At 37.3% G+C, this 72,089-nt stretch overlaps 1 protein-coding gene and 1 non-coding gene across 2 annotated transcripts; one reads left to right on the top strand and one right to left on the bottom strand.

Moving 5' to 3' along the window:
• Positions 1-17,347: 17,347 nt before the first annotated feature.
• On the bottom strand, positions 17,348-17,451 carry LOC124517665 (U6 spliceosomal RNA). The gene has a single exon (XR_006963528.1). It is a non-coding gene; the product is annotated as a U6 spliceosomal RNA (small nuclear RNA).
• Positions 17,452-52,444: 34,993 nt separating this feature from the next.
• On the top strand, positions 52,445-71,887 carry YES1 (YES proto-oncogene 1, Src family tyrosine kinase). Its single transcript, XM_047087036.1, has 11 exons — positions 52,445-52,709; positions 55,206-55,305; positions 58,552-58,650; positions 59,914-60,017; positions 60,104-60,253; positions 61,580-61,735; positions 61,913-62,092; positions 67,166-67,242; positions 68,525-68,678; positions 70,448-70,579; positions 71,653-71,887. The coding sequence occupies exons 1-11, from the start codon at positions 52,445-52,447 to the stop codon at positions 71,859-71,861; spliced, it is 1,626 nt and encodes a 541-aa protein (XP_046942992.1). The 3' UTR covers positions 71,862-71,887.
• Positions 71,888-72,089: the final 202 nt, after the last annotated feature.

Below are 72,089 nucleotides of genomic sequence, written 5' to 3'. Positions count from 1 at the left end.
GCCACTGGAGTCTCAGCACCACAGCCACCATGAATAATTGCTGAGTCACCTTTGTGTCACTCAAAATTTCAAATTAGAAGCTGAAGCCTGTGAATAGTAGTACTTGGATCACAGGGCTACACTCCAGCTATTGGTAGAGGATTGGTTCTCAGAGAAAAAGAACTTGAGTTAAACAATAACATCAAGAGGTGCCTGGATGGCTCAGTCAGTTAAGCATCCTCCTCTTTTTTTTTTTTTTTCAACGTTTATTTATTTTTGGGACAGAGAGAGACAGAGCATGAACGGGCAAGGGGCAGAGAGAGAGGGAGACACAGAATCAGAAACAGGCTCCAGGCTCTGAGCCATCAGCCCAGAGCCTGACGCGGGGCTCGAACTCACGGACCGCGAGATCGTGACCTGGCTGAAGTCGGACGCTTAACCGACTGCGCCACCCAGGCGCCCCTCCTCTTTTTTTTTTTAATGTTTATTCATTTTTGAGAGACAGAAAGAGACACAGTGTGAGTGGGGGAGGGGCAGAGAGAGAGACATACAGAATCCAAACCGGCTCCAGGCTCTGAGCCGTCAGCACAGAGTCCAACGCAGGGCTCTAACCCACAAACCGAGAGATCATGACCTGAGCCAAAGTTGGACACAACTGACGGAGCCACCCAAACGCCCCTAAGCATCCTACTCTTGATTTCAGCTCAGGTCATGATCTCATGGTTCCTGGGTTTGAGTCCCATTTAGGGCTCTGTGCTGACAGTGCAGAGCCTGCCTGGGATTCTCTCACTCCCTCTCTCTCTGCTCTTCAAAATAAGTAAACTTAAAAAAACAAAATACCCTTAAAAGGTTTCCACCTCATGCTACATTCTGCTAGGCAGAGGGCATGTGAGAAGATGTCATGCACCATCCAATTTAGAAAGTGTTGTCACAGAACCAAGTTGAGAGTGTGAAAGTTTAAAGTATAGGTAAAGGTACCCAGGAGTAGGTAGAGTGGGTACCAGGAGGAGCCAGAGCAGAAATTAGGGTTTTTTTTTTTTTTTGCTAGATGCAACAGGTCTGGGACCAACCTGCAGGAGCACTAGAAAGAATGTAAATTTGAGAAACAAACCCCAAAGTAGATTCCAATCCAAAGACTAAACTTCCAAAAAATAGTCCTGGAGCTGGGGAGGCACACCAGGCACAGGGTGTAATTCTAATATTTTAGACCAGGTAGCCAAGAAGTTTAGAAGCTGGAAAGAACAAAACAGAGCAACAAGATGAGCTAGATTTGCTGAAGCTTATAGAAGATTGGCATTTGTTACATCTATTCATTGTAGGATGTATCTGTACACATCCAATGAATTAGTTCTCTTAGACCTTGCCCAATTAAGGGGAAGTAAAAAGTATAATACACAAACACCAGTCCTTGACGCAATGAAGGCATCAGGAGAAATTGATGGGTTACTGCACTTCTCCCTAAGCTTGGCACAATGAACCTAGCATTCAATGATGAATACTTTCCATCTGCCTGATTTTCCAGATCTTTGTTTAGAGGGATCCTCATATTCTTCCTTATTGGGCTTAGCGCCAGTTTTTGCCAGGCTAAACTGGTGTAGATAACTTCAGACATTGAGTGGACATGAGGAGATCCAGGCTTTGAGTGGTTAGCACAAGTCTAGTAGAAGGCATTTTGAGGGGGCATTGTAGTGGGACGGTTAATTAGAGAACACAGAGGAGTGCATATACCCTGTGTAGGACTGCAGGCTTTCTAGTTATCAGGAAAAGAAAATCGTCACAGCCTGTGACGGAAGCAGCAGCAGGTAGATTTATCCTAAACACAAACATTTTCTGGCAAAATCACATGTCCCAGGGTGAGATCAAATGTGCCCCAGCTAAACCTTGAATCTTTTAAACTTTCAGAACATTCAGTAAGCATTAACTTGAATAAATGATACATTTCACTTCTGTAGGGACTCAACATATGTCATTTCTTTTGTTTCAAGCATTCCCCTAACCTCCTCAACCAGCAGACTCTCCCAGGGATTCCAAGACCCTTATCACTCCTTAACACATACATACCAGACCTCTGTGCTGTGTGGGAGCGACAAAGGGTGCATGTCATTTGTGTGTATCTTGAATGAACAGATTTGCACTTAAAAGCAATTTCTATTGTACCAAACTCATCAAGACTTTAGAGATTCTCTTTCTTACTTCTGTTGGTGGTAGTTGTGGTGGTTTTTGGTTGGTATTTTGTTGTTGGTTTTGGTTTGTTGTTTTTTTTTAAATATTCTTGGAAATAAGTGAGTCATTGAGTCTAAGTAAGATTGAAGTCTCCAGGTTATTTACAGACTAAAACTTGATAATGTAGATTAACATTCCAAAAGAGAAAAGAGGGAATGAGGTAACAAAAAGAATCAAAATGAGGGTGAATAGAAGGAGACTCATTGATAAGTTAATATAACACCTAGGGGATTTTGACATCCTTTCCCACCTTTAAAACTCCTTACAGAGCATCTTCAAAGCCACCTCATCCCTTATACTGGGGAAAACTAGGATTTCAGAGTTCAGTTTTTGAGGCTGAACGTTTAGGACAACAAAAATATTATCTGTATTTAATCTAGAAGTTTAGAAAAGTAACAGCTCAAAAATTTATTTTCTAGTTAAAAAAAAACTGAATATAAATCTACATGAAAACGTTTAACCTCAAATACAGTGAAGAACAAATGAAGTGTTAGTAGCTAAATCAAATAAAGTACCATCCCATATTATGTATACCTTTTTGTTAATGTGAATGCCTATCCCTACCTTTGGCTCACTTAGTAAGCTGAAGAAAAAAGATTTTCAAACCTTTATATGCATTTCCTACGTTACTAGAATACCAGAATACTGACACATATGATTGTACCATTTCGCATTTGTCAAAGATGATTCTGAATTTTGCTGAAAACCACAAAGGAAACCAACAGACCCACATTACTGTTCTGATATCCCCACCAAAGAGGAAACACAGAGAGGAAGTTAATCTACAAGTCTGATAGGGCATATGTGATTTTAGCAGAAGAGCCTCAAGATTCAGCCTATTCCAACACTAACTCTTATCTTTATTCCCAACTCCTTCTGGATCCTTTCCCTTCTTCAGCGACTGGCTACAAGGCATACAAGAAAGGTGCTTGTATTTGAAGAATTCTAGTTCCACTATGCTCCACTTTCGGGGTTGCAGCCTCAGTTTCCACAGTTGTCAAACAGGATTCTAATACCTATACCTCACTGGGAAGTTGCCGGGATCATATAAAAATACGTTGTCCCTAGATAAGCCAAGGTCACCATTCCTGGGAGAATCGCCAAAAGAACTCGGCTTCGGTTCCCCCTCCCGGCAAGGCTGGTTCGACCAACAGTCAACAGGAAGCTCCAGGGGTTGGGACAGGATCCCTGGCTCGGAAGGAGGCCAGACGCGAGCGTTTTTGGACGGCGATCAAGAGGAGGGTGATGAGAGCGTTAGAAACGCCCCCCCCCCACCTCCGGCTCACGCGGATGGGCTGAGATTTTACTATCAGTGACAAAAGAGTGCGGAAGCACAGTACTAAAAAGCAAACAGTCAACCACAATAATTCAACCCTGCCCTCCCCACAAAAACAAACAAAGCCCCAAAGCCCTCGGCAGGACTAGAACGGGGCGAAGGGAACCGAGAAGGGCTGAGGAGGCGGAAGCTGTGCCCCTCACTCCAGCTCCCGGGGCAGGGGAGTGCGCGGCCGAAGGGTCCGCGGAAGGGGAGGGGGCGCTGTGGGTCCGCTCTTCGCGTGCAAGAAGCGCCTCCTCCTCACGCCCCCTCAGCCTGTGCCTCCTCGGGAATCCGCCCCGGACCCCGCCGCCATGTTGGGTCCGGAGGAGTGACTTGGACTAGCAGCCGACGGGGACTGCGGAGGGACGGCCCCGCATCCCGCGGAGCGCGCCGCGGCGCCGGAAGGCGGGGGGGCGCTCCAACTCGGGCGGGCGCGGCGCGAGATCCGGTGAGCAGGACGGCCGCGCGCGCAGGTAGCCGCAGCCCCCCGCCCTCGCCCCCGGCTCCGCCCCCGCCGAGGAGGGGCGGAGCCGGGAGCGAGGGCGGGCGCCGAGCTGAGTGGAGGTGGAGAGTGAGGCCGAGGGGTGGGGGAGCCCGGGAATTCCCTCCTCCTGAAGTAACGAGTGCGGGGCGGCTGTGCCGTCGTCGCTGCAGCGGGGCTCCCGGGACGCGGAGGTGGAGGAGGGAGAGGGCCCCGCGGGCCTCGCCTCCGCCCGCCGCCTCCTCCCCGCCACCCCGAGCTGCGGCAGCAGCGACTCATGCGAGCGCGGCTGGACGGCAGGTAAGGACCCGGCGGGGCCCCGCGGGCGGAGGCGGCCGACCCCGGCCCGGGCAGCGCTAGGCCCCGGCGCCCGCCAGCGCCCGAAGGCGCCCGCGCTCCCCGCCCCCGCAGGCTCCGAGTTGGGAAGTTGAGGAGAAACTTCTCCCCTCCCCCGGCTCACCCGGCGGGCGTGTCTCCTTCCCGGCGCTACCTGCCTGCCCCCTGACTCGGTCTCCGCCCCGTCCAGTCCTTCCCGGTCCCGCCCAAGTCCGACTTAAGGTCCTTGGGGCAGTAGGGAACCTCCCACTCCTGCCTGGGGGCTAGGTTAATTTTGGCTCTCCCTGCCGGAGTGAGGGAAGAGGAGGGCAGCGGCCCCTTTCGGTCCCAGAGCTTGAGGGTCCACATGTGGCTGACGCCGGGTGGCAACTGTGCTGGGAGAGCGGACGTGGGGGGTGGGGGGGGGGGGCGAGTGGGTGAGCCTCTCGCTTTACTTGGTTTGATTGAAAACCGCAACATGTTAAAGTTTTCCTTTGTTTTGGGTTGGGGGTTGGGAAGTATGCCATTCAGCATCCACTTTTACAGTATTGTGGCCCTCCGTCTCCCTTTTGGTTCGGTTCTCTGTCCACATGCTACAGAAAATTTTGTTTTAAAGTGTGTTTTTCTTGGTAATTGCTTCCAGCTTTTGCTTCATTGGGCATGGGGCAGCGTTGTTTTAAGAAGCTCTTCGAAAACCAACTCCGATGTAGGGACTTCTTTAATTTTTGTTTTGCAGTGAGTGGAAAATCAAGTCCGATGTAGGGATTGCTTTAATTTGTGTTTTGTGGGGAGTAGAAAATCGAGTCCTGTGGAGGGACTGCTTTGATTTTTGTGTTGTAGTGAGTGGGACACAACGTAGTTCCGATTTGGTTCATTTATTTTCTGCGTAATTAATAGGCATGGCATAACATACGGTCTAACAATTTGTAAATTATTAAAATAAAGATGAGAAGTCTAATGCAATCACAACTTTATGTTCATGCATTGGTGTGTTTCATGGTGTGCTTTCACATACATGGCTTCACATGTACATGCATATGATTGTAGTATATGTGTGTCCTTGTAACTGTAGGAGTACAGTGCTAAAAATATCTCGATAATTCTGTATATATCTAAACCATCCTGTAAAAATTCTAAAGTTAAATTACACGTAAGGAAAATATTACTAAATGTGTACATGTGACTGTAGGCACTTACTGGCATAGCACCTGGTAAATCTATCTTAACTAGGGCAGTGGCACACAGTGGACAAAAAACATTTTGAATGGGCAGTTAAGGAAGGAGCATCTTGTAATAGAATGAGGACCTTTTGTGTATCCATATAGGATTTTCATATATTCTGTAAGAAAGTCGTATTTCACTAAGCCATCATATGTTTTGTTTTACTAATAATGTGAGACCCCTGTGGTAGTTGACTTAAGGAAGTTTAGTTATTTAAAATTTTGGACATTACCTAAACATCTGTGGAGATTTTGAATGCTGGTTGACAATTCATAGGGTCCTGAATTTGAAAAACAAAACAATTACCTTTGATCTGGATCTGAATAGAAGACAGTTCAGATCCATGTTTTCAGAATAAAAGATAAAAGGACTCTTAAAATGTGTACTCTGCTGTAACTACCATCATGTTAAGCTACTATAATAGCTTTAATTTTGCAGTATGTTTTTGCTGACTTCATAAACCACAAAACTGACTCCTTTCTATTCAACCGAAAGTGAAATTACGGCTTTGACCTGTCTTCCTGGGATAGGTGGAATTTGTCTTACAGCTGAAGTATAATATTAATACATGGCTTCAGGTTTTTTTTTTTTTTTTTTAATTCAGGAAATTCTCAAGCTGAAAATCAACATCCACGCAAATAAATCTCCTTCATGATATGTAATGCTAAAAGAACAAATATTCTAAAAGGATAGCAGTGGTCCAGTATAACTGAAATATTACCGACCCATGGTGTACGATTTGTTTATACAAAGTCCACATTTGCATCCTTTTAGGCAGTAAATAATTTGTTAATGTGAGTAATTTTACTCTATAAACATATTTAACTCTCAATTTAATGTTCACTGTAGGCATCATTTATTAGTTCCTATTAGCATTATATTAAAAAGAGATACAAACTTCCAGTTACAAAATAAGTCATGGGAATGTAAGGTGCAGCATAGAGAATATCGTCAGTAATATTGTAATAATTTTGTGTGATGACAAATGGTAACAACTTATGGAGGGGGGATTGTTTCATAATGTATAAAAATATCAAATCACTATTATGTACAATTGAAACTAGTAAGGATACTATATATCAGTTATACTTCAATTTAAAAAAAGCCTACTACCAAAAAATTTGAAAGCAGTTATACTAAGCTTTGCTGTCTGGGAATGCAAACTTGGGAAATAAAACTATATTTAAAAAAAAAAACAAAACCCTGCAAGGAAATGATTTCTATAAACATAAAGAGAGGAGGGAGAATGTTGTGATTGGGACCCAGCTTCTGAAGTGGTGACAAAGTTTTAACCTTGTGGTGTTTGCAAGGGTGTTGGCCTTAGTCATTCACTTAGTTATTCACTAAGCCATACATTTCTTCTGTGCTTTTCTGTATCTGTTTTAGTTTACATAATTTTTTTTTTTTTTTTTTTTTTAAGAAGCCTGTGTGTTATGTACTATACAAGGTGCTTGGGTAAAGAACATTTAGTGGCTGACTTTAGAACATCTCCTGGGCTGCCCTTTGCAAACAAGATTAGCTTATTAAATCATAATTGTCATATTCCACCTAGTGTATGTAACTACTTGACATAAATAACTGTTAGTTATGTTAATATTTTGAGGGAAGAAACCAGATTTTACTAATTTTAAATCCTCTTTAGCTTATATACGTGGTAAACAGTAGGTACTCAAATGTTTATTAAACTAATGGATACTATTGTTATCAAATATATAATGTAACTTATTTGTCGTAAAGTTTTGTAAATGACAAAACTGTCACATCAAAGTAATGTCTTGACTTTTAATCATTTTCTGTTTTCTGTAATAGTAATTCCTTAGATCAGCAATTTATCCCTTAGTTTTGATATTCTTAAGGATGTCATGAAATTCTCAGCATAAACTAAGTTTTCGTTTACTTAAGCTTTATGAAGATGTGCCATATGGCACCTAACAGAAGAGTATGGTTTTTTTTCCTTTTTTTTTCAGAAGAGTATGTTTTGCAAGAAAGCAAGTGACAGTATGGTGTTGGAGTTTCAGAAATGCTCAGAATGATTATATTATGCTACTTGCTTTATGTAATGGCTTGCTGTTTTAGTTTTGATTTTGTTGCTTTGTGGTTTGCATTGTTATAATGTAGAATTAAAGAAGAGATCACATCTGCATCAGTTTCATATATCACAGGAACTTTCAGTCATGCTGTAAAGGTGATGTTTGTGGCACTGGCTTTGTTATATGAATATTTACAGGAAGTTTTAGTTAAGATCTTCCATTGTTCAGAGCTCTACATGGCTTAGGTCACCTTCAGTTCACACACATTTAAACAGATCTCTAATACAAATCCAGAGTTCTTCAGGGAAGTACAACAGCTTTTCTTTAAAGGAAATAACCTGCTCCTTTTAAAGTATCTTGGTAGCTTATTGGTTGTGTGTACAGCAGTTCGTGTGTGGCTATGGTAGGGTATGTATTACCGCTTTTCTTCCTCTCAGCTGCTCCAGCGCCACAATTAGGCTGAGTATTGCTCAGCTGCAGCTGCTGGGTGATTATGAACCATCCAGCTCCTGTCTAAACTCAGAGGCAGATTTAGCAAAAGGAGCTATAGTAACAGCAGAGGGTGAAAAAGAAGAGCCGGTGCTGCTGCCAGTATCATTTTAACATGTCTCTTTGCCAAGGAATCGTTGGCTGCAGCAGCACTACTGTTGTCTTGGAACTAGCAGACTTGATGGCAACATATCCTGGTCTGGATTGAGTTCACCTGATGTTACTCTTTAAAATCTTGAAGCTCGTTCCAGGAAAGAGAGAATCCTGTAATTTCAAAGTACAGAATAGTACTGATGGACTGAATTACAAGCCTTAGTGCCCAGGATAGCAGTGCTCCTCAGTTTCCCTTGTTTGAGTGTGTATCTGTGACTGCAGGTTCCCTGGAGTTTGTAACATATACTCCATGCTACTTTAAACCGTGTCAGTTAGAAGTGCTGCTGCTATTACTGTTTGGGTGTTGGCAGGAGAGTTTCTATGCACGTCTTTGGACATCCTGCTTTCTCCCAGGAAGTGGAAGACCTTCAAGAAGGATTATTTCTACAACTAGTTGCACATGGTATATCCCCTGTGTCCGGCTGAATTTTGCAAGACCCTAGCTTCTTTATTCTGTTGTTCTTTCCTTATTCCTGGGGTATAAAAAGATGGACATCAACAAACGCAGATATGTTATCAGCTATATATGGCAAGCCCCAGACTGGAAGATGCTATAGGCAAATTTTGCTGCTTCTGAAATGTTGCTCATTTTATAAACATGCTAAGCAGAGAGCAGCAGCATCTTGTCCTCTCTTTTACCATGACTGTCAGAAAAATTACAGAGACAATTTCTTTTGCTAATTCTAATTCTGGCTTTGGAACTTGGTGGTTGGGGGTTAGTTAATTTGGGGTGGGTAATAGGGAGCATTGGGAGAATCAGCACTCAAAATTGTATCACCAGAAGGAAGGAAGAGTTAACCGAAGACTGTACTCTTGAAAGTGAACAAGTACACATTGTCGTTGTGGCATGTACTTAGCAAAACACTAGTGTATTGGCTCCTGTCTTTGTGTTCCCACAAAACTCCAATATGAAAGCACATTCTCCTTACGTTATAATTACTTCTTTCCATGACTATGATATATTTGACCTCATGTTCACAATGGCAAGGAACTGGTTTATATGAATCTTTGAGAACAGTTTCTAGTAGGATAAATGCTTAATATGTTTTGAATTGTATGCAGAAATGTGGTTCTGTGTATATTTATGACTTTACACACATTTTTAAGATCTACCTCTACTAAAATTTTATAAAACTTAGTGTTTTTTCATATGCTAATATTAAAACAAATGCTTTACATTTTTTCACTCAAAGTTTTGTTTTAGAAAATGATTTTATAACACAGTTTATAAATACTTTGAAAGGTGAATTTAAAGGTCAATTTGATATTTCTGATAAACTGGAGACTCTCTGTAGTTGAAGTTAAGCAAGTCTTTAATATGGTTTATTTTAAAGAAATGTTTTTTTACTGTATTAATGAGTATAGAAAGCCCAAGCTATCCACCAAAAAGAAAAGAAAAACCTAGATTTTTCTAAAATGCATTTGACGTCGTATCATGTTACTAGAGACAATATTATAATCATTTACGTACATATCTTCCAAGGACAAAAAGAAAAAATCTCCTGATTTTCTTGATGTAATGCATGTGAAAGAATGCAGTTTATAGGATTTGTCTGCTGCTATGGGGGTGTGGGTGAAGACAGGAAGTACTGAGAGGAAAGGACTGACCACTAACACTTAAAGATTGTTGTGGTTTCAGTCTATGTTCCTACCAGTATTAAACTCTAGATTTTCTTTAATTATAGAGGCTAGTCACTTCTCTGATTTTTTAATATAGTTTACAGTTTCTTAGCATTAAGTAGAAATGGGAGTGGAGAAAGTTGGTGTCTTTTGCTACATAATTTAATACTTACAGTTGTCCTGTGCCAAGTTTATTTATTTCTTACATTTGTTCTCAGGCAATTAGTATTTTACAGATAAGGGCATTTTAAAAATAAAAACTGTCACGGGGCTCCTGTGTGGTTCAGTTGGATAAGTGTCCAACTCTTGATTTCGGCTCAGGCCATGATCTCACAGTTCGTGAGCTTGAGCCCCACATCAGGCTCTGTGCTGAGCACGTATAGCCTGCTTGAGATTCTCTCTCCTTCTCTGCTTCTCCCCTGCTTGCGCATGCATATTCTCTGTTTCTCTCAATAAATAAATAAACATGAAAATAAATAATAACTGTCAGGTATATGAAAAGGAGCAAAGAAGGCAACATGGTGTAGTAAGGAAAGGACTAAAAGGTAGAAGGCCATTTGGATTTTAATGCCACTTTTGATAATAAAGAGCTATTTGACCTTGGTCAGTTCAGTAAATTCCTTGCACCTCAGTTTCACCATCTGAAAAATAAGAGACAGTGGCCAGATGGTTTCTAATATTCTTTCAGCCTTATATAAATGTGTGGCTCTGTTACAGTTGAAGTTTTCCTATTGATAACATTTTAAGGAAATGTTTCAGAATCTAGAATTTGAAATAAAATTAGATAGCAGGTAAATAAAGGTTATAGTAAAAAACTGACCCATAGACTTGGCACTGGACTTTTCTCTAGGAAATGTAGTATTGTCTCATTAAGTGGCCATTTATTAAACCTGTGGTATAACAAATACTGTGTGCTGGTTTTGGTGGTATAGAAATGATTGCGGTGTGACTACTGCCTTTTAGGAATTCACAGTTGGATGGGACTGGCTATGATTATGAGACTGTTGTAAATTTTGTAGATTGGTGGTTCTTTTTAATGTGATAATCCAGTTTAACACTTCTCTGGTTTTTGATAATATTAGTGTGTGATACATCTGAAACTTTAATGGATCCATATGCAATGGATACTTTTAGCTTCAAGTAAACGGATTTAATTCTCTAGGCCAGAAGACTTGATTTGATTTTGTAGACAGTTTATTACAGATATGTGTGACAGATGCAGGTTCCACAACATTTATATAGAAGTTTTACTGTAAGAAGTCAGGTTTGAAAGTAAGTCCTTTAAGCAACACTTCCGACTTATTTTGCAGTAAAATTAGAAAGATAAGAACTTTTATTCATTGAAGCACATAGATGTGATGTCAGTTAACAGATAATCATGACTATGATCACTATGATCATGACCACTAACATTAAAACATTTATTTCTTTTTTTAATTGACAAAAACATAGAGTAATTGTTCTGGATGTTTTCCTTTAACACGTTTAGTTACTAGTTAGAATAAAATAAGCATGGGTGTTAGGAAATGGTTAGCTTTTTAAGGTTTGCAACAAAGATCTTATAAAAAGGGGGAGGGAAGCCACCAAAATTATAAGTAGATTGTTCCCAAAGTTTGTCAGTTAGGTCTTTGAAAATCAAAATCTTTTCTCAGGAAACATTCTTTCTTGGAAGGTTAGCCTTTTTGGTTAGATTTCTAGGCAGACCATTAAGAGTGTATAAACATTTAACAGATAGAATAGTGTTTCATTGGTAAATGTATTCTGATTGATTTTCAGGTTTTGTTTGTTTTCTTAAATCTGAGCTCTTTGAACATATGAAATACTTGGCTTACTGAATGTTCTGATTATACAGGGAATGAACTCATTGTCTTGTGAGTTACCCTCCCTCCACACCTTCCCAGCCCTTCACCATTTAAAAATCACTGTTACGAGTTTCGAATTGGGATGCCAAGACCCTTCCAGTGAAGCCTTGCTCTTAAGCTGAATTTGAGTACAGGAATGTCCGTACTTTCTCCCACCTGCTTGCTCTAGGCACTCTAAGCCTGCCTAGTCTGTCCCTATAGGACAGTGTGAAGAATGGGAAGGTTTCAAAAGATTGGAAATGAGAAACAAAAATGTGGAAACTAGAAAAGGGCTTGGGAAAACGAGGAGTGGATGTAATGTGGAAGTTTATAATTTCCTCTTTTTTGCCCTTTTTTCTGTTTCCCGCCCATTTACTCCTCATAGGCAATGTGTAAGGAAGGAAGAAAGCCTGTATTATGGCAGATGCTATTCTACATATGTAGTTCATATGCATTGTCACAGTTAAATATTTGAAATGCCTTTTCAAAATACACAAACATTGTGGATTAGATGGGTATTTATTACATGTGAAGAAACTGAGGATCAGAAACTATATGTGATTGGCTGAGGTCACAGGACTAGTGGTGACTAGAACTGAATTTATCTGACAATAAGCCTGTTTCCTATAAGACAGCTTCCTTAGGTATAAAGAGCAATTATGGAAGAAAGGGGAATTTATCTTTTTCCTTCTCCCTTAAACTGTACATTTGTATCGGGACTGAGAATTTTCAATCATGTATACTTTTCAATTGAAGTAGCTTTGTGGTACATATTTCATAATAGGAATCAAGGTCAGATATTATATGAGCTGGAAAAAAAGGGCTAATACACTAAACTATAGCAAGTGCTTTCCTTTTGTAGGTTTGGCTTTGTAATGGAAAACTGATACACTAATCCCAAAGCATTCTTTATCTTTTTATAACAAGATATTCAACCCAGATTAACAAAGAGACAGTGTTTGGATGTTTTTCCCGTGAAGCTTCTTTTTTTTTTTTAAATCTAAATTTAATTCATCAAAAGAACAATGCCAGCAAAAGATGGGTATTACACTAAAGTGTAGCAAACGCTTTCCTTTTGTAAGTTTGGGTTTATAAGGGGTATATGGAGTATATGTGTATATAGTCAGTTTCTCTTTCCTTGTCTCTCCTCCTCCCCTAAGTTTATGCTCAAATACGAGTTCTGACTCAAAACTGGCTCAAACTTCTATTGTGCGACATTGCTTTTATTTCTACTAATTAAATCATTTATTCTTAGATGAGTTGGTAGAAATAGATGGAAGGTCTGCATTGTCTGAATGGTTCTCCATCACATTTCAGATATTCTGCAGAAAGAGAGTACACTTTCTAATTTTCCGTGTCAATAAGATGGCAGTTTTCTACACCTTGGTACAGACTCAACAACCATTCAGAGCTTCACTTCCTTCTGAAGGAAACAGTGGGATTCTTCCATGCTGGCTTGTTCCTAGAAATGTTGTTATATGAATTCTTTACCTCTGGATCAAAAGTCTCATCTAACACTCCAAATGGAAATTCTGTTTGCTACTCATTTACCACAGTGTCAGATTCTATTGACAGATTTCTTTAACCACCTTAGAAGCCTTTTTTCTCTGGCTTCCTTTTATTTCTTCAGTTGTATGTAAGAATGTACCCTTTGTCCTCTTTAATAAGCTGGAGCATTGTTTTCTAATAGGAATGCTGGCTTGATTTTGTAGCATTATTATCCCACATAGAATATCTACAGTACAACTCCTTCACACATCACTTCAACAGTTCTATCATTGCCCGTGTTTATTAAGTCTACATAAGTGTGTTGGCAGATAGGCTTTAAACTGTAGTGCCAAGACTAAGTGATGGGAGTGAGTGGCTGCCACTAGAATATAAGCTCCATGGAGGTAGGGAGGAATCTTTGTTTTGGTACAGAGGTTATCCCAAGCATCTGGAACCTTAGTAGGCACTTATTAAATGTTTTAAAATGTATGACAGTGTAACAGTCTGCCAACAATGTTTGTTTACCATGGGCATGGGAAAAAGAAATGTCAACAAATAGCTTCTCACTGGAAACTCATACAGTAACCGCAGATGCTTCTTACTCCGGACTCCTTGGAGTGGTAGGCCTAAAGCTAGACTAGTGGCATCAGTGCTCTGGATGAATTCACATAAACATTGTACTGGAGTCCGATGGAGAAGCAAGTATGATTTGGCAGTGAGTGGTAAATGTTAAAGACCAGTAAGAAAAATACATACAATAAAGGGATTCCTTTTTTTAATATCTTATATCTCTAACAACCATTCTTCTTAAAAACTCTGCCACACGTCAGTTCCTCCTACATTATGTTGATGTAAATGAGTCATATGCATGTATCTGGTTGTAAGTAGAGCTAAGAAAAATAGTCCTTGGCAGGGCTACCTTCTATTGACAACCTTAGAAGGGGAAAAGGAATTTTTGGTGGAAGGTAGTTGTCTCTGCCACAGCAGGGGAGAGAAAGTAACCTATTAGTTAAAAAGATTACATATCTGTATGGAAATACACTATTTGGTTATAGAAACATGGTTAGAATATTTGAAAGGTGTGGACAAAGATGATCTTTTTTGTTTGTTTGTTTTTAAGTTAGCTCTATGCCTAGCACCCTCATGACCCCAAGATCAAGAGTTGCATGTCTACTGGCTGAGCCAGCTAGCTAGGTGCCCCAAAATGGTATCTTCTTAATTTAAGGCAACAATGTTAGTACAGATACAAACTGGTTATGATGGAAAAAGTCAAATATCCCAGCACCTCTGGAAGCTTGTTTTTTATAAGCAGAGCATCTGGAAAAATGTAATTTCATGTTTTAGGTGGTAAAGGAAGATATAAAGATATTTGAACTTAATTAGGACCAATAGAAAAAAGTGATAGGCAAATTACAGAAAACATTTTTAGAGGTATAGGGACCATGTTGTCTTGGGTTTATATTGAAAGTAACAGGGAGGGGCGCCTGGGTGGCTCAGTCGGTTAAGCGTCTGACTTCGGCTCAGGTCACGATCTCGCGGTGCGTGAGTTCGAGCCCCGCGTCGGGCTCTGGGCTGATGGCTCAGAGCCTGGAGCCTGCTTCCGATTCTGTGTCTCCCTCTCTCTCTGCCCCTTCCCCATTCATGCTCTGTCTCTCTCTGTCTCAAAAATAAATAAACGTTAAAAAAAAAATTAAAAAAAAAAAAGTAACAGGGAAAGTAATTCTGGACTTTAAGATGTGTGCCCTAGACTTTAGGAAACATATTTGAGAACCAGTAAGAGTCTATGATTTCAGATTCTGATGGACAGTATACCACCTAAAGGAATGAAAAGTCTAAAAATGCCCTAAGCTTTTTATATGAAAAGCTTGGGAAGCACTCTGATTTGGGGTGCAGATGGGGGTCACAGGAGAATTGTGGATTGTGTCTGCATTTATGGAGTCCTTTTAGGGATTGAGAAAAGATAGTAATTAGCCATATCAGAGAATTTGGTGGGGATAGTGGCAGGTGGGAATGATGATGGAGCTAAAGCCCTCCCCCCCCTCATCTCACCTTGTTACTCCCCATCCCCATAGCCACTCTCTACTGGGTCTTAATTGTTTGTTTGTTTGTTTGTTTGTTTTTAATGACTAGAACTTGAGCACCTGGGTGGCTCAGTCAGTTAACTATCCTACTTTGGCTCTGGTCATGAACTGAGTTTGAGCCCTGCATCAGGCTCCTCACTGGAGCTACCTTGCGGAGCTTTCTTGAGACTCTTTCTCCCCCTCTCCGTGCCCCTCCCCCTCAGATCAGAAGGAGGAACTCATAATAGAACTCAAGTAGAAGAGGGGGTCAAGAACCTCTTAGGATATTGTTAGAGGATGAATAGGATTTTTAGAATGATTGATGCCTAGTAGAAAGAAAACTAATGACAACATAGATGATTCTTAGAAATAAATTCAAAGCTGGAAGTTAAAAGGGAAGCCACAGATCCAGGAAAGTTGAAATAATAGATAACAGGAAACATCTAGCATGTCTTCTTTTTATCTCCTGACTTCTGTAACAAGAAGATGCTCCTTAAGTTAGCAAAGCTAGAAAAGAGAGTAAGAAAGTAAGTAGATAATAGATGGTAAGAGGGCATCTAGCTTCAGTTGATTTCAAGTTTCTTGGTCCAGGAGAATTCTGTCTGAAGGTTCTGAAAGACATTTCTGATATTATCGGGGCCCCAGTTAATAGAGAAATCACAGAGACAGGGAGACATCTTGAAAAAGAAAATTGACTAAATGATGCCTTAAATAAGGTGAATTTTCATAAATGCAGACACTGAAAGTTGCTTTTGATGCCTGTTTAAAATTCTGTAACAGTTTATTAACGTTACCATTTATAAGTAATTGTAAGCTTATAAAGAAGAAGTGCTTTATTGAATTATTGAACCATCTTTGAGTTTGGGTAAATAAATGTATCTAGGTCATCTGTTAGTGGTACTTTACTGTGGGTGAGTGGGTGGACCTGATGAGCTTACTTTCTAGCAGTAAAGGTCAGTGATTCCTTTTCTACTGCCTTTTTTTGGGTCTGTTTTATGTTCCCTTTTCTGTAATTAAGTCTCTTTTTCTTTTCTCTCTCTCTCTCTCTTTCTTTTCTTTCTTTTCTTTTTTTTTTTTTTTTTTTTTTTTTGGTAATTAAGTCTTCTAATGGCATAATTGGCATTGCTGTTTATCTTTTTGATGATATTCAGAGCCAGGGATAGTAACGGGTTCAAAGCTCCTGTTATGTATTTCCAGATTTGTTGTTGCTGTTGTTAAGGTAGATTGAACTGGAATATATAAGTATGTTTGTTTATCTCACAGTATCTGCAAACCTTGTTTTATTTTTGTTAGTTATGTGTGTGAATGAAGATACCTTAAAATTATTGTAATTTGCTTTTTCAATTGAAAGTGTGCACTTTTCCATGTGGTAAACTGCTTGTTTATAACCTTTGACAATTTTGCTATTGGGTTGTCTTTTTCTTATAGATTTTTAGGTATTTTTATATTGTATGGATATTCTTTGTATCTATGTTGCAAACACTTTCTCCATATCTTTGCTTGTCTTTTCATCTAATATTTTTTCATTTTATCTTTAAAAAAGTATTAAAAATAACTTCCTTTTTATAACTTCTGGATTTTGTGTTTTAAGGATGCTTTCCACAGCTGATGATCATTTAAAAAATTCTGTCTGTAGGTTTTTGTCTTGTCCTAGATTGCAAGTATTTTAACTCTTGACTCTGGAACTCTGCAATTTATATATGTTGTGAGATAAGAATCCAATTCTCTCCCTCTTTTTTTTTTTTCTCCTCAGGATGTAGCTCACCAGTGCTTTTTATTAAATCTATCCTTTTGCCATGGATTCAGAATGCTACCTTTAGAGCATTCACAAATTCATTTATTCAAAGGCCTGTTTCTGAGCTTTCCTTCTTTTCCAGATATTTGCTTGTTTATTCCTATGCTAGTACCACATAGCTTGATGATGAGGACCATGATAACAACAGCAAGAACAGCAGCTAGTTCAGTATTCGTTCAGTTGAGTATTGCCTGTGTTCCAGTCAAAATGATAAATATTTTATCATATTTTAACTAATTCATTTCTCACAAAACTCTATTTTTCTTTTGAAAATCTGGCTTAAATATTCTGACATGTAGCCATTTTATTTAATGAAATAATTTTCTTTCTTTTGTTAAATATGGAATACTTCACAAATTTGTATTTCATCCTTATCTGGGGGCTTTGCTAATCTTTGTATCTTTCCAATTTTAGTATATGTGCTGCCAAAGTGAACACTGAGTTAGTATTCTTAATATCTGTATTTTTACTGATGAAGATGTAGGCTGTGAAAAATTACATTTATTCACATACAAGCTAGAACTGTAATCAGCTCTCTAACTCCATAGCCTGTGCTGTTAACCATGAGGTTGGAATTTACTAGTAATTCCAAAAGTTTCTCAGCTAGTTTTATCCATATACTTGTCCTTATGAGCTTCACTGTGATTTTGATTTAGATAATGTTAATGATTTAGGTTTATTTAGGAAGAATGGACATCTTTTAATAATGACTCTTACCATCTAAAAAGTTATATGATTCTGGGGTGTCTGGGTGGCTTAAGTGTTTACTCTTGATTTCATCTTAGGTCTTAATCTCAGGGTGGTGGATTCAAGCCCTGTATTGAGCTCCATATTGGGCTCCATGCTGGGCATGGAGCCTACTTTAAAAAAAAAAAAAAAAAAAAAAAGTTATAGGTTTCCACTTAATGAGGTTCTTTATAGTCCAGGAGTTTTATTTTTGTAATATAGACTCAAAATGCTTTTCGATAAACTTACTTGTAGATGTTATTTTGTGTGTGGTTTGAAAAAAAACCTTGTTGGGGCATCTGGGTGGCTCAGTTGGTTCAGCATCTGACTTCGTCTCAGGTCATGATCTCCCAGTCCATGAGTTCGAGCCCTGCATCAGCCTCTGTGCTGACAGCTCAGAGCCTGGAGCCTGCTTCAGATTGTTTCCCTCTCTCTCAGCCCCTCCCCTGCTCATGCTCTGTCTCTCTCTCAAAAATAAATAAACATTAAAAAACCCAAAACACCTTGTTATTGGGAAATAATTTCAAAGTTACAGAAGAGTTGCTAGAACAGTACAAAGAACATCTAGGTCTCCCTCACCCAGATTTACCAATTGTTAACCTTTTGTTATGTTTGATTTTATTATTCCCACTCTGTGTATATGCCTGTGGGTATTCCCACTCTCCCTACTCCCCTATTTGAAAGTTAGTTGGAAAGATCATGTCTTATTTACCCTTAAGTACTTCAGTGTGTATTTTCTAAAAACAGGGACATTTTCTTTTTTTTTTAATAATTTTTTTTTTTTCAACGTTTATTTATTTTTGGGACAGAGAGAGACAGAGCATGAACGGGGGAGGGGCAGAGAGAGAGGGAGACACAGAATCGGAAACAGGCTCCAGGCTCCGAGCCATCAGCCCAGAGCCTGACGCGGGGCTCGAACTCACGGACCGCGAGATCGTGACCTGGCTGAAGTCGGACGCTTAACCGACTGCGCCACCCAGGCGCCCCAGGGACATTTTCTTATATAACCACAGTACAATTATTAAATTCAGAAATTTTAACATCACTATTAAACAGTTATCTAACACACAGTTGTAGGTTGAGTTGTGTTCTCCCAAAAGATAGTTTTAAGTCCTAACCCCCAGTACCTGTGAATGTGACCTTATCTGGATATAGGGTAGTTGTAGATATAATCAAGTTAAAATGAATTCATACCAAATTAGGATGGGCCCTAATCCAATATGACCAGTGTCCTTATAAGAAGAGGAAAATGCTATGTGACAACAGAAGCAGAGGTTGGAATGGTCCAGTCACAAGTCAAGGAACCTCAAGAATTGCCAGCAATAATCAGAAGCTAGGAGGAGGCAAGAAAAGATTCTGTCCAGAGTTTCAAAGGGAACATGGCCCTGCTAGTCCCTTGATGTATAGATATAGATATAGACATAGATATAGACATAGATATTTTTTTACAGCAGCCCTAAGAAACTAAACACAGTAGTCCATAATGGATAGTTTCCTAGTTGTCCTCGTAATTTCCTTATAACAAAAATCCAGAATCTAATCCCCTGCATTTAGTTGTCTTATCTTTTAGTCTTCTTTGATTTGCACGGTTCTTCAGCCTTGTCTTTCAGATGTTTGTATTTTTGAAAAGTCAGGCTACATGTTTTGTACAGTGTACCTTAGGATTTGTTAGATGTTTCTCATGATTAGATTCAGATTATGAATTTAGGGCAGGAATGCTATATAAAAGGGATTGTGGCCTTCCTAGTATAGCCCATCAAGAAGCACTCTGTTAGTCTGCCCCAGTATTGGCAGTATTAACCACTTAGGTAGGTGATATCTGTCAGGCTTCTTCACCATGAAGTTAGCATTTTTCTCTTTTAAATTAATAAGTAATGGGGGTGCCTGGGTGGCTCAGTCAGTTGAGCATCCGACTTCGGCTCAGGTCATGATCTCACAGATTGTGAGTTCAAGCCCTGTGTCGGGCTCTATGCTGACAGCTCAGAGCCTGGAGCCTGCTTCAGATTCTGTGTCTCCCTCTCTCTGCCTCTTCCCTGCTCATGCTGTCTCTGTCTCTCAAAAATGAATAAACATTAAAAAAATAAAAAATAAAAAAAAGAATTCCCAAGCTCAAATAAAGTACAACAGTACTGTAAACATTAAAAAAATGTTTAAAAAATTAATAAATAATATGTGGAGAAATAGTTTTAGCTCAATCATCAGTGAGTTTTGCCTGAATTGATTACTGCAGCGTTGGTTGCAAAATAACTTTCCTAATTCTATAATTCCTTCTACATGTGTTAGTTGAGATTCTGAAAGAGAAAACCTTTCCTTCCTCATTTGTTTATTATTAGAATGATTTATATATTTTTTTAGTCAAAAGGTTATTAGTATCCTTATTTATTTTGTTCAAATTTATTCTATTTTTGGCCAGCAAGATCTTCTATGTACTTTTTATATGTACTCTTTCTATGTACATCTTCTATGTACTTTTTATATATTCCCATGATTTTTTGAGTACTACTTTATTTTTTTAGTGTGAGATGTCCTAGGTCCATCTTGTACTTACCTTGCTGTAGCCAGTTATCCAAGGAGCATCGACTCCTTTTTTTTTTTTTAATTTTTTAAATGTTTTATTTTTTATATTTGAGAGAGAGAGAGAGACAGAGCGCGAGCAGGGGAGGGGCAGAGAGAGATGGAGACAGAATCTGAAGCAGGCTCCAGGCTCCGAGCTGTCAGCACAGAGCCTGACATGGGGCTCGAACTCACAGACTGTGAGATCATGACCTGAGCTGAAGTCGGACACTTAACCGACTGAGCCACCCAGGCGCGCCTCTTCACATTTTTTTTTTTAATAAATTTTTTTAACGTTTTATTTATTTTTGAGACAGAGAGAGAGAGAGAGCATGAACAGGGGAGGGTCAGAGAAAGAGGGAGACACAGAATCTGAAACAGGCTCCAGGCTCTGAGCTGTCAGCACAGAGCCCGACGCGGGGCTCGAACCCACAGGCCGCGAGATCATGACCTGAGCCGAAGCCAGACGCTTAACCAACTGAGCCACCCAGGCGCCCCACACATTTTTTAATACAATTAATTAATGGTATGAATAGACATGCTAGTAAAAAACTATTCTTACATTCTGAGAATAAACTGCATCTTTTTTTTTTAGTAGAGAAGCATAAACAATGGTTATGAGTACTATCCAGTATAGTAATGAAAAGAAAAAGAAAAAAAAAAGCGCTAAAGGAAAACTCTGTTTCCTCTGTACAGTACCCTGAGAATACTCTGGTCAACAGATGTGTGGGGATTTTCCCACACTAGTTAAGTTTTCAACACCAGCTGGGCGTTCTTCAGTTCAATTCTCACAGTTTACCTGGAGTTAGCTTTAGGTCCTAAAGATTAAGGGCTAAGTTTTTTAAGACTGTTCTCCCAGTCTTAACCTCAGGTGCCAGTTGCAAATAGTAGACCCTCACGTTACCCACAGTTTCTGTCCAACTGGGACAGTTTTGGAAGTTCTGGTAACTTCCCCCTCAGTTTGATAATTTGCTAGAATGGCTAATAAAACTTAGGAAAATAGTTCACTTGCTAGATTAATGGTTTATTATAAAAGAGTACAACTCAGGGATCCGCCAGGTGGAAGAGGTACATAAGGCAAAGTACGTGGAAAAGGGCATGGACTTCCAGGTAAACCACCCTCCTGGCACCTCTACCCATGTTCACCAACCTGGAAGGTGTCTGAAGCTTGCTTGCTTTCTTTCTTTCTTTCTTTCTTTCTTTTTTTTTTTTTTAACTGTTTATTTTTTGAGAGACAGACAAAGTGCAAGCGGGGGAGGGGCAGAGGGAGAGGGAGACACAGAATCTAAAGCAGGCTCCAGGCTCTGAGTTGTCAGCACAGGATCTGACACAGGGCTTGAACTCATGAACCACGAGTTCATGACCTGAGCTGAAGTCAGACTTAACCAACTGAGCCACCCAGGCGCCCCTAAACCCTTTCAGTTAGGATTTTTATGGAGCCTTATTTGCATAGGCATAAATGGTTAAATCACTGACCTTTGGTTATTAGCTCAATGTCCAGCTTCTTTTCCCTTCCCTTAGGTGGGAGTTTGTGGTGGGCTTGAAAGTCCACTCATGGTTGGCCCCTCTACCCTCAGGGGCTTTCCAAAAATCACTACATTACTGTAAACTCAGGTGTGGTTGAAAGGGGCCTCTAATGAATAACAAAAGGTGTTCCTTTCTCCTTTATTGCTCTTACCAGTTAGGAAATTCTGAGGGTCTTCAGGAGTTCTGTGCTAGAGCTCCTTGGCCCTAGCATTCTTCTGGCACCTATTACTCTGTTAGGAGTGGTTGGGAAGGAGGTATTTTGATAACTCAGAATGTCTGTTGAAACAATACTAAAACCAAGAAAATTGAAATGTCTAAAAGACAAATGGCCAGAACTTCTCTCTTTGATGAATCTTTATATCAAAAGTTAGAAAAACTGAAAGACAAATTAGATATATTTTAAGATTAGAAAGTAGAAAAATATACATTATTATTTGCACTGCATTTTTGGAGTTGTCCTACACTCTAAATTTGAAAAACAAGAACAAAACTATACTTGGTGATCAAATATAGTGGGAGAGGAGAGGACACTGCTGCTGGTCCTTGGTGGTTATAGAATATTAGGGATTTTCAGTGCAGTTACTTCCCCAGGAAAACTAATTAGCTGGTGACTAAGTAATGCCAGTATTTGCTAGCAGTTCAAAAGAGGATTCTTGGGGGGGGGGGGGGAGGGGGGGAGAGATTTACCTGACTCAGAACCTCTTCACTAGATCTTGTCCTTGTTCCCCAACTTTTTGGCTCCGTAGAGACACCGGATCAACTCTGTCAGCGTTGGGCTATCAGCAAAAAATAAGCAGGAAGCTTTTTCCTGAATGCTTTTGAAGAGATTAAAGAGCATAGGACTAATTTATTCATGTAAGTGTCAAAATTTTGACACTTTTGTAATTGATTTTTGGAAAAGGTTTTAAGTATTTTCATGCTTATTGATTTGTTTAGGTCTCCTATCTTTTTAAATTTTAATTTTTTTTTTCAACGTTTATTTATTTTTGGGACAGAGAGAGACAGAGCATGAACGGGGGAGGGGCAGAGAGAGAGGGAGACACAGAATCGGAAACAGGCTCCAGGCTCTGAGCCATCAGCCCAGAGCCTGACGCGGGGCTCGAACTCCCGGACCGCGAGATCGTGACCTGGCTGAAGTCGGACGCTTAACCGACTGCGCCACCCAGGCACCCCTCTTTTTAAATTAAAAAAAAAAAAATTTAATGTTTATTTTTCGAGAGAGAGATGGAGACAGAGAGACAGAGACTGAGCAGGGAAGGGGCAGAGAGAGAGGGAAACACAGAATCGGAAGCAGGCTCCAGGCTCTGAGCTGTCAGCACAGAGGCCGATGTGGGGCTCAAACCCTCAAACTGTGAGATTATGACCTGAGCCAAAGTCTGACGCCTGACCGACTAAGCCATCCAGGTGCCCCTAGGTCTCATGTTTTAACTGAGCTAATTTTATCAATTTCTATTTGCCTAGACAGTCATCATTTTCATCAGTTAAAACTTTATTAGGTGGGAATTATACAAAGTACCCTTTAGTCTTTTCAGATCCTTGATGGCTCTAGCACTCTCCTTGAACCTAATGCTATGTTTTTGCTTGATTGAAGCTGATGATTTATGGGGCTCCTGAGTGGCTCAGTTGGTTTAAGTGTTCAACTTGGCTCAGGTCAAGATCTCACGGTTTGTGGGTTTGAGCCCTGTATTGGGCTCTGCACTGACAGTGTGGACCCTGCTTGAGATCGTCTGTCTCTCTGTCCCTCTCTGCCCCCCCGCCTCCACTTGTGTACATGCTCTCTCTCTTTCAAAAGTAAGTAAATAAAACTTTAAAAAATCTAGTGATTTATTTTGCTGATTTTTACTTGTAAACGATATTGGAATTTTTTTTATTATAGTGAAATAATAGAAAATCAAAAGAAAAGGTAATGAATTAGAAACAGCAAGAAAAAAAGATTTCCATATATGATCATATGATTTACAAATAAAAATCCTCTTTTGGGTATTTTTGGTTTTTGTTTTTTCCTTTTTTTATTTCCTGTTCTGTAATAGGTGTGTAAATCTATGAATTTTGCTCTGAATACAGCCTTTGCTGCAGCTCACTGATGTGGTAGAAAGCTGTTATTCTTTTTATTTTATAACTTAGTTTACTCTTTGACACAAGAGTTTTGGATCATGAAAAACTTTATGTATTTATCTTATTTAGGAAAACTTGAGAGGGCACCTATGACCAGGGTAGGGGCAGAGGGAGAGAGAATCTTAAGCAGGCTGCATGCCCAGTGGAGAGAGCCTGACCTCAGAGCTTGATGAGGGGCTAGATCCTATGACTGTGAGATCATGACCTGAGCCGAAATCAGGAGTTGGATGCTTAACCAACTGAGCCACCGAGGTGCCCTTCTTTCTATTTAAGTCAACTACACTCAACATGGGGCTGGAACTCAGGATCCTGGGAACAAGAGTCACATGCTCTACTGACTGAACCAGCCAGGTGCCCCAAACAAAACATTCTTGTGTTACCATTTCTTCAGGTTTTATAGCATATATTCTGTTGTCAATACTCAATAAAATGATAAAAACATCAGAAAATTGTTTCCAGTCAGAACTAATGTATTCATGTGTATGGAATTTTAAATATCTATTCCCCAAACTAGAAATATTATAAAATTTGGGGCTAAATAATATGACAAATGTTGATGTAATTCAATTCAGTTCAAACTTTTGTACATACTTGCTCTGAGCAAAGAAATGCTGCTAATACTGCTGTTAAGATTCTGATAAGAGCACAAAATAGTATCAGGAGTAAGTGGAATTCTTGTTGAATTCGAATACAATTTTCCATAGAATATTTTTGCTCTAGTTGGAAACTTCCACTCCTCTATGTAATAAACCTTAAGCATCAAATGTGTTCCTGTGGTTTTTTAATAAAACTTTAAAAAAAATGTTTATATATACACATAATTATCATATACATGTTTTTTAAAAAGTGATATCAGGATTGAATTAGTAGAGTACAGAAGTAAGGAATGGTGCAGGAATACTGTACCAAGGTTTTGGCTCTAATCCATAAGTCATAGTAAGGAACTCAAGACTAAGAATAAGTGATCATTCCCAGGGTAAAAGGCTTGTATTATACAGTATGAAGGTAGAAAGAACGAAAACATCCAATTTCTTCGATTAAAAACTTTGTCTCTCTTTTTTTAATGTTTTTATTTATTTTCGAAAGAGAGAGAGAGACAGAGCATGAGTGGGAAAGGACACAGAATCTGAAGCAGGCTCCAGGCTCTGAGTTGTTAGCACAGAGCCTATCAAGGGGCTCAAATTTGCAAACTACAAGATCACGACCTGAGCCAAAGTCCAACCCTCAACTGACTGAGCCACGAAGCACCGTGATTTTTGTCTCCTTTCAATGCAATAGCTTCATCAGATTCACAGTGTTTGCACATTAATTTTTTTACTTAAAAAAGTAAAAGCAGGCAAATTCATATTTTTTGGAGATTAAATTGTAGATGGAATGAAGTTTTTCAGAACACATGTCATGCAGATACATATGATTTTATGATATAGATATGGTCCATGGAGCTCAACTATATAAAAACTTGATATGTATCAAATACTTTCTTCCTTTAAATTTAATGTATTCAAATATCTGTAGTATTTCTTCATGGAAGTAATGGCTATTGCTAAATGTTAAGTGATGCAGAAAACTAATATTGTCAATTGCTGTTGCCACCCTGAACTGATATGATGATGTCAGAAGTGTCTGGAAATGGTCACCATGCATTTTGCCTTTCTCATATAGCTGCTATTTTCTTGTCACCCACTTTATACTGACATTGTGAGGCTAGAGCAGTTTTTGAAGTCATAAGCATTATCAACTCTTTAGAGCTTAAAGGAGATGTAGGTAACTAGTAAATTAGCCTGATACATGTTAAGTTACTATGGGTTAAATTTATTTTTATTTATTTTATATACAGTCTTTTTATCTACATTCCCTTCCATTTAAGAAGTCAGATTTAAACATTACTTTGTTGACTAGTATTTATCTTTTGGGTCAAGTCCCAAGCTTTGATTGGGAAAGGATCTATAATTCAGTTCACCAAACTTTAAAAGAAAAAATTATGTCTACTCCAGGCAAGGCACCATGTTAATTAATTAAGCTTTTTAGGAGATAAAAAAGAAACTGCTCTCTCCTGTTTATCAATTAAATGTGCTACTACTATAGACCTGAGAGAAATTTTGTATTGGAGGTTTAAAGTTCAATGGCAGATCAAGAGAAGAGAAACACACATTCAGTGAAGGCTTGGTGGAGGTGGGATTTAAGTATGTTTTGAAGAATAAATAAAACAGACATTCCAGAGGGAGCTGATAATATGAACAGAGACACAGAGGAGATGGAGAAGGCACAATATTTCCTGGTTATAGTGTGCTTCTAGCATAGGAATAAGGGGTCAGTAGTATATTTAAAAGTGGTGGCTCTCAAATGTCACTGTTGCTGCTCATCACCTGGGATGTCTTGTTGAAATGTAGACTCCTAAATTCTACCTCTAGAAATTCTAATTCACTAAACCTGGACTGAGATCATGAATCTTCCATTTTTAATAAATACCTGAGGCTACTATAGAGACATGTTTGTACAGCTTGAGGCTTTAAATATGTTCAGTTTGACACTGGTAAGCCACTGGAGCTCTGGAATTTTACTCCCTCACTTGCTGTATGACCTTGGTTGGGTTCTACATCTATCAGTAAGGAAAATAACTGCAGTTGTTTTTCAGGGTATTTTGAGACTTAAATGAGATAAGCCATTTTAAATATTAAGCACAGTGACTATAATGTAGCAACTGTTCAATAAGTGTCATCTGTTGTTTTTGTGGCTGTCATTATCATCTAATTAAGAGAAATGCATTATTTTTTACTAGATTGTAATTCAGTTCATAAGTTGTTTTATTACCGTACATGCTTAATCAGACTACTTCTTGGTGTGTTGTGCTTAGTTTTTCCTTTATTCACTTATTTATCAAAACCTTTTGAAATATAGTGAATGTGCACATTATTAAATATGTATTTAATATATTCATATGTTCATATAACATGAATGTCATAACCACTTGTTCTCAATTTGCTCACATTGGTTTTTGTTTTATAATTGATAACTAGATACATGGTTAGTAAATTCAATACTTTAACTGTTGGGGCAAAACAATAAAATGTAACAATTGAAGAATTTTAATTCACTTAAAAATGCAAAAGTGGTTTGGGTATTCTTGGGGGCTTAAATTCATTTAAAGACATAATTTAAAAATAGAACAAACAAGCTATACTTTTAAAAGTAGCATTTTAGATTTTTCTTTTAAAAATTTATTATTAGAGGGAAATTTGACAGTATGTATTACAACTTTGAAAAAGTGTGATTTTTGGCTCCTAGAAATCTTTTCTGTTGAAGTATTCATATATAGTCAGTTGTCATTTGCAGTAGTTATGTTTACAAGTCGCTTGAATACTGGATTAGTGAGTACTGATCATTGTTCCTAGAGGAAATACAAGGTTAGGTTCCTGTGGGCCTCTGGTTACAACATTTTTGTCAACCGATCAATTCATAATCTTGTTTCATGTGTACTTCTGTTCCATGTGTGACATCTTTAATGTATTCTGTTGACTCATTAACATTGAATTCACAAATAGCACTGTAACTGATGCCCGAATAGGCACACCACAGCCTTCTTGGTTTAGGAACCCTAGATAGCACTTTAGCACTAACACCTGCGGGCCAATTGAAATTGTGACATCACCAACAAAACACACATACAGAAAGTGACACTAGATAGACTGCAGAAAGGACAGTCATTTACAGTATAAGAGCCTTGTTGGACCTGAGCTTGGGACATGTGGATCTGGCAACTTAAATTTTTCACAGCCCTGCACGTGTCTGCAAATAACCACAAAAGTGCCATGAGCATTGATTTGGGGGTTTACAGATAAATCCTATTAGAGTAAGCTAATTCACAAATAATTCACCCAAATTAAGTACTTGTATCAAGTACCCTTCTCTCTTCTGGGGTGGGGGGAGGAAAATGCCTCCCTATTTTGGTGTTGTAACAAAGGAAGTCACCCATCTTTAAATTCCTGATAATCTTGGTAATTGCTCTGCTGAGACCAGCTTCCTGTCGAATTCTCATTAGGGGGCCTTGAAGAACAGTTGGATTCAATGTCATCTGAACAGGCTTATGGTAATGCCAGTCACAGCCCTGTTACCAGGATTCAGTCCTTTTACAATGCTTCTGTCTCCTTCCAGGCACTTAGAACAAGGCCAGTTTTACTTGTTCCTTTTTCTCCCCCACCAGGGCTAGTACTTCAGAGGTTTGATAAGAGAAGAAGAAGATAGTATCTCTTAATTGGCTTATTTCCCTCTAAGACCCACTTGTATGAGGGAGTTAACCAGATGGACTCAACCACTTTGTTTTGCTTTGAAGTGCTAAGTAAATTAAACCGGTCTCCTAATTTAGAAAAGTTATGTTCCTTAGTACATAATTAACTAACACATGATACATCTCGAGCCAAAACATGTTCACCATCTAAACCCTAATAGGTCAATATAATTTTGGCAACGTATTGATTACAGGTATAGGCACTGTGGCAAGCAGAATTATGGCTTCCCCTAAAAATCCACATCCTAATTCCTAGGACCTGAAAATGTGTTAGGTTACATAGCTAAGGGGAATTTTTCTTTTCTTTGTAACTGCAAATTTCCTTCATGTTCACATATTAAAATTTAAATAGCAGATGTATATAAAGTAAAAAGGTGATGGATGCACTAACTTATTTAGTCCAGACAGTAACCATTGAAGATACGAGCCATTATTAACAAGAAAAGTTTTGGGCACATACGTGACAAAATATGTATATCTCAAAACGGGCATTTTTTGCCAATAAGAAATTTGGGAAGACTCAGTAATTTTACCATTCTTGTTTCCTTTAAATAGCATCTGTATTTTGTTTATTATTAAACAGCTAAAAAAACTTCATTAGTTGTATATTACAAATATTAGTATCAGGTAAAAAATTAACCAGTAAATGATATGTAGAGAAGGTTAGAAAAATCTATGTACAGGTAGAGAAGTAGATATATTAACTCCCTCCTTAATGTTTTATGCTGATTTTTCCAATTCAACTAAGTTGAGCTCTCAGATTTAGTTTCGTTACAACATTGGATCTATACTTACTGCTAGGGAGCTATAAAAGGTTATGTGATGATTTTTCCCAAACGTTTATCCCACTTTATATAAGGTTTTCTTTTCTGTTCAGTTTGGAACAAGATACGTGCTAATTCAAAATTTAAAAAGTGTTTTTGAGATCTTTTCCCAGCTCTGTTTGGGTCTCTAGCTAAAAGTGTGCTGTACAATTTGAAACTTTCTTAGAATATCTTTAAATCTTTTTCTTTTATATTAAAAAATAAGTATATTTGTAGTCTGTTTTGCACCATTAACTGTTCAGATCAGAAGTTCAGAAAGTTAAAAATAAAGAGGATAATCCTTTTTACATGTTTCATGTTGATATATTTTCCATTCATTAAAATCTTTAATGACACTTCTTTAAGTGTCACTTAAAACTTGACTAATTACTAATATATTCTTATTGGAGCTAATTCACTTAAATAATTCTTGTGAAGCATTAATAGTGTTTACTTAATGGATGGAGTAATAAGCCCCTAGTGTTTTGATTGCTTTAACTCCCTCATTTTCTGAGACCTTCCCCATCTGTCATGTTTCAGTGGTGATCCTACCTCCTAGCTGGAGGGGATTGAGCCATATGCAGACAGCTGACCCAGTGTGGGCTAGAGTTCTTTAGGAATTTGAAGTTGATACTTAAAATCCCTCTCTGTAGCTCTAAAATGAAGATCCATAACTCTGGAACTATTGGCAGCCATCTTCTACCCTGTAAAGAATCAAAAAAGTCATTCTGCCACAGGAGACAAGAATGAAGTAGATGAACAGGGTAGCAGAGGTGAAGGATGGGCAGAGACTGAGACAAACACACAAGGGGGAAGGAGGAAAGAGATGCATAAATAGGGAGGGGAGGAGAAGATGGGGAGGAAAGGGTTGGAAATGGGGCAGACAGAAGGACCAGGAAAAGGAAAGCAAATAAATTTACATTTTATTACTTAAGTTCCTGGTTCTAGTTTTTCTTTATGACTTTGAATTGCATGTGAAACTCCTGTAGGCTTTATAAAAATACTGTTTTGTTTAAGCTACCTCTAGTCAGATCCTGTCCTTATAGCCGGAAGAGTCTTAACCAAAGCAAACACTTGCCTTTTGTTCAGGTATATGTTAGCTGCTCTCTATATAATGTCAGTTACTTGTCACAACCTTGCAAGATAGGTATTATTAATCCTCGCAAAAAGAGGAAACTTGGGTTTAGGAGCAATTTAAGTAATTTGATAAAGGATCACAGTAGCTAATAAGTGACAGAAGCAGGATTGAAATGTAGGTCTAACTCCAAAGTTAGTGCTTACTCATTCACTCTAAAAATACTGGATATCAGCTGTGGGGTAGATGGTAGGCCAAGCTACAATAGAGACAAAAAAATTGCTGTCCCAGAATTTACAGTTCAGAGGAGGATAGAGACAAATAGGCAGTGACAGTTCAGCATAGTAAATGGTGGTGGGAGGGAATAAAATGTGATGTAAGACCACTTGAGAGGTCAGAGAAGATTCCTCGAATGTTTAAGTTAAAGCCTGAAGGTTAGGTAGTTATAAATCAAGCATAAGGAAAGGTAGATTGTGCCTAGCATTTATGAAGAGAACATAGTGCATTTGAAGATCTAAAAGAAATTGAGTATATAGGGAGCATAGAATGTAGGGGATTAATGTAAAGAGATGAGCCAGGAGAGGTAAATAAAACAAACCCTGCGGGGCCTTCTGGTTCATATTAAGGGGTTTGGACTTTATTTTTGGGAGCAGGAGGGGGTTGGGGTCATTGAAGGCTCCTGTTAACCTTTAAAACTGTCAGTTATTTTGTCCAGGAAAATGGGTTTATCTGGGAATAGCATAGCATTGCAATTTGGGGCAAGTTGAGATCAAAGAAGAACTTTACTTTCTAGAGAAAAGGAGGAAGTTGGAAGTTGAACAAAAGTCCTTTGGAGGAAGTGAGAGTTCAGATATGGTGATGGTTTCTCATTGACTGAGTTGTGGTATTTTTCTGTTGGTTGAGCTTGTTACTGGTCAAGAAGAAATTCTCTCCTCTCGGAGAAGTAAAGTGGGCTTCTTCTTGTTGGGAATGCAATGTATGTTTCTTCCTGTTGGGGCCTGTGGTTGAGGACAAGTGGTGGGGCTGGAAGGCTCCTCTTCTGGCCTCCTGACTCCATTTTAAATGAGGTTTCCTTTATTTAGTTTCACACTCTTAATCAGATTTTCTTTGTAGAAAACACATCTTCACACTATAGCCAGAAAAGACTGGAGAAATAGTGACACTAGAGGTACAGAGATAGTAAAGAAAGCTTTTGCAAGAATACAGACAGTGATTAGTACCCAAGGGAAGTAGTAACTAGTTGAAGGAGAAGTAGAAGAATTTTGGAGATTTCAGTGTAGTATGAGCAGCTCCTGGTGACTGATTGGATATATGGAGTATGAGTTAAGAATGACTGTCAGGTGTCTAAGGCAGTATATACTTACATTCGTTGAAACATGGGTGACAGAGAAGGAAGAGTAGATTTTGATGGGAAGGATGATAGGTCCCATTTTGAAGATGGTAAATTTGAGATTTCTGGAAGGTGTTCCAGTGGCTGCCCAGTTAAAGGAGCCTCCTATAGTGAATATTTTGACAAAACTAGATTTAATCTTTCATCTTTACCCTTTATGTTTCTGGAAGAGAGTGCCTACAGGTATGCATGTAACAAGTTTTGATATTTTAGATTTGAGAGACTTTTTCTATTAATTTAAAAAGTAAAATCATGTTCTAGCAAATCTCTTCCAGCAAATTGCTAGAAAGTCATTGCTTGTCTTTGACATTCTACTGTAAAATTACCATTATTCTGTGGACTTTAGAAGTAAAAAATGGCCTATTTAAAGGCAAAATTGGTATTTAACATCTGTTTACCAAGTAAATATCCAGAGAACTATATTGGCATTAATTTTTGAATGAAACAAGCTAAGAAAATGGAGCAATAAGCATTTAAGTACCTAGTGTATACCTAAATTATGCTTTTTTTATTTATTGATGACAGGATAGAATTTGCTTAATGAAAGTTAAAAATTAAAATAAAAAATCTTTTAACATTTGGCAATTAAAATTTTGAAGCAGACATTTAATTTGTATCAGGCTCTAACAATTAAACTACCTGTTGGGACACCTGGATGGCTCAGTTGTTTAAGTGTCTGACTTCGGCTCAGGTCACGATCTCGTGATTCACAGGTTCGAGCCCCACATGGGGCTCTGTGCTGACAGCTCAGAGCCTGGAACCTGCTTCAGATTCTGTGTCTCCGTCTCTCTTTCTGCCCTCCTCCACTGACACACACTCACACACTCTCTCTCAAAAATAAACATTTAAAAAAATTTAAATAAACTACATGTAGTAACACATCATCTTGCTTGAGAAAGGATATTAGGTAGGAGAATAAGCTAAAAAGGAGGACAGTATTTTAAAAGAATGTGTTTATTGTGCTAGCTTGGGCAGCACATATAATAAAAAAATGTATTTATAACTTCTGTACATCTAAAATTTGAAAATAGTTTTTTATAACTGGAAAAAGTGGTTTTAAACATACATAATATGCACAAATTACAATTAAATTCTTGGATAGCAATGAAAACTTACTTAAAAAAAACTTTCTTACTCCTATGACTTAGAAATATTAGCTTGGGTGGCCTGGGTTGGTTGAGCATCCGACTTCAGCTCAGGTCATGATCTTGCTGTTCATGAGTTCAGGCCCCTCATCAGGCTCTGTGCTGACAGCTCGGAGCCTGGGGCCTGCTTCAGATTCTGTGTCTCCCTCTCTCTCTGCTCCTCCCCTGCTCACACGCTGTCTCTCTCTCAAAAATAAATAAAGATTTTTTTTTAATTAAAAAAAAAAAAGAAATATTACCTTGAGTATGAGAGGCAGATATACAACTTCTGCTAATTCCTGAGAAAAAGCTAGTGGTTGAATAGAATAAAGACCTGCACCAAAAGGTATCAAAGATCAGAAAGGTTTCTAGTTTTTGAGATTTGTAACAGATTAAACTGATTCCTTCTTGCCTTGCTTCGGTAAACTCATCTCCAGCCAAGCTCGCCCTCATGTGACTTATTTTGGTTTTTGAAGCACACCTGACTGTTCCTTGTTGGTTGCTTATGTTGCTGAAAGCTTCCTCTCCCCAATCTTCTGTATTAATTTCATGTTTACAGTTATGTATTCAATTTATATACCAGTTAAACTTACAAGTTTTAGATCTGTGGCTAAAACATACGTTGAAACTCAAGGTGTTGTCACAGCAAAAGCATGGTGGGAATAAATTAAACATCATGGGAATTTGGGCAAAATTAAAGACTTTCAGGTCAGTTTTATAAATTTTCTAAAAATGTGTGTGTATCTAATTTCTCCTTCTCTTTAGTCTTAGATAAAAACCAGAAGGGATATATACATTATTCTAGAAATAATTGCATTGTATGCTTTTAAGTTTTGAAACTCTAAAGAAGAATCCAAACAGTGCCTAAGGAGCATTTAATTGATTTAAGGACTTGAAAGTAATATCTAATTATTTACTGTAATTTGCAAGTATAAAATCTTGATAAAGGACACTAGTAAGGTAAGATGTAAAAATCTGAGAGGATAAAAATTCTTAAGATAGGCATAAAATCAGCTTTTCTTTTTTCAAGAGTTGACTGAATTTATAAAGGGAATGATGCCTGATAAATATTTATCAGTGCCTTTCTACCAACAAACTTTTTTTTATTAAAGAAAAAAATTTTTAATGTTTATTTTAGAGAGAGACAGAGCATGAGCAGGGGAGGGGCAGAGAGAAGAGGGAGACACAGAATCTGACGCAGGCTCCAGGCTCTGAGCTGTCAGCACAGCCTGACATGGGGCTCAAACCCACAGACTGCGAGATCATGACCTGAGCTGAAGTCAGACGCTTAACCGACCCAGGCGCCCAGCAACAAACTGGTTTTAATAATTGCCTAAAGTGGCCAGAGGTAATTCCATGTTGAATTGAATACTTTTTTAAAAATCTTGGGGCTTTACATTAATTTGTGAGTGATTTTTATTACTACTAATTTCCTAATGCAATACATTTTAAGTATTCTTTACAATTCTTTACAAATTTTTTATATTAGGCCCTTTTTATGGCTGATTCTATGCCAGATTTCATTAAAGAAACCACAAGGGCGGGGGCGTGCCTGAGTGGCTCATTCGGTTAAGTGTCTGAGTCTTGATTTTGGCTCAGGTCACGATCTCTTGGTTTGTGGGTTTGAGCCCTGCGTCTGGCTCGGTGCTAACAAAGTAGAGCCTGCTTGGGATTCCCCTCTCTTCCTCTCTCTCCACCCCTCCTGCTTGCTGTCTATCTCTCTCTCAAAATAAATAAAAATAAAGTAAAAAACAAAAAACAACAAGGAATCACCAGGAATTTAGAATGAGTAGGCTTACTCTTTCTTTCAGGTCAATTGCTTGGATATCTAAAAATTAAAAAAAAAAAAAAAAAGGTAGAAAATTGCTGTCAGTGAGCACTGCAAGCTCAGTTTTCCGTTGCTCATATTTTCTGTTCTCCTTTGACTCTTGGAAAATTAAGTTCTTTGTTTGCTTTTACAAGACAAAGTGCACGCCCTTTGGTAGTCTGCTGTTTCCTCCTTCCCATCTATGTTTTCTGTTCTTTCCGAGTCCTGCCTGATTTATGCTGAAGGGAAGAGATTTGAAAATGAAAGTTAAAGGAAAATCATCCCTTATGTTTATGGCTTATAGACCACTGTTACCTGTGGAGAACTGATCATTTTATATCTTATGAAATTCTATAAAATATTTCTTTGGGATTTCTTTCAGATTTAAAACTTAGTTGTAAACTGGAGCCATTTGGGCAAAATGCCAAACTAGGGCTTCCCCCTGCCCCCCAAACTGGATACAGCATATAATGTAATAATTGCTTAGTTTGCTAGAATTAGTTTACAGATATAATGTACATTCAAGTGGGTTTTTTTTTTTTTAGAGTTCAAAAGTATGTCAAGTTATCTGAGAAATATTAATTCTGTTACTAATAATAAGGCAACATGGTCATGGTACAGAGGGGTGGGGTACTGTTTTCAGTTAGATTTATAGGTGGGGCAGTGAAGCTGACTGCCAATAGTGTTATCACGTTTGTAACATTTTCTAAAGGGCTAATATTTAATAACTTATCAACGAACAGAAAATGGTATGCACAAGGCTTCCTTAAAGGTTCTGTATGGATAGTGGAAAAAAGGTAGCATAGAACTCTGAAGACTCAACCTCTTCTCCTTGAGCAGGTCAACCTCCCTAGGCTTCAGGTTCTTTATATGATGTAGCGATTATCCTTACTCTTTGGCTGGTAACTGTTAGAATTATTATGGGATCAAATTAAGTAATAAAAGTACTATGAAAACAAAGGATTGTGTATAAAGTACTGTTAAAATACCTTAATACAGTGTACAGTGTAAAGTGTTACCTGCTAATGATTGAGACAGATGCATTAAAAATGTATCAAATTTGTCCCAGCTCCACTAGTCATACTGTTACAAAGCAGGTTCAATATAGGTAATTCTGATATGTGACCACCTACATATATACAAAGTTGAGAAACATTTTTATCTGACTTATGGGATTAGTAAATTAGGAAATGGTTGGAAACCCTGCAAGTATTTCTAGAATACTTGTTATGCTTGGCCCTTTTGGGGGAAACAATGTGCTGGGTTATTGGATAGAATTATTCAGAATCAAGTTACAATTCAGTAAATTATTTTTTCAACAAAAATGAATGTCCATATATCTAAAGCGATTTGTGTTAATTAGAAAGAAATACAGGATCCTTGTGATATAGGCTCTGGTCCCTGTTGCTATGTATTCTTGGCCTCCTCTTTCCTCTTCTTACTCTTTTATGTGTACTTTAGCACTGAACTACTTATGGTTTCAAAAATCCACTTTGTTCTCTCTTGTCTGTGGGCTTTTGAACATCCTACTGTCCCTGCCTAAAACACAATCTCTGATTTGTGTAGTTAACTTCTAAATGGCTTTTTTTTTTTTTGTCTTTCCCACCCCTAAGTCTGTGTTTTAGAAGTTTAATAGTGATGTGAAAGCAGGTTAGGAAAGTAACTTAGAATACCAAATTAAGGAGTTGAGATTTTATCCTGTATGTAGTAGGAAGCCATTGACAGATTTATCTTAAAGAGTGTTATGGACAGAATTCTACTTTATGAAGATTATTAGGTAGCCAACATGTTAGAACCACTTTTGGTTGAATTAGAGATTGAGAATCACCATAAATTGCTAGATTATGAAGCAGAGTTGTAGAAATGGAGGTGATCTGAAGACAGACAATGCAAGCATTTATTCACTGAAGAAATATTTATTGATGCATATTATGTCCCTAGCTTTGTTCTGGGAGGATACAGGAGTGAATGGGGATAAAAATTCCACTTCTCTGATATTCAGAAAATATAGTGAATGCCTTAGATCGATATGAAAAAAAACAGTGCTATAAAAAAAGTATACAAGTGGGGCACCTGGGTGGCTCAGTCGGTTAAGCGGCCGACTTCGGCTCAGGTCATGATCTCGCGGTCCATGAGTTTGAGCCCCGCGTCGGGCTCTGTGCTGACAGCTCAGAGCCTGGAGCCTGTTTCAGATTCTGTGTCTCCCTCTCTCTGACCCTCCCCCGTTCATGCTCTGTCTCTCTCTGTCTCGAAAAAAAATAAACGTTAAACAAAAATTTTAAAAAAAGTATACAAGTGTCTTGAACAAACAGACATTTCACAAAGGAGAATGGCCAATAAACATGTAAAGGTATTCACTTTAGTAGTCATTGTGAATGTTGAATTAAAATCCCAATGAGAGACCACTACAAATCCACCGGACAGATTGAAAATTCCAAGTAATAGTGAAGATGTGAAGCAGTGGTAACTCTCACACTCTATTGATGGGGGAGTATAAACTGGTACAGCCACCCTAGAAAACTGTTCAGCAGTATATGCTCTGTGACCCAGCTATCTACTGCAATGTATATTTCCAATAGAATGGTTGTTGGCAGTGTGTTTCTTGGTCTGGATGATGAATTACATGGGTATTTGGTTTGTGCTAATTCATTGAGGTGTACATTTGTTATGTGTATTTTTCTGCACATGTGTTATATACTCTAGGAATTTTTCCCCCCATTTTCCCATTCTTATATTTTGGAGGGGGGAGCCATCATTATCATCAAAATCGTCACCACAATAGCAAACTTTTTTTAAAAAAAATTTTTTTTTCAACGTTTATTTATTTTTGGGACAGAGAGAGACAGAGCATGAACGGGCGAGGGGCAGAGAGAGAGGGAGACACAGAATCGGAAACAGGCTCCAGGCTCTGAGCCATCAGCCCAGAGCCCGACGCGGGGCTCGAACTCACGCACCGCGAGATCGTGACCTGGCTGAAGTCGGACACTTAACCGACTGCGCCACCCAGGCGCCCCGAAAACTTAATGAATAATATATGCCAGGTGCTGTTGTAGGTGCATTACAAATAACTCTTCTAGCCCTCAACAACTCTATGATGCTTACTATTATTATCCCCATTTTATAGTTGAGGAAACTGAGGCACAGAAAGGTTGAGTAACTTGCCAAAGCTCACACAGCTAAGTGGTGGACTCAGACTTTGAACCCAGGTGTTCTGTCTCTGAAGTCTGTTCTCTTAACCACTATGCTGTATATCCAATAAACAAGAGACTCTGTGCACTCAACCCTTATGCTTTATACGGTAATAGTTGGTATCGAGAAATAAAGCAGATTAAAGGAGAATGAATAGGCAGTGCTCTAGGAAGTGTTATATTGCTGCTTTATATAGGTTGGTCAGAGATGGTCTCATTGAGAAGGTGACAGTAGCACAAAGACTTATAGAAGCCGAGGGATGATGTGTGCAGGTATTTGGTAGAAGAGCTTTCCAGGCAGACAGAAGGAAGTGTAGTGGCCTGAGATGCAAGTATGCATGGCCCATCTAAACAACAGGAAGAAGGCTGTGTGGCAGAACTGGGGCAAGTAAGAGCACAGTAGTAGGAGATGAGGTTAAAGAAGTAGTTGGGGCTGCATGGTAGGTCGAAGGACTAGGAGTGTGTGTCCTAGAATCCAGGTGGAAAAAGCATTTTAAAGGAAAAGGGAGTGATCCCTGTGTCCAGTGTGGCTGACAGTCTTAATAATAACATAAACAGTCAACACATATTTTGTATGTTTTATGTATTAAACACTATATTCTTACAATGAAGAGAAAAGAAAATGTTAAAATCGTAAAATACGTTTATAGTCCTGTAAAAAATCTGTGTATAAGTAGACCTACACAGTCAAACCTGTGTTGTTGAAGAGTCAACTGTATTAACCTGATTCTAACACAAACTTACTTCAATTTGAAAGGTTTTCACTTTAAGTACATTTTGCTAAAATGTGTATTTATACTAGCTAATAAAGCAAGAACTTATGCTAAACAGAGCAGTCATCATGATACCTACTGGACTTAAGAAGAACCATGGAGTGAGCACCTGATGGCCAAACTATAACTGGTCAGCAGGTTAGGGCTTTTGCTTGCACCCCCTCCCGCCCACCTTCATATCAGTGCAAACTCAGAAACAGGCAAATCAAACAGTGGCTGAAAGAAATTGTGGGAACCTGGAGTAGATCACAAATGAATCAAAATTACAAGTAAGTAGAAGTTATGGGACAGGGAACAGCTATCTTAGTAGAGTGAAGTAGTTGGTTAAAGCATCAGGAATACAGAAATAGAGATGCTGAATCCACATATGGTAAGGAAGCAATAAGCTCCTACCAATAAAGTAGTGATTACCTACTGTCAAGACATGCATTAAAACTCAAACACCAGCCTTTTGAAATTAATGTGTATGATCAGATTGTTTTTTAGTTTCTGACTTTTATGAGATTTGTACCTCCTCCCCATTAGCATTTTTATCTTTAGAATAAAACCCCTTCTTGAGTCCAAAACAACCTGCCGAGCATTAAGCTGAGTATAAATTTTAGACTTACCATGCAGGCACATAAGGAAATAATAAAAATAAAAAATTTAAAAATTATTTTTCCTTCTTGAAATTAGAAGGAAAATGCCACAGAGTACTTTAACTGATGATAGTAAAACACTTAAAATGTCCATTTGTTTGAAAGTGGTCATTATTAAAGAATAAATCTTTTGTCTGTTATATAAGCTGAAGTACAATTTTGGGGCAGGAGAATTCATACTCCTTGCACTTTAATAACATTAAAACCAGGGAATGAAATGTTTTTTCTGGGTATTAATTTTTAAGAACGTTTTAAGTGGCCATAATGGATTTACAATCCCCCTGCCCCTTAAAAAAAAACGAAAAACAAAACTGGGCACCTGGGTGGCTCAGCCGGTTAAGCATCCAACTTCGGCTCAGGTCATGATCTCATGGTTCGTGGGTTTGAGCCCCACGTGGGGCTCTGTGCTGACAACTCAGAGCCTGGAACCTGCTTCAGATTCTGTGTCTCTGTCTCTCTCTTCTCCTCCCCCGCTTACACTCTCTCTCAAAAATAAATAATAAACATTAAAAAAACAAAAAATAAAACCCCTAAAAACTGAAGATGTGTTTTCAGATGTTAGACAACAGCAGTGGAAATATGTGACCCCTGAAATATGAGAAACAAAGTGAGCTGTATGGTCATCTAATCATGCCAACTTTCTGCCTAGAGGCACAGTCTGAATTACAGAGCAAGGAGAGGGATCTTGGGTAAAGGGACAGTGGTCTCAACAAGTTGAGGAGACAGAGATCAGAATTCATGGAGGCTGAGGCAGCTGAAAGTTGGAGGGCAAAATTCTAGCAGAAGGACGCTATGTAGAACAATAATTCTGAAAGCCTCTCTAGAAGTCTCTCTGACTTTATTTTTCTCTGAATTTAGGAATGTATGTGTGTAGAGTGAAACTATATAAAGCCAGGCAAAGAGTGACCAGGTTGATATGAGCTAATGGCCCTTTGAGGTTATAGACGGCTGGGAGGTATTTGAGTTTTTACTAGCTAAAGGAAAAAAGGCCTTGTTGATCATTCAGCACTTTCAATAGAAACCCCTAAGGGCTGCGGTACTAAAGTACATTGGTAAAGAACATTATGAACAACTTTATGCAAATATAAATTTAACAGGTTGGATAATTAGATCTTGAAAGTTATAAGTTACCAAAATGTAACAAGAAAAATTGAGAATGTGAGTATGCTAAAGATATTGAATTGGTAATTTAATCACATGATTAGCATAATATCTTCTAATCACTTGATCACGTAATACTTGATTAGCGTAATACCTTTCTTCTTCTAGGTCCATCCGTGTTGTTGCAGATGTTAAAATCTCATTCTTTTTTGTGGCTGAGTAATATTCCATTTTGTGTGTTTGTGTGTGTGTGTGTGTGTGTGTGTGTGTATCACATCTTTATCCATTTATCTATTAATGGACACTTAGTTTGCTTCCATATTGTGGCTATTGTAAATAATGCTTCAGTAAAATAGTTTTGAATTAGTGTTTTTGTTTTCTTTGGGTAAATACCCAATAGTGGAATTACTGGATCGTACAGTAGTTCTATTTTTAATTTCTTGAAGAACCTCCATACTGTTTTCCACAGTGGATGAACCAATTTACATTACCACCAACAGTGCATAAGGATTCCTTTTCTTTACATCTTCACCAACACTTGTTATTTCTTTTTGATATTAACCATTCTGACTGAAAGGAAGTGGCGTCTCATTGTGGTTTTGATTTGCATTTCCCTGATGACTAATGATGTTGAGCATCTTTTTATGTGTTGGTCTTTTCATGCGTGTATCTTCTTTGGAAAAATGTCTGTTAAGTTTTTCTGCCCATTTGTCAATCAGATTATTTGTTATTTTGGTGTTGAGTTGTATAAGTTCTTTATATATTTTGGATGCTGACCCTTTATCAGATATATCACTTGCAGATATCTTCTCCCATTTACTGACTTGCTTTTTTGTTTTGTTGATGGTTTCCTTTGCTGTGCAGAAGCTTTTTATTTTGGTGTAGTCCCAATAGTTTATTTCTGCTTTTATTTCCCTTGCCTGAAGAGATATATCCAAAAAGATTTGCTAAGGCTGATGTCAAAGAGATTACTGCCTGTGTTTTTCTTCTAGGAGTTTTATGGTTTTGGGTCTCACATTTAGGTTTTTAATCCATTTAGAAGATTAACTCTTCTTTAAATGTTTGGTAGAATTCACCTGTAAATCCATTTGGTCCTGAACTTTTGTTTGTTGAGAGTTTTTTGATTACCACTTAAATTTTGTTGCTAGTCATCATTCTGTTCATATTTTTTATTAATTCCTGATTCAGTTTTGGAAGATTGAATGTTTCTAGGAATTTATCCATTTCTTCTTGGTTGTTCAATTTATTAGCATATAATTTTTCATAGTAGTGTCTTATAATCCTTTGTACATCTTTGGTGTCGGTTGTTACTTCTCCTTCATTTGATTTTATTCATTTGGGTCCCCTCTGTCTCTATTTTTCTCTCTTTGTGTCTCTTTCTGTCTCTGTTTTTTGTTGTTGTTGTTGTTCTGTTTTTCTTTTTTTTAAGATGAGTCTAACTAAATTACCAATTTGATCTTTTCAAGGAACCAACTCTTGGCTTCATTCATCATTTCTCTTGTTTCGTTAGTCTCTGTTTCACTTCTCTGATCTTTATGATTTTCTTTGACTAACTTTGGGCTTTGTTCTTTTTACAGTTTCTTTAGGTATTAGGTTAGGTTGTTGTTTTAAGATTTTTCTTGTTTCTTGAGGTAGACCAGGATTGTTGTAAATTTCCCTCTTAAAACTGTTTTTGCTGGGTCCCAAAGATTTTAGAGCCTGCATGCAGGAGTGGGGGACGGGCAGAAAGGGGGAGGCAGAGAATCCCAAGCAGGCACTGCACAGTGGCGAGCTGAAAACAAGAGTCAGACAATTAACTGACTAGCTACCCAGGCACCCTACACTGGTTTGTTTTTAATTTCATTTGTCTCTGTGTATATTTTTATTTCCTCTCTTCTTCACTGATCCATTCATTATTTAGTAGTGTGTTGTTTAGCCTCCACATGTTTGGTTTTTTTCCTGCTGTTTTCTTGTAATTGATTTTTTATTTCATACCATTGTAATCAGAAAAGATGCCTGATAGGATTTCACTTTTCTTAAATTTATGGAAACTTATTCTGTGGCTACATGATTAATCTTGGAGAATGTTCCATGTGCACTTGAAAATAATGTATATTCTGTTGTTTTGGGTTGGAATGTTCTGTACATATCTGTCTAATGTGTCACTCAAAGACACTGTTTCCTCATTGATTTTTTTTACTGGATGATCTATCCATTGATGTAAGTGATTGTTAAAATTCCCTGATAATATTGTATTAATGTTAGTCTCCCTTTATGTCTGTTAAAATTTGCTTTATGGATTTAGGTGCTTCAATGTCAAGTTCGTAGATATTTACAATTGCTATAAGCACTTGTTGGATTGATACCTTTAGCATTAAGTAATGCTCCTTTGTTGCTTGTTATAGCCTTTTTTTTAAAGTTTATTTTTGTGTAGGGGCGCATGGGTGGCTGAGTTGGTTAAGTGTCCGATATTGGCTTGGGTCATGATCTCACGGTTCGTGCCCCATGTCAGGCTCTGTGCTGAGGGCTCAGAGCCTGGAGGCTGCTTCAGATTCTGTCTCCCTCGCTCTCTGCCCCTCCCCCACTTGTGCACGTGCGCTCCTTCTCTAAAATAAAACATTAAATAAATAAATAAATAAATGTATGTATGTATGTACGTATGTATGTCTGTTTTGTCTGATACAAGTATTGCTACCCTGGCCTTTTTTTGTTCTATTTTGCCTGGAGTATATTTTTCCATTCCTTTACTTTCAGTCTGTATGTGTGTCTTTAGGTTTGAAGTATGTCTCTTGTAGGCAGCATGTAGATGGGTCTGGTTTTTTTAATCTATTCTGTCACCTTATGTCTTGTTTGTTTGTTTTTTAAAGTTTATTTTTATTTATTTTGAGAGAGAGATAGCAAGTGGAGGAGGGGAAGAGAGAAAGGGAGAATCCCCAGAGGGCTTGCACTCATAAATGGGTCACAGACCTCACAAACTGTGAGATGATGACCTGAACCAAAATCCAGAGTCAAGTTTAACTGACTGAGCCACCCAGGTGCCCCACCTTATGTCTTTTGATTGAAACATTTAAACCATTTACATGTAAAGTAATTACTGATAGGTGTATACATATTGCCATTTTGTTAATTGTTTTGAATTATTTTTTCTAAATAATTGTTACTTCAAAATAATTTTCTTGCTCTCTTTCCTTGCAATTGATTTTCTTTAGTGTTATGCTTGGCTTGGCTTTCTCTTTATTTTTTGTTTACTTATTAAAGGTTTTTGGTTACCATGAATTTCATACATATGTGGGTTTTGAGAGGGAAAAGAAAGACTTAGGATTGTTGACAATGTAGAGCAACTGGAATTCATATTCGTTGCTGGTAGGGATACCAAATGGTACAGCTACTATGGAAAACAGTTCAGCTTCTTATGATAAAGGGTATGCTTAACTTTATATGCACAAGCAGTTTCATTTCTAGGTATTTATGGTGGTGGGGTACAACATATGTGCCCACACAAAGACTTGTACAAGAATGTTCATAGTTACTAATAGCCCCAAACTGGAACAGACCAAATACCCATTAACAAGTGAATGGATAAATAATGGTATATTCCTAAAGTGGAATTCTATTTAGTGATAAAAATTATTGAACTACCTATATATGTAGCATCATGGAAGTATCTGAGATAGACAATGCTTGGGGGGGGGCGGGGGAGGGAGCCAGATACAAGAGACTACACATGGTATGAGTCTATATATATGAAACTCTAAAAAGGATAAATCTTGAGTTAGACAAAACAGATCAGTGGTTGCTTAGGGCTAGGATTGGAACTGATAGGAAAAGCGAACGACAGAACCTTCTGGAGGTGATTGAAATGTTGTATATTGTGAGTGTAGTATTGGTTGCACAGTTGTAGATATTTGCCATAACTCATTGAACTGTACACTTTAAGTGGGTGCATTTTATTGTATGTAAATTACACTTCAAAGTTGATTTTAAAAATAGTTTAGGAAAAAATTTGTAATAATACCTAAGAGAAGAAATTTCCATAATTTTAAGTACATATTTCTCGAAAAGTCTTAAAGTAGTAGTAATATTCAAAGTAAGAATTAGTCTTGTGTTTGAGCAAATATTCACACACATTATGCTCTATCAAATATCGATGTGAAATAGCTTGCTAGGAATTTTAATTTTACCTTTATAGGCTGTGAGTTTTACAATATCTCAGATTTCTGCAAACACTTTAAAGGGAGTTTAGGATCTCTTTTTGGTAAGCTATTGAATCCTGACAGATTGAAAGGCATTAATATACTAACTATTGTCAGGTGACTTGAGTAGTTTATTATTGAGTAGTTATTATTCCACCTTCAAGTTACCAGAGAACGAAATGAAAACTGGCTTATACAGTAGATATTATTTCACATAATAAGATTTCTGGAACTAAAGTGTGTTCTAGGATTATAGTAGGGTTTACAGTTCAATACCTGAGCAGTATCATGAAGGACCCAAGTTCCTTTCATCTTTCTGCCTTACTATTCTTACTATGTTAGTGTACTCCTGTTGGAGGAGTGCTTTGCCATCCCTGGATGGTTGTCTCAGATTTAGGCATCACAGATAATAACACCTACGGAAGGAAAATGGAATATTCCTATTTTGTATTCCTTTTTACAAGTGAGGGAAACATCCGAGAAGCCCATGCTCATGGCTTAACACATTTAATTGCGGAAAGGGATAAGACTACATGAGTGGCTTGAATGAAACATTATTTACAATGAAATTGACAAATGGAAGGTTAACAAAATCAGATAATTACTTTTTATTAAAGTAGGGAGAAGAATGACTGAGTAACCCAAGTATATGCTGTATTAGATTGTGCTAAGGCTCTGAAGGACAGGGACAGTGAACTAGACAAAGAAATAGAAAATGTCTTGATAAAAGTGTGTGTTCCCAACTTATGAAGATGCTGCATTCCAAAAATTCTCCATATTTTCATGGCCTACTAAGTGCTAGCTTACTGCAGTCTAGCTTTTATCTTCATGATGCTACAGCAGAAATGCTCTTGCTGCAGTCACCGATGAGCTCCTAATTACCAGTCAGCGGGCCTATTAAAATCAGTTGAAATACTACTTGACTTCATTTTGGTCTGTAGCATTATTAGACATTTTCTTCCTTAAAGTCTTTTTATTCTTACTGTACTATTCTGTTTCTTATTTTTTTTTCAATGTTTGTTTATTTTTGAGAGACAGAGACGGAGCATGAACAGGGAAGGGGGAGGGCCAGAGAGAGAGAGAGAGAGAGAGAGGAGGGAGACACAGAATCTGAAGTAGGCTCCAGGCTCTGAGTTGTCAGCACAGAGCCCAATGCGGGGCTCGAACTCACAAACCGTGAGGATCATGACCTGAGCCAAAGTCGGACACTTCACCAACTGAGTCACACACGTGCCCCATCTTATTAAAAACGTATTACATTATTATAAATGTATTGTAAAATATTGTAAGTAACAAAAAGAATTCTTTGTTACCCACATTTAATATATTAACATTTCTCTATTTGCTTTACGTTTCTTTTAAGAAAGAAAAAAATTGCAACCGGTACAATTGAAACCTCCCAATCTATTCCACTCTCTCGATGTTCTTTTCCAACCATGTTTTTATATTTATGGAAGTACCCCCAGCTCTAATTGTTGCTTCCTAATTTCTTTGCCTGTTTATTCCCTATATGTAGGTATCCTGTACCGTTATATGAATTCTTCAAACCCCTGCAAATCTTTCCTTGTGAAAATATTTTTGTTTACTCTTTCTCTGGTTTCTGCCTTTTTCCCTAAGTTTTAGACATATTATCAATCCTCTACTAGATGTTTTCAATATGATGCCCCAAAGGCACCTAAAACTAACATCTGAATGAACTCCTGTGTCCAGAAAAACCTGTTTCTCTTCTAATTCAGTTATGGTATTACTCTGCACCCAGTTCAAACTAGAAATCTTGGAGTCATCTATTCCATAACACACATATCATTAACTATTTTAGTGTTTGGTAAATACTGGCAAGTGAATAAATAACTCCTTTTTCTTCATATCTCCTCTACCTATATCCAACTGATCATCTACACTTCATATTCTACTTAATATTTACTTCGTTAGTGTTTTCCTCTCATCTCTGGCCCCATAGTGTTTCTGCTTCTGTCCCTTATTACATGGGGCATTGCAGTAGGTTTATAGCTTGGCTGTCATCATTTCTTTCTTTGCGCTCTTTAATTCATACTTCTACCATAGTTATTTTTAAACACATATTGTCGCCTGCTGTTCACCTTTTTTTTTTAAAGATTTTTTTTTTTAATTTTTTTTTTTTTCTTCAGCGTTTATTTATTTTTGGGACAGAGAGAGACAGAGCATGAACGGGGGAGGGGCAGAGAGAGAGGGAGACACAGCATCGGAAACAGGCTCCAGGCTCTGAGCCATCAGCCCAGAGCCCGACGCGGGGCTCGAACTCACAGACCGCGAGATCGTGACCTGGCTGAAGTCGGACGCTTAACCGACTGCGCCACCCAGGCGCCCCTGCTGTTCACCTTTTTAAAAGTCTTGAATAACTTCCCAGTGCTCCCTGGATAAAGTCTGAAATAATTCCCTTCATGTGTAAATTGTCCTCTACCTTTAGCCTCTGTCCCACCATCTCATAGACACCCCCATATACTCCTGTCACAGAGATGTTTTCTTCCCTAAACACCATGCTTTTCAAACGTATGAGCCATTCTGCACTTTTCATTATTCCTGGAATAACCTATTTCTTCTTCCCCAAATCTCCAGCTCTTCAAGACCCAGGTCACATTCCCCTTTTTCAAAATTTTCTTTCCCAAGCACTCTGGACAGAGCTTATAACTTACTTTGTAGTCTTGTGGTGTTTTATACATACTTCGCCTCCACCATTTTTCACATTTTACAATACTGTACTTGTTTCCTATACTTATTTGTTACCTTTTTTTTTTTAAGGGACCATTTCTTGACATTTCCAGCTCTTTATAGTGTTTAATAAATATGTATGTGTATGTTAGCAGTGTGGAACTTGAAGAGGCTTTCCCATATAACTGTTCTAAATGATGCTATGTTTCTAGGACACCCCATAAAAATCTGTTTAACTCATGTTGCACCTGAAGTTTAAAAATGCAAATCATATCCTACACTTTTATAATCCTGTTTCTAAAGGAGATGGGAAGCAGTAATAACTCCTTTGTGTTCATACTGGGGTGCTGGACCAAAAATGAGTCTATCCAGGCATCTATTGGAAAGGGCAAATTGGTAGAAGTGAGAAGTTGGACCAAAGACTCTGGATTAAGAAAAAAGGCCGGAGGACAGTTAAGAGTAGTAATGGAAGACTGGAAGCAGGGGGAGGGGGGGAAGGTCTGACTCTGGAAGGAAGAAGGGTTAAGTCAGTGATGTTTTCCAGAGAGAAAAGACCTAAGCAACAATTGCAGATAAAGAAAAAGATGAAAATGAGGAATTAAGGGAGCTGGGAATAGAAAAGGAGGTGGGTGAATAATTATGGTAATTGCAGTTATGAATCGATATATTTCAGTTGGCCTGTTTTGTGAATATATATTGATTGTTGGTTAAAATCCTCCCTTCATCTTTGAGTATTGAGTCAAAATTTGCCGATCTGATAAGCAAGAAAGGTACCTTTTAAAATTTGCATTTATTAGAGGACTGGAAAGGTCGGACATCTCCTTATACTGCTTATTGGCCTTTCATATTTCATTTGTAAATTATCTCTTGATAGGCTTCCCTGTTTTTTTGAGGGGCTGTCTTTTTTTTTTAACATGTAAAATGTCAACCAGTTTTCATTTGTGTACATTTCTGTGTTAGACTGAGTAAGAACATGAGCAAGTACAAAGATACTTTCCCTTTTCTCATATCTTTAACTTTGCTTAAGACTTTTTTGTCCCTACTCCTGTTCCCCACACAGAAGTTAGATAATCATGCATCTAGGCTTTTCTTTTAAGGTTTCTACTTTTACATTATGCTTTAAAACACTTTTCCAACTAGATTATGAAACATGGTGAGTTTCTTCTAATACTTTTAGAAGCAGATACCTTTTATGTAATTAGCTTATAGTTCCCTCAAAGTGTGTTCATTAGAAATTTAAATTTCCACTCCCAGTTATGTTTTGATGCTTATACTTAACTGTCACATCTTAAGAATATACTCATTTAAGATAATGATCTGAAAATCTTCCAGCTTTGAGGTTCTGAGAGTTTCTGTTTTCATATTTATAGCTACATTTATTTTACAGTGCTTAATTTTTTTTTTTGCATTTTTATTGTTTTAAGTAATTTACACCCAATGTGGTGGGTCCAAGATCCAAAGTTGCATGCTCTACCAACTGAGCTAGCCAGGTGCCCCTAGAATGTTTTTAATTGAAGTATAATTAATATACAGTGTTAGGTTTCAGGTATACAACACAGTGACTTGACAATTTCATAACAATACTCAGTGTTTACCATGATAAGTGTAGTTGCTATCTGTCATCATACAATGTTATTACAATATTATTGACTGTATTCCTCATGCTGTACTTTTCATCTCTGTGACTTATTGTATCTCTTAATCTTCTTTACTTACCCCATCCCTCCACTCTGACAACTACCAGTTCTGTTTTTAAGAGTCTGGTTTTTTGTTTGTTTGTTTGCTTTTTTTTTAGATTCCACATATAAGTGAAATCATATGGTACTTGTCTTTCCCTGACTTATTTTACTTAGCATAATATCCTCTAGGTCCATCCATATTGTCACCTATGGCAAGATCTCATTTTTTTTTTATAGCTGAGTAATATTCCCATTATTTACACACATCCCACACATATTTATCCATTCATCTATGTATAGACACTTGGATTGCTTCCATATGTTGGCTATTGTAAATAATCTTGCAGTTAACATAGGGGTGCATAGTGAAATTGCTGGATCATACGATATTTCTATTTTTGATTTTTTTTAAGAACCTCAATACTGTTCATTACCGCCAACAGTGCATGAAGTTTCCCTTTTATCCACATTCTTGCCAGTACTTGTTATTTCTTTTTGGTATTAACCATTCTGATAGGAGGTAATATCTCATTGTGGATTTGATTTGCATTTCTCTGGTGACTAATGATGTTGAGCATCTTTTCATGTGTCTTTTGTCCTTTTATGTGTATATCTTCTTTGGAAAAATGTTCAGTTCTTCTGCCCATTTGTCAATCAGATTATATGTTTTTTTAGTGTTTATTTGTATAAATTATTTTTTTTAAGTTTATTTATTTTTGACAGATTCAGAGTGCGAGCATGAGCTGGGGAGGGGAACAGAGAGAGAGGGAGACACAGAATCCGAAGCAGGCTCCAGGCTCCAAGCTGTCAGCACAGAGCCTGATGCGGGGCTCGAACTCATGAACTGCGAGATCATGACCTGGGCTGAAGTCAGACGCTCAACCGACTGAGCCACCCAGGCGCCCCTAATTGTATAAATTCTTTATATATTTTGGATACTAACCTCTTATTGGACATATCAGTCGCAAATATCTTCTCCCATTTACTGAGTTGCTTTTTTGTTTTGTTGATGGTGTCCTTTGCTATGCAAAACCTTTTTATTTTGGTGTAGTCACAATTGTTTATTTTTGCTTTTGTTTCCCTTGCCTGACAAGATCAAAAAATATGTTGCTAAGGCTGATGTCAGAAAGATTACTACTTAACATTTTGTTTTTCTTCTAGGAGTTTTATGGTTTCAGGTCTCACATTTGTGTTTTAATCCATTTTGAGTTTTTTTTTTTCTTTTCATTTTGAGTGTATTTTTGTGTGTAGTATAGGAAAGTGGTCCAGTTTCATTCTTTTGCATGTAGTCATCCAGTTTCCCCAACACCATTTATTGAAAAGACTTTTTCCCCATTGTATATTCTTTCCTTTGTCATAGATTCATTGACCATATAAGTATGGGTTTATTTCTGGGCTCTCTATGCTGTTTCACTGACCTTTGGGTCTGTTTTTATGCCAGTACCATACTGTTTTGATTGATTACTATAACTGTAGTATATCTTGAAATGTATGATTATGATACTTCAGTTTTGTTCTTTCTCAAGTCTGCCTATCCTATTCATGTCCTGTGTGGTTCTATACAATTATTAGGATTATTTGTTCTACTTTTGTAGAAAATACTATTGGTATTTTGATAGGGATTACATTGAATCTGTAGACTGTTTTGGTGTTATAAACATTTTAATGATATTAATTCTTCCAGTCTATGAGCATGGTATACCTTTCCATTTGTTTTGTCTTCAACTTCTTTCATCAGTGTTTTATAGTTTTCAGTGTACAGGTCTTTAACCTCTTTAGTTAAATCCATTCCTAGCCTTTTTTTTTTTTTTTAGTGTAATTATAAATGGGATTGTTTTCTTAATTTCTCTTCTACTTTATTATTAGTGGGTAGAACTACAACAAATTTCTGTATATTAATTTTGTAGCTTCTAACTTTAGTGAATTCATTCATCAGTTCTAACAGTTTTTGGTGGAGTCTTTAGGGTTCTCTGTATATTGTATTATGTCTCTGCAAATAGTGGCAGTTTTACTTCTTCCTTACCAATTTGGTTGCCCTTTATTTCTTGTCTGATTACTGCAATATAGCTACATTTTAGATGTTATATAGCTAAGGTCATAAATATTCAGTCTTTGTGAATTCATGAGGCAATCATCTTAATCACTCACCTACTTCCTTTTGAATGCCATGTAAGAAAGGAAAAACTGTAAAATTAGAATGACCCTTAAAAGGAAGTGAATTAATGAAATCCCCATTAGTGCTCCCATAAGAAGTGAATAAAATAATGCAGATTTGTAATATTAGTAACCTATTATATGAGTCATGTTTGTAAGATGCACAAAGAGATGAGTAACTCTTGATTTTAAGAAATGTATTGCCAGTAATTTGAGGGTAGGGTGGGAATTACACCAGTAAGCAAAAAACAAGATACAAAATGGTAAGGTAAGCATTCCATATAAAAATCTCCCCAAAAGTACACTGGACGTTTTAAGGAAGACAATATTTTGCCATTTATGGGGAAAAGCCTGAATGGAAAAGTAGCATTTTTGGTGACATTCAGTGAATGGATAGAACTATAGCAGGTAGAGAAGTTTTAGATGTAAAAATCCCCACAAAATTGGGAAAGCACAGGGCATATGTATTGGGGAAACAGGAAAGTGTGTGTGTGTAGATAAGCATAAGGAAATAATAGGAGATAAAGTTGGAAAGATAGAGTGGGATTGGATTTGGTAAGCATTGGGAGTGTGACTGTAGATAAGGAAGAAAAAAGTTACAGAACTACCCTGTTCTATACGTGGTAGCTACTAGCCACATATAGACACTGAGCACTTGAAATGTACCTGGTCCAAATAGAAATGTACTATAAATTTAAAATATATAACAGACTTCTGAGACTTAGTACAAAAAAAGAATGTAAACTCTGTCATTAAAAATTTTTTTATTGATATGTTGAAATAATTGTATTTTATATGCAGTAGATTAAATAAAATCTATCATTTAAATAAATTTTATTTTTTTATTAAAAAATTTGTTTATTGTTTATTTATTTTGGGAGAGAAAGTATGCACACGTGCTCACGCATGAGCGGGAAGGGGCTGAAAGAGAGGGAGAGAGAGAATCCCAGGCAGTAACCGTGAGATCATGATCTGAGTCGAAATAGAGTCCACCGCTTAACCGACTGAACCACACAGGCGCCCCTTCTTTTTATATTTTTTAACTTGGCTGCTAGAGGATTGAAAATTATATATGTGGCTCAGATTATATTTCTATTACAAAGGGCTTTTATAGATAGAAGGAATACAGCTGGTATTTGCTAGTATTTACTACATGCCACATATTGTCTGGAACCTGTAATAAACTTAAGTTAATCGTCATAGAAAACTTTATGAAGTGATGTTATTATTATCCCTCTTTTTCATGTAAAGGTAAGGTGCAGAGAGGTTGGGCAGCATACTCCGCTAGTATGTAGAAAGCCAGGATTCAAATGTAGGCGCCTCTGGCTTCAGAGCCAGTGGCTTTCCCAGCACACTATGAGCACACTATGGCATGTTGTCATTGGACCATTAAAGGTGGTTGAGCTGGAGAATGATATGATTGGAATGATGCCTCAGCAGACTTGTAATAAAGATAAGTAAGGAGAAGAAACTCCATTTTTAGTTGTCTAGTTTTTTATTTTGTTAATGTTACTTTTTTGTGGAAGAACAATTCCTTGTTTAAAGTGAAGTTTTAAATTGAGTTTTTTTTTAAGTATCCTTTATATTAACCACTTCTCAAAATATTTGCCTTACCACCTTTGTAGATTTGATAATGGGCTGCATTAAAAGTAAAGAGAACAAAAGTCCAACCATTAAATATAGAACTGAAAGCACTCCAGAGCCTGTCAGTGCAAGTGTCAGCCATTATGGAGCAGAACACACGGCAGTGGCCCCATCGTCTTCAACAAAGGGAGCATCTGTTAATTTTAACAGCCTTTCCATGACACCATTTGGAGGATCCTCAGGGGTGACACCTTTTGGAGGAGCATCTTCTTCATTCGCAGTGGTGCCAAGTTCATATCCTGCTGGTTTAACAGGTGAGATTTAAATGGACAGTTCTGTTGTCTGTTTGGGAATGTGACCTTAGGCAGTACATTCAAAGAAAGATAACTGCTTGTAAGAAAGATAAGTTCCTGGGGGACTTAAAAAGTTTATGTGAAAATTAAACTTCTAACGTAAAAATTAAAGTGTTATTGTATACATAGATATTGTTCTGGAAAATTTGGTGATTATCGACTGGTTATACCATTATTTCATTTTTCATTTTTCAAGTAATTATGAAGTGCCTGCTATGTGGCAGGTACTGGGGTTATAAAAATTAAAAACATGTACCCCTCCCTCAAGAATGTTATAAGTTTTCAGGTTTATAATGTACTATCCAGTATTAAAATATTATAGTAGTTACTTAATATTAAATGATAATGTAGTGATGATGGTATTTTTTTTTTTATCAGATACTGATTGATTTTAAAAAGAAAAGTCCTAAGGCTCAGAGTTAAATGATTTTTTTTTTTCAGAGCCAGAGATAAGCAAGAGAGACAAGGTTTAATGTTCTGTTCCAGAACTCCATTTATTACTTTATGATATACTTTCAGAGAACAGGAAGAAGTGACAGCTGACAACCTTTCATGGAGCCCAGAAATGCTCTAAAAAATTAGTTAGAAACTTTAAAAAGATTTCTTTTGTGGAAGGTTTCCACATCAGGATGCTTTTTCCCTTGAGTAACAAAACATAACTGGTTTTAAAAAGGTAGAGTGAGCTCTAGGATTCCTTGATATAACAGTAGTTTTTTAATGTCATCAAGGACTCGAGTCCTTGATCTCTTTCCAGTAGCCCTTAGAGTTTCTGCTTTAACCTTAGGCTTGGCAAAACAGCTGCTAGCATCAAATTGAGCAGCAACATGTGTCCTTACTTAACAATCTGCTCTATAAGCTTGGACTATAAATTTGTCCCTTCAGTCTGCTTACCTCTAAACCAATAATAGTGCTAGAGGAATGCCATAAGTGAATTCTATGAGACTGTTCGTTTTGAGGAGTTGTGGACATCAAAGGGTCAATTATAGTTTAATTCCCAACTCCCTAACTCTAAATACCTCAGTAACGGATCGCCATGATGGTGTTCTCAGTTATCATCAAAAGTTTAAGTTATTTTCAGAATTGTATGTTTGGGAAAGACAGTAGTCCAGAATGGTTCAAGTAAATGTTGATCCTTAAGGACATAGTTTAGTTACCTAAGCACTTTACTTATGTCCATTTAATAAAGGTGAAAGCCCTTTAGCTGATCAAGGAAAGCAGTCTTGAGATATCATTTGATCTGAGTTTTGATTGATGAGAATGACCTAAATATGTGCAGAGCTGGAAAAAGAACTTTCTGGGGAAGAGAGAACAATAGCAGAGTTTAGGAGGTACAGATGAACCTGGCAGTTTTGAGGACCAATGAGGACAACAGAGGGTAGAATTGATTACTATAAGATTGAAGAGTTAGGATTACTCAGGACCGCAAAGACTCTGGTAAGAAGTTTGGATTTTATTCAAAAGCCAAGAAAAAGCAGTTGAAGAAATTTAAATAGAGGATTTGCATAATTGAATTTCCTTTTTTTAAAAACCACTGTGGCAACTAACTGTGTGGAGAATGTATATAAGGAAGCAGGTACAGAAGTGGGTTAGGAGGCTACTTCTCTTAAGAGTCCTAGCACTCAGAGATAACAAGGGTTTGGATGAAGGTGGCAGCAGTGGAAATGGAAAAGAAAGTAGATAAGAGGTATTTTAGAGGTAGAGCTAACAGTGCTAGTATAGGGACTTGGTTGAGTACCTGATCAGATAGTGCCATTTGCTTAGGCATTCAAGTAGACATGTCAGATAGGCAGTTAATACATGACTGGAGCTCAGGGGAGAAGAGTAAATCAATCCATTCTATTCTTCTGTTTGCAGGTAATGGTTTAGTTGTGTAGTGTCCTGATCTGTTAAGCATTTGTGTACAGTGCTCTGTATGACAGTTATTTTTGGAATTTATAATTCATATCAGTCATATCACTTAATTTCTAAGAAAAACAAGCCATTTTTAACTTTTAAGTGTTCAGTATACTAACTAATCTTACTAAATCCCTAGCTGTTACTAGGAAGGATCAGTCTTACAGATGGAAATGTTCACCCATTGTTTATCAGAAATTGAGATGATCAGTGCCAGTAATTTGCAGTACTTGTTAATGCTTTTTCTGCCAAAGAATTAATTTGAACTTTGACTGTCTTTCCAAGTCAGAGACCTTGCTACTATGAACCAGAGTTAAATTTGTTTCTGTAGGTGTATAGAATTTTAGAATTTGTAGCTTACAGTAGTTTCATGGGAAGTCTTAAGAGAGCATCTTTTTAACTAAGCTCTAGCTGCCCAAGTCTCCATTTGAAAATAGATTCTGGAGACTAGGAAGAAAATTATGCTTAGCTTTTTTGCTGACAATTTTTTTTCTCTATTTTACTTTATCCATATAATTACCTTGGTTGTTTTTTTGTTTTTGTCTTTGTTTTTGGCTCCGATAGGTGGTGTTACTATATTTGTGGCCTTATATGATTATGAAGCTAGAACTACAGAAGACCTTTCATTCAAGAAGGGTGAACGGTTTCAAATAATTAACAACACGTAAGTGTTGGGAATGTTTTGTGAGGGAGAAGTACTGACAGAAACCTAGTCTTCATGCCGAAACCACTTAACTGGTTGATTTCTGAATCATGAGAGTGGTGAGGCATGGGTCTCTGCCCACTGGGTTGGATGATGCATTTAGTTTCTTGAGACACATGGCATAATAACTACTGCTGTAGCCAGAAGTTATTACTTCTACAAATTGTGCTGCAATGTGTGTTTTGCCATGAACAGTAGAGATTAAAGAGTGAAGAATGAGGGAGTAGATGCAAGTAAGTACATTACTTAAAAAAAAAGAAGTCTGTAGAATTCTATGTTCCTGTTTAAGTATAAGATGATTTAAGGATCTTATTTCTTTCTCTTAAAAAGACAAAGGAAAAAGTCCAGGGAGGGAACCCCAGCATCCCGAACTGATCACATTAAGTTGCTTTGTTCTTAGGTGATTCTTAGACATTCAGTGACCCATTAAGAATTCAATGCTTGTTGGGGCGCCTGGGTGGCGCAGTCGGTTAAGCGTCCGACTTCAGCCAGGTCACGATCTCGCGGTCCGGGAGTTCGAGCCCCGCGTCGGGCTCTGGGCTGATGGCTCGGAGCCTGGAGCCTGTTTCCGATGCTGTGTCTCCCTCTCTCTCTGCCCCTCCCCCGTTCATGCTCTGTCTCTCTCTGTCCCAAAAATAAATAAACGTTGAAAAAAAAAAATTTAAAGAATTCAATGCTTGAATTGAAAATTCAATTCTTTGGGGGTGCCTGGGTTACTCAGTTTGTCTCCCCCCACCCTCCCCGACTTGCACGCACTCTCTCTCTCTCAAATAAAAAGAAAATAAAATTAAAAAAAAGAAAATTCAGTGCTTGTTATGGAAAATAAATGCCATAATTTCATTAGCAGGCATAGCAACCAGCTCATAACTTATCAAAATATATATTATGGTCTCTTTACTTCCAGTCATATTTCCAAACTTTCTTGTTCCCATTTGTTATCTATTATTGTTCCAGAATATAAAATATGATCATGTCTCTCTGCTTTAAAATCCTACAGTAGCTCCCAGTTGCTGTCAAGATAAAAGGAGTAACAGTGGTAGACGTCAGTCATGGAGCTGCTTCCCCTTCCTCACTTAACTGCCCAGCCATAGTAAATTGCTTATAATTGTATGAATACACTGGGGTTTCTCACCTTTCTTTTTCTTTTTCTTTTTTTTAAGTTTATTTATTTTGAGGGAGGCAGGAGAGAGGTAGAGAGAGAGAGAGGGAGAGAGTGAATCCCACGCAGGCACCGTATTGTCAGCACAGAGCCCATGTGGGGTTCAGTCTCATGAACCGTGAGATCATGACCTGAGTGGGAATCAAGAGTCAGATGCTTAACCAACTGAGCCACCCAGGTGCCCCCTCACCTTTCCTTGCCTTCACACGTAGTTTCTTTTTTCTGGAATGGGTCTTTCTGGCTCTCCAATTTTTTTTTTTCTTTTGTCTGGCCAACCCTGCTCATCCTTCAAAACATATATTCCTGTATCATTTCTCAAGGAGGCCTTTCTTCACATTCTTCCTCTGCTATTGGCCCACACCCCATGTCCTGCTGGATTCAGTTTCTGCCTTACTGGTTGAGGTGGCACCATCTACAAACCTCAATCATAGCTGCCATCACTACTTTGGATTATAATGTATCATGTGCTTTTCATTCTTCTAGACCAGTGGTTCTCACCTTGGGGAAAAATTGTCCAGGGACATTTGGCAATATCTGGAGACATTTTTAGTTGTTATAGTCAGGGTCCCTCTACTATCTTCTAGTGGGTAGAGGCCAGGGGTATTGCTGAACATCCTACAATGCACAGAACAGCCCCAACAACAAAGAATTATCCAGCACAAAGAGTCAGTAGCGCCAAGGTTGAGAAATTCTTCTCAGGCTGATTTTCTGGAGGGTATAGACTGTCTTTTTACTTCTGTTTCCAGCATACCTTCTCATAAAGTCTGTCACTTAAAGGGTATTCAGTAAATGTTTGCATGAATCATGAGTGGTTAGTACAAATGCAAACTTTGCAGTTTGTGTATCTGAAAGTGCCTATAAGCTTATGAGTTCGTCAGTACTTGAAATGCCAAAGGATTTTTCATCTCATTTTTTAGAGAACAAATTCTCCTCAGTCATTTATAAAATTTCAATTTAGATAAAATATTTTCATTACTTCTCTCTGGCAAAGCAAAAAACATGCATTTAATTTTTAGTGGCAGAACCCACTTATATCTTCCTCATTAGAGACTGATATTTGCTTTTATGTTAATTTTGGAAAAGTCAAGTCTTATGTATTTCAAGCTAAACATAATCTCATGTTCTGAATTGATTTTAGTCTTACTTAGATATTTATGGCTAACATTTTTGTAAATATACTTTATTCTCAGAGTTAAATTTTTTATTGTTCTTGCCTGTTGCCTACAGGAGTTCTAAGGCATCCTGATTTTTTTCCCCCTACAGTGACTAAAAAGGAACATTCTGATTTTATGTACTGTTGAAAGCATTTGACAGTAAAAAAGAACGAACTACTGATAACATGCTATAACATAGATGAACCTTGAAAAAAATTATGCTAAGTGAAAAAAGCCAGTCCAAAAGACCACGCCACATATTGTATAATTCCATTTATATGAAATGCCCATAAACGCATGTCCATAGGAACAGAAAGTGGATTTAGTGTTTGGCAGTGTGGGGGGAGGCTTGGGGAGGAGTAGGGAATGACTGTTAATGGGTACAGAGTTTCTTTGTTGGAGGGGTGGGGGGGTGACGAAATGTTCTAAAATTGATTGTGGTAATGGTTGCACAACTCTGAATATATTAAAACCCATGACATCTTAAAGGGGGAATTTTTGGTGTGTAAATTATATGTCAATAAAGCTTTTAAAAAAGAAAACATTGAGTTGAAACTGAGTAATTTGAAAGATTTACCTCCCAAATTGTTTTAGTTAGTATAGTTTATTGTTTTAGGTTGTAAGAATTGTGTAAAAAAAGGGATCTTATAACTAAAATTAAACTGTAACTTTTGGAGGAGAAAGACGCAGTTGTGCTTTTGCTTTTAGCCTTATTCGTTTAATTCATGTAACCTATTTTTGAGTATTCTTCTTTTGAGTTTAATTCTTGATCAAATGAATGCATTAAAAAATGGAAGTAATACCTCTTTTCTACATATATACAAGGCAACACTGTAATAAATTGTGTCCTGAGCAGTTGTCTACCTTGGGTAATTGTTGTTTTATGTATTACAGGGAAGGAGACTGGTGGGAAGCACGATCAATTGCTACAGGAAAGAACGGCTATATCCCTAGCAATTATGTAGCCCCTGCAGATTCCATTCAGGCAGAAGAGTATGGCCCTACTTCATATTTTATTAATTACTTTGATTTTAGAAAATGTTTTAGTGCACATTCTACTTAGCCACAATTTTACACACATACAATTACATACCAGCCTTAATACAGCTAATACATCATATTAATAGGAGATGTTACTTGAAAATTAATAATTAATGCCATAGTATTTGCTTACAGTAGGATCATAAATAATCTGCATTAATCATACTATTATGCCTAGTCTGTATCCTTTATATTTTCTCTTTAAAAACATCATATTAACTCTATTTATATTCTGCAAACTCTCTCACTTCAAAATTTACCCTCAGTTGATAGTGTTGTATCAGTGTTAATTTCTTGACTTAGGTGCTTGGTCTGTGATTATTGTAGGAGAATATCCTTAAGTACACACTGAAGTATTTAGGATAATGATTCAGAATGTTTGCAACTTACTCTCAATTGGTTCAGAAAAAGTACACAGAGTAAGAGAATATGACAAAGTAAAATTTTAACATTTAGGAAATGTGGGTAAGGAGTATATGAGTGTTCTATGTGCTATTCTCACAACTTTTAAAAAATTAAAATTCACCTTCAGTGACATAATATTTTTAGATCAAACCAAGAATGTCTGGGATTTATAATAATACTACTTTGTTTTCATAACACAACACTTAACACAGTGGCTTGCACAGAGTAGGTGCTCTCTCAGTGTTTGTTTTTATTGCTTTTACAATATGTAATCTGTCTCTGTAACTCTGTTCTGCTTGACACTTGTTACTTCTTGTTTTATTCTGTGAGCTTCTCCACAGCAGAGACTTATTTTTATTCACAAATCTGTATTAAATCAAACCCACGCTAATTTAGAGTTGCTAGTAATTTGGATATAGTTTACTTGCACTTTACTGAATACAGATGATCACACTGTTACCAGGGAGCCACTTCTGTTCTTCCTACTGCACTCTTCATATTTCCATCTGTCAGGGACCTAGAGGTTCTCTCTGTCATTATTGTCTTTAGTTCTCTGATCCTGTGACTTCCAGGTGAAGTTTAAGAGACTGGTTGAATAGTCAGTACCTGGAAATACTAGGACAGTATGTTCTGACAGTAGTATTTGTAATACTTCTATTTAGTAAAGATCTTTTATTGTGTTTGCTGTGTTTTTAAGCTGTCTTCTGAAGCTCTTTGTTGTCACCCCTCCCCTCCACTCGAATCTTACTGATACTTATGTAAATCTTTCCAACCCTTACACATTTCTAACTTAAAACACTTTTTTCCCAGGTGGTATTTTGGCAAAATGGGGAGAAAAGATGCTGAAAGATTACTTCTGAATCCTGGGAATCAACGAGGTATTTTCTTAGTACGAGAGAGTGAAACTACTAAAGGTAATTATAATGTAATGTAAGTATAAAAGTTTTCTTGGACCGTATTTTGAGAAAGATACAGAAAAAGTATTTGTTTCCCCCCTTAGGTGCTTATTCTCTCTCTATTCGTGATTGGGATGAGGTAAGAGGTGACAATGTGAAACACTACAAAATTAGGAAACTTGACAACGGTGGATACTATATCACAACCAGAGCACAATTTGATACTCTGCAGAAGTTGGTAAAACACTACACAGGTATGTGACGATTTCACACATGAAAACTATTTTTAAATGTTGTATTTTATGAGGACAGAATCTCTGTTTTCATTTCTTGTAAGGTTTAGCTCAGTACTTTACACACAGAGTATGTTCTATAGATGTTGTTGTATTGTAGTTTTAAAATGAAGAACAGGTAATACTTATTACCTGAATTAGGTTCTTAGATATGGTAAAATTCGACTACCATTATTTGAATCCTTGTATCTAACTGGAGTAATATTTACGTTGGGGTTTCATTTCATAACAGCTAAAAACCAAGATAGATTGTGACAATAAATAAAAAAGCATAAAAGCAAAAAATTTTTAAGGAACATTTATTAAGTAGGTAAAACTAAATACTTAAAAAGCCATATCAGATGTCTTTTCGAGTTACATTCCTCTATATGGGCTGGACCACATAAAACTTCCTAAAATATAAATCCAGTGAAATTTAATTCTGCAGATGCATTTTTCTTTTCCTGGAAAACTAACCTATAGCAACTGTAGACATTCTTTTGGTTTTTCAAGGACCTTTGAAAGATATTCAGTATCAGATTCTTCTGTCTCAAAATTTTGCATTGCTGATTTAATATATGAATGCATCTGAAAGTTTTTAAATTCTTAATACTAGAGGTAAGGGAGTTCCCATGGCAGTCTCTTCTTCAGTGACAGCTAGCTACAAACAGTCTATCAAGTCAACCACCAATCTTGACATTGAAGAAACATGTTAGCGAGCAGTTGTAATTGCACTGGTTAGAATGTGGATTTGTGTGGTTACTTGTTGAAAATGGGAGGCAACATATCTTATATTCAACAAAGAAGATTGGATAAGCAAGATTCACAAGTCAAGCCATTGTGAATTTGGGATTCCCTGTTTAACAGTTAATGGTAGCATTCTCTTTAGGAAGAGGTAAAGCACAGTGGTCAAAAACATAACTTTGGAGGTAACCAGAACTAGGGTTTGAATCCCATCTCCATCACTTACTAACTGGGTGACGTTAAGAAAGTCACTTAAGCTTTTCAAGACTTACTTATATGAGATATTTATAAAGTTCTGAATTAGTACAATAGCTGAGACATAATAAGTATTCAATAAATTATAACCTTAAAAAGGTATTTAACAAAAAATGTTTTGCTTTTTGTATGTTTTGTTTCTTATATACATACAACTCCCTTTTTTGTGTCTCTGGTTTTAGCATAAAACTGATAAAACATTATGTTTTTGTTTTCTTTAATTTAAACTTTTAAAAACATTGATATACTATATATACCTTAATTTTTGTAATTAATTCATTTTACAGTGTAGTTTATTCATTTATCTAGAACATGCCGATGGTTTATGCCATAAGTTAACAACCGTGTGTCCAACTGTGAAACCCCAGACTCAAGGTCTAGCAAAAGATGCTTGGGAAATCCCTCGAGAATCTTTGCGACTAGAGGTTAAATTAGGACAAGGATGTTTTGGTGAAGTATGGATGGGTAAGAAATCTGAACTTCTGTTTTTTTTGTCATTTGTTTAGCCGCAGATTAAAGCACCACAACTTATGATAAGATATACTAAAATATTTAAGGTAACTGCTCAGTGCTGCTCACTGAGGTTTGACTTAAAATCTCTTAATAAATAGATTAAAATAGTAAAATATGTTGTTTCTCTAGGAACATGGAATGGAACCACAAAAGTAGCAATCAAAACACTAAAACCAGGTACAATGATGCCAGAAGCTTTTCTTCAAGAAGCTCAGATAATGAAAAAGTTAAGACATGATAAACTAGTTCCTCTATATGCTGTTGTTTCTGAAGAGCCCATTTACATTGTCACTGAATTCATGTCAAAAGGTATGTGTATATTAGTTTATTTTTAGAGTATTCAGGTTGATAAATTTTTTAAAAAACAAGTCTTCATTTCTATTTTTATGCATACAAATTTTTTTAATGTGTCGTGTTCTCTAAGATTTTTATGTATACGTTTGAAAAGAGAAAATCTAACATTTTGTTTAATGGAGTAGTGATTAGTTCCAGTTATTCCAAAGGAGAATACAAAGTTTAAAAGGAAAATCAGGCCAGCCCAATTTATGTTGAAAGTAAGTAGTCTTTCATTCCATTTGGCTAAAGGAAATGGAATAGCTAGGAAAGGGAAAAAAAATATTTCTATCAATTAAAATAATGCAGTTAGATATTTATATCTTTAGTCCTAAAGCAAAGAAATCAGGTGAAATTAAGGAAATTAATTTTATCTTATTTTAGTGTAAACACAGTCTCTATATTCAGGATTCCTAGAAACTTTTCCCCACTATTGTTCACTAACATTTCTCCATTCTCCCAAACTCTAGACCCTAAGGTGGGATCTTTAGTAACAGGGTTGTTTGGGGCCCAAGATAAAGAGAAGGGACAGATGATGCTTTAAAAGAGGAACCAGTAAGTACTAAATATGTTGCCAGTCCCACTTTTACCCTCTTGAATTTTATCTTTTTTTTTTTTTCTTCCTCTTAATGAGTCACTCATCCATAATTAAAGCTACTGGTTATGTCATCTCTCTTCAGTAGTCCATCTTGGCCAACAATGTAGTTCCATCTAGTGGTGACAGGGCCAACTACAAGCTGCATATTTGCTATAGGAAATCTACCCCCCGCCTCCCAAAGGAATAGCAAGACCAAAAATTAGGAACTGATGTAACCTACTAATTGATAGCCAAAACTTACCTAATACCCTGAAGGCACATGGCACTTTTTGGAAAGAATCTCTACTGCAAACAACTGCCAAATAACCCCTTTCAGAGTGCATTGAATGCATTGTATAAGGAAGAGAGAAAAGGGACAAGGAGGAAGTTTAAATCAAGATATTGATAGCATAAGAATGTAATGGAGGTAAAGCTAATGGTCCATTTAGCTATGCATATTGATTTCAAGAATTATTTGGGGCGCCTGGGTGGCTCAGTTAGTTGAGCGCCTGACTTTGGCTCAGGTCACGATCTCACGGCTCTGTGGTTTGTGCCCTGCGTTGGGCTCTCTGCTGACAGCTCAGAGCCTGGATCTTGCTTTGGATTCTGTGTCTCCCTCTCTCTCTGCTCCTCCCCCACTCATGCTCTGTCTGTCTCTGTCTCTCAAAAATAAATAAACATTAAAAAAAGAAAATTAAGAAAAAAAAAGAATTATTTAACTGGGGGGACACGATAGACTTCTATGTTGTCAGATTGCTAGGTTAGGATTATTTCTAGATGGGAGATTTAGAATGCAAGATCACAGATGACCCTTCTGGTTTTAAAACTCTATAATTCCCCATCTTGTTTCAGGTACTTAGCAATTGACCCTCTGTAATCCATTCAAACTCATTGCCTCATGTACTCCCACATAAACCCACTTTCCTGGCTAGAGAGGTCTTCTTACTGCTTTTGTTTTCCATGATTCTGTTCAAATTCCTTCATCTGGAATTTGGTTTCCTTGTCTCTCAACCAGTCCATCAATCATACTTCCTTCAGATTATCTTAGGTCAAGTGTTAGAAGCCTGCCATTAATACCCATATGTGTCATGATCATTATATTCTATGAAATGTTTGTAATCAGACTACTCTATAAATATTAACAACCAAAATGTATTGAATACTTCAAATATACAGGGCACTCTGCTAGTCATTATAAGGTATCAAAGAAATAAAGCCACCCAAATTACTTATATTGAATTTAGAGAGCAAAGATCCAACCTTCTGAAAAGTTAATTTTCAGTATAAAAGTAAATAATAGCTCACTGTAAACAAACAAGCTCCAGGCCAAAGCTTAATGAATTTCCACGTGTTTAACATATTCAGTAAGTGTAGAAATGAAGAAGAGATCACATAGACTGGAATAAACTGAGAATTATTAGTAGAAAAGACAAGTGTTAAATTGCCCTTCAAGATTATGAAGGCTGTGGATGGGTAAAGGGAAAGGTATGGGTATCTTTGCAGAGCTAAGAGGATAGGAGGTAATGGAGACAAAACCACGGGAAGTGGAAAGTACAGAAGGCAGCTAGTTGGAAATAAGGATGGAGAGGTATGTGAGACAAACTTAAGGACTCCTTTGAATTGATTTCACGATTACTTAGTGAGTACCTCCTCTGCTAAAATCTTGAATGAATTTCAAAGGATCCATCAACTTCCCCTGAAGTTATGTGAAGTTATGTTTGTATATGTATGTATGTTTTCGTAGGAAGAGAGTCCATCATTTTTGTCAGTTTCAAAGCAACCCATGAACGTATAAAGGGTTAAGGACCACTGATAAGACCCAGAACGTTCTGTGTTGCCAGAGAAAAGGAATTGACCAAATGATACCAATTGCAGTTCATTTCTATGCACTGCATTTTTGCATGATTTTAACAATTATCTATTATTCTGAATAATGTTCTACTTAATGTATTGATCATGGCACCTTATTTAGATTCTTTATTCTGAAACAACTGTGTCTTCTGTTTCTTTCTGTATACATTGTTATGTGTAGTATTAATATGTCAGTTCATCTTTTTATTTTAATGTTTATTTTTGACAGACAATGCGAGTGGGGGAGGGGCAGAGAGAGAGAGAGGGAGACACGGAATCTGAAGCAGGCTCCAGGTTCTGAGCTGTCAGCACAGAGCCCAATGCAGGGCTCGAACTCACGAACCGTGAGATCATGACCTGAGCCAAAGTCAGATGTTTAACCGACTGAGCCACCCAGGCACCCCTGATGTCAGTTTATCCTACAGGTTAAGGAAAGAAGTGTCCCTTCCTCTATTTAAGGACAATTTCTTTACCTGTGTTTTTGATCCTTCTTACATCTAAAAAGAAAACCCTCTCTTCGTGTCAACATCTGCTTTTCACCTACCGGTCTACTTTTTGCTTCCCTTCACAGCCAAGATTTTTTAAAAGAATACTCTGTCTTCACTTTGTAACCAGCCATGCACTCTTTTAAAAAACTATTTAAGTTTATTTAATGTCAACACTTTTCGTAGACTTTTTTAAAAAATTGTGGATATTTCAGACATACAGAGAATACCATAACAACCATGTCCCTACCATCCAAATATAACTAATGTTTACACTTTGCCATATTTGCTTCAGATCTTTCTACTAAGGAAACAAAACATTACAGATCTAATTGCATCTTTGTTTTTACTCCTCCTTGAGCCTGTTCATGTCTGAGCCCTCCCTCCAGGCTCCTTTGGGCCTGTTTCCCTTGCAGAGGTAACCTCAGTTTTGAAGTTGGTGCTTAGCTTTTCCATCTGTGTCTTTCATATTGATACATATTCATTGATATATATTTACCTATTAGCATTTGTATGTTTTTAACTTATGTAAATATTGCTAGCTTCATTTTCATTCATTGTTAATGCTCTTGAGATTTACATATTCATATGGATAAGAGAAGATCTAACTTGTATACTTGTAACTGTTGAATGAGATTCTGTACAAGTATACCTTTGTTTATTCATTCCTTTCCCAGTGAACATTTAGGTTGGCTTCTAGTTTGTCACTGTGACAAACAGTGCTGCAGTGAATGTCCTTGTCTCTTCTTGCCCATATGTAAGAGTCTGTAGTGTGTTGGATGGCAACAACATTAGCATCAGGAAACTCAGAGATGCACATTCTGGGGATGGGGCCCAACAACCTCACTTTCCCACCCCCCTGTGTAATAATAATCCATTCGGTGCCATTGATCCCATTAATCACATCTCTCTGGAAAATTTCCCCTTCTCTGTATTCCCACTGTCATTCCTAGATTTAAAATTTTTTTTTTCCAACGTTTATTTATTTTTGGGACAGAGAGAGACAGAGCATGAACGGGGGAGGGGCAGAGAGAGAGGGAGACACAGAATCGGAAACAGGCTCCAGGCTCTGAGCCATCAGCCCAGAGCCCGACGCGGGGCTCGAACTCCTGGACCACGAGATCGTGACCTGGCTGAAGTCAGACGCTTAACCGACTGCGCCACCCAGGCGCCCCAGTCATTCCTAGATTTTAACATAATAGTCTCGCTTTCCTAGACTATCACAGGAACTTTTAAACTTAATCTTTTTGTGCAGTTTTGGCCGAATTTCATTTTTCATATTATAATTGGAGTGATTTACTTTTTTTTGTTTGTTTGTTTTTTGTTTTTTGAGAGCACCAGAGTGTGTGAGCAGCAGAGAGGGGCAGAGGGAGAAAGAGAATTTTAAGCAGGCTCCACACTCTAGCTCCAGGACAGATGAATGTATGTTCAGGACTTTAATCCAGAGCAGTCCCTCTCTTAGTCTTTCTTGTCTTTCATGACATTATTATTTTTGAAGAGAACAGTGTAGTTGTTTTAAAAACGTACCTTAATTTTGGTTCATCTGGTTTTTGTTTTTGTTTTTGTTTTTGTTTTTGTTTTTATTAAATTCAGGTACATGGTAGGTTTTTAACCAGTAATACAGGAATAACAACCAGACTTCTGTAGCCTTTCTGTTGGCTGTTATTCATAGTACTTTGCTGTTTTGTGGTATCTTCTGCTAAAAGTGAGAGAAGTTCATTAGACAAGCAATTCCATATCAAGTCAGTCACCTAGGTCTGGTTTTAAGTACCCCAGGATATTCCTAGTTGTCTGTGTTCTTGATTCAGATTGACTTAAAAATATACAGGTATCTAATACTGCTTATTGGCTCAAAATTGGGATTTGTTGATCTTGATCAAAACAAGGAAGGAATGCCTACAATCTAGTGAGATGATTAAATTTTCCATGTTTTCCAAGATGTTTTTAAAATTTCAGTTTAGGGACCTCTTCTAGAATATTAAAGATAATTATTCAGAAATTCCAAAGCTGCAAAAAATATTAAAGAATGAAAAGCTTAAGTTTTATATTGTGATGTGGTGATTTGGAGGTAGGGGAATGTTTGTTTCAGTCCTAATTTAAAATTTATTTTCCATAACATTTTTCTGTTTCTTACAGGGAGCTTATTGGATTTCCTGAAGGAAGGAGATGGAAAATATTTGAAGCTCCCACAACTGGTTGATATGGCTGCTCAGGTATTTATCTGTACATGTATCAATTTGAATTGAAAGTGTACATAAAAATATAATCTTAGTAGAAGACTGTTGTTTGTATAATGAAATCATGGAATTTTAGAGTTGAAAGGAACATTAGGGATAATCCAATCTGATTTATGTTACAGATGGTGTCTGAAGACCTGTGGTATCTAACATTCATATAACTTACTAATATTAGAAATAAGCATGTAATTCTCAGTATAGTGCTGTCCTGTATCTTACAGCCTTTCAGAAACATATGCATTTACAAATATGAAATCTAGATGTATTTGTATTTAGCAGATAAATTTTAAGATAATGAGTGATTGCTATTCCAAAGAAAATATTGGAAATCTAAACGATGTACTGAACTTTTTATATAATATAATCCAAAACAAGAATGAAGATGGCAGTATATACTTTAAAATGGGATAGTTTTACTCTTCTGAATTTTTGTGTTTATTTTTAAATTTTATTACCATGTATATTTTAAAAAGTTTTGTTTCTATTTAACTAAAGTTAACCCTATGTTACATTAGTTTTAAGTATATAGCATAGTAATAGAAGTCTGTACCTTATACTGTGTTCACCACAAGGGTAGCTACCATTTGTCACCTTAGGATGCTATTACAACAGCATTGACTATATTCCATATGCTGTGCTTTTTATTCCCATGAATCTTTGTTTTTAAATATGAGTGAAAACTATTAGAAGTTTTTATTCAGGGGCTCCTGGGTGGCTCAGTCAGTTAAGTGTGACTCTTGATTTCAGCTCGAGTCTTGATTCACGGTTCGTGAGTTCGAGCCCTGCATTGGGCTCTGCACTGACAGTACAGAGAGCCTGCTTGGTATTCTCTCACCACCCCGCCCCTCCCCTGCTCTCTTTCTCTCTCCCTCTCAAAAATGAATAGACATTAAAAAAAAATGGTGGGAAAAAAAGTTTCTATTCAGCTATGTGGTGAGTGTTCTAGTTGACATGTTGGTTATAAGACCCCTTTCTCGGTGAGCATCCAGATGTCCACAGTATCTGACAGTTTAGAGAAACTATACAAAGAAATTGTCCGTGTGTGGCGTTAGCATATGCTAAGTCTAGTCCATGGTCCTGTGTTCAAGGTTCTTAGATACGGTAGTAGGGGTCAGCAAACCCTTTTTGTAAAGGGCCAGATGAATGTTTTGGGTTTTGTGGGCCACACACATCTGCAGTTTATTCTCCTGCTCTTCCTTTTCTGACTCCCCCTCTCTGTCCCCTTTATATCATATATCTTTTTCTTTTCCTTTTCAAGATTGCTGATGGTATGGCATATATTGAAAGAATGAATTATATTCATCGAGATCTTCGGGCTGCTAATATTCTTGTGGGAGAAAATCTTGTGTGCAAAATAGCAGATTTTGGTTTAGCAAGGTTAATTGAAGACAATGAATATACAGCAAGACAAGGTAAAATTACTTTTTAATAAACACTTGTAACCTAATGTTCATTGGATTTTCTTACCATTCTTTGGAATATTCAGGGTTTTGTAGAATAAGAATAGCTCTAGGTCTGCTCAGAAGAGTCAAAGAAACATTGATTTTATTCATAAAATTCTATACATGATGCCATGACTTTCTGATGTTGTTTCCCTCAAGAAAGAACTTGACTTGGTGTTCTTTACATTATAAATATAGCAAGCAGTACACTCCTTTTTTTACTACTTTTGTCATGTCAACAAATAAGAAACAGTTTAAAATTCCTTTTTTGACAAGCTTCCAGAAGCATCCAGATTTTACTACACTAAGGATCAGAAGAGGTGTTTTTGAAGTTAATAAATTGAGAAATGGCATACAGTTTTGTAAAGGCCTTGGAAACCATTTCTACACTAAATTTACAATAATTATACAGTAGATGCATATGGAAAGAGTGTGTGTTTTTGAATCCCAGTTCCGTCTCTTATTACCCAGAGATTTCAGCCAAGTTTCTAACCTTTTTGACTATGTCTCAGTCTCCTTACATATAAAGACCAGACGGTAATACCTGCTCTGTAAGATTGTTGTGAAACTTCAGTGAAAGAAAGTATTGTGCCTGACATTACATAACATAGTAGATGCTCAGTAAATGAGAGTTCATATTTTATTTTTTTTTTATTTTTTTATTTTTTATTTTAAAAAAAATTTTTTTTCAACGTTTTTATTTTTGGGACAGAGAGAGACAGAGCATGAACGGGGGAGGGGCAGAGAGAGAGGGAGACACAGAATCAGAAACAGGCTCCAGGCTCTGAGCCATCAGCCCAGAGCCTGACGCGGGGCTCGAACTCACGGACCGCGAGATCATGACCTGGCTGAAGTCGGACGCCCAACCGACTGCGCCACCCAGGCGCCCCAGAGAGTTCATATTTTAATAGGCTAAGTAGACATAAATAAATAACTATAAAGCAAATTGTTATGTAACTAATGTCAAGAGAATATATGGAAAGTAGTGTGGGAAAAGAAAAAAAGCTTCTATACCTTTGTGCAGTTCCCTCCAGCTAGAATATCTTCCTATTTTTCTATAATCCTTACCTATAAAAATTCTAACCATTCTTTAAAGTTTAACCTAGCTGCTACTTTTTAAATGAAACTTTTTGTGACTGCTAGTGAAAATTAATCTTCTGTTTTTCTGAATATCTAAAGAACTATTTTATATTTTACAACATTGAATATATACATAGGTATATAAGATACCTGTAATCTTATTTCCACACTAAGTGTCTAAGATTCACAAAGGCTGTGTTTTTATGTCTCCCATAATGATTAGCAAATGTCTTGTGCATAAAAACCATATTCTAAATATATGAATAAATTAATACAGGGTTTTAAAATTAGAACCCAACAGAATATGCCTTCATCAACAGTCAGCTATAGCTACTAGGTGCTAGATGTGCTAAAAAGTTATAGATCCTATAATTATGTTTTTAGTTGCTTGTAAGAGTTTCCACCTCTATTTTCTTGAACATTCAATCCCTACCAACATTTCTCTTTTTTATGTTACTGATTTATCAGGAGGAAATGTGATTCATTTTAATATAAATTTTATAAGAATTTTTCCCACATATCTTGTACTTTTGAAGAATTTGATGCTGATGACACATACAATAAAGATATTGACAAAACATCAACCTGCTTATGCTCTATTTACACAAGAAGATTTTTAGAAACAATTTACTTAAGCAAGATTGTCAATGTTGTTTTAGGTGCAAAGTTTCCGATCAAATGGACAGCTCCTGAGGCTGCACTGTATGGTCGATTTACTATAAAGTCTGATGTATGGTCATTTGGAATTCTGCAGACAGAACTGGTAACAAAAGGCAGAGTGCCATATCCAGGTAAGCTGGCATTTCATTTAGCTCTTGGTTATGCCAACATACTTAACTGGAGTTTATTAGCAAAAAAATTGTAAGGGGAAGAAAGGCATTTATTTCTTCTCTCTTTTCTCCCTTTCCTCTCTCACCCCCTCTCTCCCTCACTCCTTCTTTTCTACTTTCCCTCCTTCCCTTTCTTTCTCCCTTTCTTCTCTTCCTCTTTATTTTGTCATTGGATGGACAGCATCCTATGTGAATCACAATCCGTGAGATCAGGCAAATGCACAAGTTGTGTCCTGCATTCACCTCATCTTTCTCTGTTAGGACATTTTCCAAAAGAGCCTTTTGTCTCTACTATTCTCTCAGATAATAAGCATATTTTAAATATCCTGGGTCATCTCACACTACTCCCACACCTCCAATAATTTAAGGTATGCAAAAAAATAAAAATAAAAAAATAATTTAAGGTATGCTTACTTAGCCTATCATAACACAAGGTGAGCTACTGATGGGGGCAGGATTCCAAAAGAATACAAGAAGGGAATTGTGTATAATAACTTGAAGAAAGGCAAACATGTGATACTAGATAAGGAAACTGTTTCAAGGAAGTGCATCGATATAGTTACATGGTTAATATATTTGGCAGAATCAGCACTAGAACATTAGTTCTTCTGAAATTGTTCTGAGAATTTCTTCTGAATTTCTGTTTGGAAGTTCTCTTAGACATTATCTTGCCACTAACCCTCACTAACCCAAATTTGGTCTTTGTTGACTCTTAATATCTGAAAGTATTGGTACTTCGAAGTAGCACTTTAAATTCTTATTAATCAAGTGGGGTTGGCTTTTGAAGGCATTAGTGTTAAAAGTAAGATTTTAGGTGGAATGAAAAAAATGAGACCTGTTGGAACAGGTTAGCATTTTCTGAGCTCTTCTTGATATACTTGACATTTAAAATTTACTTTACTTCTTTGTTGAAAGAATCGTTTCACTAAATAAACTTCCTATACCTTGGATCAGTTAGTGGCTAGGGGATTTGTTCTGTTTTGCTAGTGGGGGTTTGGGATCACTCTTTTTAATGTTTGAATCTTCTGTGCTAGGTATGGTAAACCGTGAAGTGCTAGAACAGGTGGAACGAGGATACAGGATGCCTTGCCCTCAGGGCTGTCCAGAATCCCTACATGAATTGATGAATCTTTGTTGGAAGAAGGACCCTGATGAAAGACCAACGTTTGAATATATTCAGTCCTTCTTGGAAGACTACTTCACTGCTACAGAGCCACAGTACCAGCCAGGAGAAAATTTATAATCCACGTAGCCTTTTATATGCGTAAATCTGCCAAAATGTAAAGAACCTGTGTAGACTTCTTTACTTTTCCTACAGGAATCAAAAGAAGAAAGTCTTCATTCTGCATGTTTTTAATGGTAAACTGGAATTCCAGATATGGTTGCACAAACCACTTTTTTTTTTTTTCTCAAGTGTTAAACTCTAAAGTACCAATGATGCATCTTCCAACTTATTTCAGGGTCCAAAGAA

Source organism: Lynx rufus, unplaced genomic scaffold (genome assembly GCF_022079265.1).
Source record: "Lynx rufus isolate CCGP_SWC_20201006 ecotype Redwood Valley unplaced genomic scaffold, mLynRuf1.p SCAF_22, whole genome shotgun sequence".
Classification (NCBI taxonomy): domain Eukaryota; kingdom Metazoa; phylum Chordata; class Mammalia; order Carnivora; family Felidae; genus Lynx; species Lynx rufus.
Note: the sequence above shows the minus strand (reverse complement) of the source record. Positions and strands in the feature narration are given on the sequence as shown.

Bases quoted from the DNA above. Each gene is read 5' to 3' on its own strand.
- YES1 (XM_047087036.1), top strand. From the start codon at position 52,445: ATGGGCTGCATTAAAAGTAAAGAGAACAAAAGTCCAACCATTAAATAT. The intron at 60,018-60,103 runs GTAATTATAATG...TTCCCCCCTTAG, and splicing joins AGAGAGTGAAACTACTAAAG to GTGCTTATTCTCTCTCTATT. The intron at 62,093-67,165 runs GTATGTGTATAT...TGTTTCTTACAG, and splicing joins CACTGAATTCATGTCAAAAG to GGAGCTTATTGGATTTCCTG.